This window comes from Bidens hawaiensis, unplaced genomic scaffold (assembly GCF_021521415.1).
Source record: "Bidens hawaiensis isolate Kalapana, Puna unplaced genomic scaffold, B.hawaiensis_p1.1 tig00010124_1, whole genome shotgun sequence".
Classification (NCBI taxonomy): Eukaryota; Viridiplantae; Streptophyta; class Magnoliopsida; order Asterales; family Asteraceae; genus Bidens; species Bidens hawaiensis.
The window spans coordinates 224,010-296,098 of NW_027491763.1; the positions used below are offsets into that span (position 1 = coordinate 224,010).

Sequence of the window (72,089 nt, forward strand, 5' to 3'; positions counted from 1 at the left end):
TGCTAAGTTGCTTTTTAAGTTACGAACATGCCACCCCCATATGATGGATGATGCGGTATCCTGTTTTGATAAGGGGCTTCGAGAAGCCATCGAAGACATAGTTGTATGTGGAGGCTCATTCTTTGGTGATCTTCAGTGGCGACTTGCATCTTTACCGATGCGCTTGGGGGGTTTAGGCCTTCTTTCGGCTCATAATGTTGGGGTTTACGCTTTTGTAGCGTCGAGGGCTCAGTCTTGGAAGCTACAGAATCACATCTTAAGGAATAGCGGAGTTGTCGACCTGGACTCAGACTACGTGCAGGCCCTGGAACGCCTAAATGGCGCTTTCCCATACTTTGACATTGGCGGTTTCTCTAATAAGGACACCGCCCCACCAAAGCCTGAAAAAACTTTGGCGAATGCCCTTTTTGGCAAAATCGCTCAGAGCCTTGGAGAAGTTTTTGGATTGTCCCCCCGACAGAAGGCGGTTATTGAATGCTTACAAGGTCCTCATGCCCAAGATTTTCTGACCGTTATCCCGATTTATGGCTTGGGCCAAAGCATGTCTGCGGTCGAGTATATGGCCATTCTTAAGTACCGTTTGATGGTCCCAATGTACCCAGAAGACGAAACATGTCCGATCTGCCGTAAGGCTTGCTTGGATAAATTCGGAGAGCATGCGGTACATTGCAAGGAGATGCCTGAGTTCAAATACCGACATGATTGGGTGCGAGACGTTCTTTGGGACATCTTAAGGCGAGCTGGGATATCAGTTAAAAAGGAAGCCCCCGTAAACTTCCTTACAGACCCCACGGAAGGGAGATCCACTCTACGACCGGCAGATTTGCTCGTCTTTGGTTGGGCCGAGGGAAAACACGCTTGTGTTGACCTCACAAGGGTATCTCCCTTAGCTGGTTTGAGGGATAATGAGTTTGTAGCTGGGCAAGCAATGAAAAGGGCTGAAACGAAGAAGGTGGAGAAACATGCTAAAGCCTGCGAAGAGAACCAACATGTTTTTGTCCATCTGGCTTTTGATACCTTTGGCTCCTTGGCACCGGAAGCTATCTGTTTCCTAACCAGGGTCCAACGGGTTGTGCATAGCAATGTGTCGACTCAAAAGGGGCAGGGGTATGTCTTTAGCAGGTTAGGGTTTGCAATTCAAAAAGGGGTGGCGGCGCAGCTTGTTGCCCGCCTACCTGCTATGTTGATGTAATATATATGTTTCTATTTAAAGAAAAAATAAAAATTGTAACTTGTTTAATTTGTAAAAAAACTGTTAACGTTATCAATTGATGATGTGATTTATTTTTTTATTTGTATTTGTATTTGCTACAGACCACCCACGTGTAGCACACATAAGAAAAGTAATAACACGACGTTTTGTCAGGCGCTATAACGTAGGTTTGAGAGTCACGTTCTTCTAGGGCCACAGCTGTTTGGTAGGTGGTGGTTTTCTATAACCGTCAGTGCATGTACACGCGCTTTAGCCGGTATGGTGTCTCAGTCAGAGGAAGGTGCGTGGCAGATGCTTTGGTCCCTAGTGTTTCGATTTTGACAATTGTCGTAGCTTGCACGTAGTACCACTCTATCTTACAACACGTGGATGGATGTCTATAGTTGTTTTCTATAAACTTTTTCACAAAATAAAATATGTTGAAAATAATTAATTAGGGGAAAAAAATAGAAATGAAATGAAAAGTTAAAGTAACTACACTTTTAGCCTAAACATGTAACAAATTTCAACTTTCGTTTTCAAAATTAAGAAAATAAAAGTTATCTTTTGCATTAATTATTTTTCTGTTATGTACGATCATGTAGATTGAGCATATAATCTTAGTCTTGTTATCTCATTTACTGAAATACGTTTTTAAAGATAAATATTCCTTCAACTCTCTCTCTCTCTCTCTCTCTCATATATATTATCTTCTTCACATGAAAAGTTCATCCATTGAAGCATCAAGATGAGCTATGGTTGTTTAAACAATTTGTGACTTATTTGTAATACTTTGTAAATAGAGTCTAAGTGGACTTGTGTTGTTTTATAGTTTCAACTTTCAAGCTTGAGTCTAAACCGAGCCTGGTGCGACTCGTGAATAGTAGGATAAGTTATTATTTGTTGGCATCAAGCTAGTTCAGGGTTTGCTAACTTGGCTCGTTGTTTTTAAACTTCGATGATTTTGTATTGTCTTTTATAAAAGTTTTAAGTAGCACAATAACAAACTATTAATATATTACGAGCGAGTTACTTGGTTAGTTAAAGCAACGGGAGAGTTTAGAAGAGACTAAGAAATAGCTACTTTTATCTTGATGTTGGATTTTATATTTATACAAGTCAACCAGCTCGAGGCAAAGCAACTTAAGTTATTAATAAGTTTGCTTAACTATACGAAACGAAAAATGAGCAGCGATGCTAGCAACGAGCTATTTAAATAATATTATACACAACATGATGAAGGGATGAGAAGGTAAATCTATACTATATATAATACATAAAACAAGGACAAATTAAGACACTCATTTTTAAGTAAATTACAACTTTTTAAAGCTTAAAGTACACCTTATATAGCATGTAAGAGAGAGACATACTTGTCCACTACAAATTATGTCTTGAAATAGTTACAACATTGCCCCCTCAACTATAATCAACTTTTGTAAATATTAGAAATAGTTACTACTTTGGACCTTTATCTTTACCTATACATTCATTTTAATTTTAATTGTAAATAACTTCCCACCAACGATTTTACAACGACCATAACTTTTTCATACGTTAATATTTTTTATAAAAAATTATGCTATCAAAACGAGCATTTTATTGTCTTTAATTTGGGTATGGTATTGCTATAATTTTTCAAATAAAAAAAATTAACATATTACGTATGGGCGTTCACAATTGGCTTTAACGTTTTCTAAGTTATACCGTTGGTTCGATTATTTGTTATTGAGAACCGTGGAAACTTTAAACTAAATCGTTACTGATGGTTTTGGTTTCATGCATTGAGCCTTAATAATAAGTTTACCGTCCAGTCCGGTTTTATATGGCCAAATTTCTGTATAAACCACAAACCAAACTGTTTGCTATGGTTTGAACATTCGGAAACCGACTGATCAAAAGTGATGATTGGTTCAAACGTTTTCAAAGTTTCAAACGAACATGATTACTATGATTCTTTTTCCCGCCGCATCGCGCGGGCACCCGTCTAGTATAATATGACACATGCTCTTGATTCATCTTACATTCAGAAGAGGAGCCGAACATTTGTTTTTTATGGTCAATACTTTTTGGGTAATTCTAACAACCTTCGTCAAAATATCCGATACTATAATAAATATATACTGTCATTAGAAAACACACCATAAAATACATTTTTGAGATTACATATATCATCATCATCATCATCATCATCATCATCGTACTCAGTATATCCCACCAATAGCAATGCTATGGTAGGGTCTGAGGAGGGTAAGATGTAGACAACCTTACCTCTACCCCATAGGGATAGAGAGGCTGCTTCCGATGAGACCCCCGGCTCGATAGTAGTTTTGCATCAAGCCTTGGACATAAGACACATAGCACTCAATCATCGGGACACCGGCTGATTGATGCATGTGCCCTTGTCTTTCGGCTATCAACGCCACCACATGATGCCTGATTAACCTTCCCCCACTTTTAACGTTATTTTCACGAGATTAGTAAAATAACGTCAAAATTAGTGCAATTTTACTTTTGCCCACCCGAGAGTTCACACATATATACATTATATGCATGCACCGCCAGCAGGGCATGAGATTACATATATGTAAACCAAATAATAAAATGTTGAATTTATATTCATACTAAATTGCATACATTGTGTGATTTTTTACGTATATGTAGACCCAATTATGTCCTTCGTTGATACACTAGATTACACACATGTATCTCTAGTATGTTCTTCGTCTTGCTCTTGTTACTTGATACACATATATGTAAATTAATAGAAACTGCCTATGCTAGATGGGTTCAACCGACATTATTGTTTTTTGAAATTTGTATAAAACGTATAATATGGAAATTTTGATTGACAATAATTTGTATCTATGGTGAACTCGTATATTATTTGCACGAAAATGTTAAAAGAAAGTTGTTTGGTTGAAGTGGTGAAGGCATTTATTCTAGGTTTGTTCCAGGTTCTAGTTTATTTAGACTTTTTTTTTTTAATGTTTTCTTTGATCGTAGCCCTTTTGAAACTGATCAGGTACAAGTCATTTTATAAAGTATAACTTATATATATGTGTGTTAGGGTTTGGAACTAATTTACTTGAAAGAAGTATAACTAAAAACTAATTAAGTAACCTATATGATGGCGACTTCAACACTATAAAACCCAAAATATTTCGATGACCTGACCAAAAAGCATTTACCATAGGTTGTTAGAATTCCAGTTGAGTTCTTATTTTCTGTTTGAAGTTTTAAGTCGATATAAACTGCAAGTTCTTGCCAGTTTATACTAGATTGGTAATAACTTGCAAGATGTAATCTTGGTCCACGATCAAGTTCTATAATGGTTTTGATTCATTTTCTAGCTTACAAAATGTATTAGGCTTGCTTCCATCCACATTCAAACTTCTAAGATTCATTGAATGTTAGTGTATATTTTCTATTGATCTTTGAACATTTTCACGCTAATTGCATTCAACATCACTCTCGAATACTGTTGAGATTCCATCTTCCAATCCATCCCTGTCGTCATCATCGCTGCAAACTCCGGGTAACTGATTCGACCATCCTACAACACATACATTTTTACTTTAACAAACAAACGTGCTTAGTAATATCTCACTTGTAGTGTAGGGGCTTGGAGGATAAGATAAGAGAAAACCTTATATTTATCATGAGATAGAGAAATTGGTTATATATATTACCTTATCTAGGTCTGCATCATGGATGATATCAATAACTAGCTTCTCATTGTTTGAGTTTTGGTCTTCAAACAAAGACTCCTTCAACTCATCAAACTCGATGTAACCATTATCGTTCTTGTCAAAATGGTGGAAAGCTTGACGAAGATGATCATCGTTGCTAATTCGTTTTAAGTGAATCGCAACCATCATAAATTCCTCGCAACTCAGTACACCGTTTTTGTCAAGATCAGCCTTCAAAAATATAAAATAAATGTGTAAATTTACAACATTAAAGTCTAATGTACAAATCATGTAACATATTTATTATGTAATCTTGATTAATTACTTTTTAAAATTTGTGTGTAAAAAGTTAAAAGCAGTCGTAAAATTTGCAGCCAGATATGAGCTAGTTGCTAATTTTTTGATTGACTGTAAAAATTTCAGTTACAAAACTGTCATAAATTTTATGACTTTCCTAGATGTTACACATAAATGTTTACAAGGGCCAATTCTGACAACTTTTAATAGTTAGTAGTTGAAGGGTAATTCTGTAATAGTGATAACTATAGGGATTGTTTGTGACATTTTGATAGTTAGACTGTTAGATCGATAGTTGTATAATAACTGAATCTGTTAATGAGATAATCAGCTATGAGATTGATGAATTTTCCCTCTATTCTTCTTTTCTGATTTTGATTAGCTATCAATGGTATCAAAGCTTTCCGGTCCTCTCGGAAACGCTTTCCGGTGACAATTCTGATAATCTTTGTTCAATCCGCTTCAATTCTTTCTTCTTTTCGATTCAATTTCCCAGAAATTGATCATCTGTCGATCAATTTCTATCCAATTTTTTTCCAAAACTCTGAAATTAACCACTTGTTCGGTTCATTTCTTGTCCAATTTCGTTTCAAATCCTTGAAAATTGATCATCGATTGGTCAATTCTGTCTTAAAAGAATATAATATGACAAATACTCGTAATCAAGAATCCACTAAAATCCAGGAGATCGAAACCAGACTCAATAATCATGATGCAACTCTTCACAATTTGCAATCCATGGTTGAGAAGAATTCATCACAACTGGCTGAGATTCTAAAACTCGTGCAAGCTAGCATCAATGGCGGCCAAAGTACAAGTCGTCAACATACAAATCAAGAACAATTTCAATATACTGATGGAGAAATTCACGGTAATGAAGAGCGTGAAGGAGGTTATTACAGAAACAATAACCGCCTAACTAAGCTCGAATTCCCGAAGTTTAATGGTGAGAATTTGGAAGGGTGGCTGTGTAAAGTAGATCAATACTTTGATGTAGATGAAACCCCTGAGAGACTCAAGATCCGATTTGTTGTTATCAATCTTGAAGGCCCTGCACTTCAGTGGCATCAATCTTTTGTAAGATTCAGGGGAGGAACCATTAGAGGGTTGTTGTGGCAAGATTATGTAAGATCTTTAACCAGCAGATTTGCTGATCAGCTAAAGCATGATGCTATAGGGGCTCTAGTTGCACTAAAACAAACTGGGAGCCTACAAGAACTGTGCCAAGAATTCGATCTGTGGTTGACAAGAGTTTCTTTGCCTGAAGACTATACTGTTAGTCTATTCTTGAGAGCTGTGAAGCCTGAAATAGGGTATCCGGTAAGACTCCTTCGACCCAAAGACTTACTTGAGGCATACTTATTGGCTAGACTGCAAGATGAATCAAATCAAGCTATGCATCCTCATGTTTCTCAGAATAATGGTAGATTTTTTAAACCATCTGCTAATACCTTTAATAGTGCATCAAAAGGATTTCAGACTCCTAGTACTAATAAAGTATCATTGTTACCTACACCTAGTGCTCCTAATAAGAATTACAAGAGGTTGTCGCCTAAAGAATATGAAGAAAAAAGATCTAAAGGTGAATGTTTTGGATGTAATGAAAAATTTACTCCTGGGCATGTGTGTAAATCTAAGCATATGTTTGTTATAGAACTAAGTGAAACTGACAATATGGATGATGATTTAGAAGAGATAGTATATCAGCCCAACCCTAATAATGACCCTCAGATTTCCTTGAATGCTATTATGGGTGTGTCCTCATATTCTACTATGAGGGTAAAAGGGTCAATTGGTACAAAAACATTACACATCTTGATAGATTCAGGCTCTACCCACAATTTTTTAGACTTGAATCTGGCACTTAAACTTAAATGTCATGTTGTTCAAGTCCCTTCCTTGAACATTACTATTGCTAATGGTAACAAAATGTGTTGTACCCAATTGTGTGAGAATTTTAGATGGGTGATGCAGAGTAACTGGTTTAGAGCTGACATGATGTTAATACCATTAACCAGTTATGACATGGTGTTGGGAGTTCAATGGTTACAGACACTGAACGATATCGTGGGAATTTCAAAGATTTGGTCATGAAATTCAAAGTGGGAGACTTAATGTTTGAATTAAAGGCTGTTGATTCTAATTCTCTAACGAGATGTTCTCCTAAGAAGCTACAAGGGTTACTCAATCAACCTGCTAGCTTAGCTAGTGCACAATTATTCAGTCTTCAAACAGACAACAGTAGCAATTTCCAACATGTTGCTACTATTTCTGAGGTAAATGACCATCCTGCCCTTCTGTCATTATTAAAGAAATATGAAGATGTTTTTGCTTCTCCAACTACTCTTCCTCCCAAAAGGGCATTCGATCATAAAATCACCCTTAAAGAGGAAAACACTACAATCAATCTTAAAGCCTATAGATACCCTGCAATTCAGAAAGATGTGATTGAGACCCTAACTAAAGAGTTAGTAGATTCTGGGGTGGTCAGGCATAGCCATAGTGCTTTTGCCTCACCAGTGGTTTTAGTAAAGAAAAAAGATGGTTCTTGGAGGTTCTGTGTGGATTATAGGAGGTTAAATGATGAGACTGTGAAGAACAGATATCCAATTCCACTTATTGAGGAATTGTTGGATGAGTTGGGACAAGCATCTGTGTTTTCTAAGTTAGATCTACGGGCTGGTTACCATCAAATAAGAATGGCAGACGAAGATATCCATAAAACTGCATTCCGAACACATCAGGGTCTGTTTGAGTTTGTGGTAATGCCATTCGGGCTTACCAACGCCCCTGCAACCTTCCAAGCACTTATGAATGACACTTTCAAGTCTACTATGAGGAAATTCACTCTGGTATTTTTTGATGACATTCTAGTGTATAGTCCTAATATGCAAACTCATCTTATTCATTTGGAAGAAGTCCTAAATCTGCTCAAAACTCATTCTCTATATGCTAAAAGATCCAAATGTTCGTTTGGGGGGTCTCAGGTGGAATATTTGGGCCACATTATATCAGGTGTGGCCACTGATCCAAAAAAGATCATAGCAGTTCAACAGTGGCCTTGCCCTTAAAGTTTGAAGCAACTCAGAGGTTTTTTAGGCCTTGCAGGCTATTATCGAAGATTCATAAGATCTTTTGGAGTCCTAGCTAAGCCACTTACTGATCTGCTAAAAAAAGATTCTTTTCAGTGGACTGGAGCAGCTCAATATTCATTTGATCAACTCAAAAATGCTCTAACTACTGCACCAGTCCTGGCATTACCTAACTTTGATAAAGAGTTTGTGGTGGAAACTGATGCCTCATCCAAAGGACTAGGAGCTGTATTAATGCAAGAGAATCATTCCATTGCATATATCAGCAAAGCTTTGTCTACTAAACAGGTATTAATGTCTGTTTATGAGAAAGAACTTCTAGCTATTCTAATGGCAGTTAAGCAATGGCATCATTATTTACTGCTTAAGAAGTTTGTAATTAAGACAGATCAAAAGAGTCTTCAGTTCCTACTTTCACAGAAAGTGACTACTCCCCTGCAACAAACTTGGTTAACTAAATTTATGGGGTATACTTATGAAATTGTCTATAAGAAGGGAGTAGAGAATGTGGTTGCTGATGGGTTATCTAGAGTGAGTGGTATGGCTTTGTTTGAAATGGGAATAAGTTCCATTGACCCACTGTTATTGGGAAGGATTAAGGCTTCTTGGAATTCTGACCCAAAGTCACAAAATATTATTCAACAGTTGGATCAAGGTATTCAAGTTCCTCATTATAAATGGCAGCATCAATTATTAACAAGAAAAGATAAGCTGTATATTGGAAAAGATGAGGGCCTTTAAAGAGATATGTTACAATTGTTTCACTCTTCATCTGTGGGGGGTCATTCAGGTTTTATTCCTACTCTTAAAAGACTCACTTCTTTTTGTTATTGAAAGGGTTGCTCCAAAGATGCTTTGGAGTTTGTAAGGACATGTGCAATATGTCAGAGAGGAAAGTATGAAACTTTAGCCTCTGCGGGCCTCTTACAGCCTTTACCTATTCCCACTCATGTTTTTAGTGACATATCCATGGACTTTATTAGTGGCCTGCCAAAAGTTCAGGGGAAAGACACCATCTTTGTGGTGCTGGACAGGTTGACTAAGTACAGTCATTTTATTCCCTTGTGTCATCCCTTTACTGCCACTACTTTGGCTCAGGTTTTCTTAGACAACATATTCAAGCTACATGGCAATCCTATAACAATTGTCTCTGACAGAGATCCAATCTTTTTAAGTAAGTTCTGGCAGGAGTTCATGAGATTGCAGGGGGTGCAACTAGCCCTATCTACTGCTTATCACCCTCAAAGTGATGGGCAGACTGAAGTCGTCAACAGGTGTCTTGAATCTTATCTCAGAAGTATGATCATGGATGCTTCCAGAAATTGGGTTAAATGGGTACCACTTGCAGAATGGTGGTATAATACAACATACCACTCTGCAATCCAAATGACTCCTTTTGAGGCATTGTATGGCAAACCCCCATTGCACCTACCTTTTATTCCTAATGACACAACGGTGGGTGAAGTAGAAGAGTTACATCGGGAAAGAGAAATGATGATCCAACAACTGAAAACAAACTTACAAGTTGCAAGAAACCGTATGCAGATGCCAATAGAACATAAAGACATTTTAAAGTGGGTGATTTTGTGTACCTGAAGTTGCAACAATATATCCAAACTTCAGTCAGGAAGCAACCATATTCAAAGTTAGATCCCAGATTCTATGGTCCGTTCATGATTCCCAAATTCACCCTGTGTTTCATGTATCGCTTTTAAAGTGGTCAATTACCCCCCTTGCTAAAGATCATAGAATGTTGTACCAACCGCAAGCTATGAGATAGTTAGACTGTTAGATCGTTAGTTGTTGTATAATAACTGAATCTGTTAATGAGATAATCAGCTATGAGATTGATGAATTTTCCCTCTGTTCTTCTTTTCTGATTTTGATTAGCTATCACTAGCGGTCACAATTCACAAATGCCCAGTTTCACAGTATTGAATGATCATGATACTTACAGCATCCATTAACATCCGAACATCAGGATCATCAAGTGGTTGATCTCCAATCGAACACAAACCGTCTTTAAACTCTTCAAACGTAAGCGATCCGTTCTTGTCCTTGTCCATTTCATTGAACATTTGTTTCAGACCATCAACTTGTTCATGTGACAAGTTTTCTGCAACTACCTAAGTTCAAAGTTCAAACCAAAAAGATTGTCAAAGTTTTGACTTCAAACTAGCAAAATAAAAAGGTTAATAAATTTAATTAACTTACCCTAATCACTTTCTTTTTAAATTTGTTCATCAAAGAGAACTGTTGAATTCTTGATCGTACATTTTCTCCCAAATAAATATTGGGGACCTTGTGGGCATTTTGAATCCATTGATTTTCTGTGGCACATGTTACCAAAGGTCATCTAGTATCTTTATTGTAGAATTTTAGGTTAATTTTAGTCACATTATACCGATGTCTGTTTGTTCCGCCTTTTTTTTATTGGTTGATTTGTATTGATGTTACGCAATATCTAATTTCTTACTAGATAGTTATTAATAATATAGCTGTCGCTATATAACAAAAAACATGAACCAAAAATTCTATAAAAAATAATATCTGAGAAACTGAAATTTTTTTTCTCTAAACGATTTCATGTCATATAAGAGGGTCATCATATATGGAGAACTTTGTCGCATTGTATAGCAAGTGCTTGTAAGTAATTGTCAATAATAAGACAGTGAAAAGTATGGAGCAAACGCTATTCTAAAATATAATCAATAAAAGATACCGGTAGTCAGATTAAATCTTGCAAAATTTAGTTTTTTTTCTTTCTCTTTTGGTTTTTTATTTTTCTCTACTATTCCATCAGAAATTACCAAAAAATCATTACGGCCAAACCACAAAATATTATATTTTATAAAAATTTTCATTTTTATTTATAGTAGACTGTTGACGATGACCTGTAAATTGCTTTTAATTTTTTTGGGGCATCTTTTCGTTCGATGAAAATCTGTTTTCTAGTAGTGCACACTTCATCTAAATCATACCAAGGACTTCTTCAACTGTGAGTCGATCGTGTGGGTTTTGATCGAGCATGCCCTTTACAAGTTTTTTCGCGTCTTTAGAAACCTTTTGCCAAGGATCCCTAATGAAGTCTATGTCACCCTTTATTATTGCTTGAGAAATTCCCTCTTCAGTTTCTGTAAATTGTCCCATACAAAAGACCAAAATGTGAGAAACTAGAATATGCTAGATTCATATTATTGAATGAAATTTCGTATAGTTTGATCTAATTACATACAACCCTATAAAATGATCATACCTGCCCAAAAAGGAGGAACTCCACAAAGCAAGATGTAAAGAATGACACCAGCGCTCCATACCATCGATTTCTTCTCCATAATTCCGTTTTAGTACATCAGGTGCCATGTAAAACGGGCTTCCGACGACCTCCCTAAATCTTTGTCCTACATACAAATCAATTTCTTCAGGGTAAGATACATATCTATAATTACATATATAGTTTTTATCTTACATGTTTTTATCTTAATAATACACACTATATGGTACAATGAAGGTGTGACAAAGATGCCATACAAAACAGAAGTACAAATCCATGCTCATGTCAAATCCTATTTGTTTCCTTAGTTCCTTATTACAGCATCAATTTTTTGTAATTTTTTCCTTTAGTTCACAACCTTCTTATTTTGTTTATGATACTAAAACTAATAGGCAACAACGAGAAAACAAGCAAGTAAAAGTTGTTTTTGAAGACATACCGGGCTCAAAGAATATAGAGAGACCAAAGTCGATTACTTTTAGAGATGCTTGTTCGCCTTTATGATCGTATAAGAAATTTTCAGGTTTCAAATCGCGATGTATAACTCCATTTTTGTGGCACGCCTACACATATATGTTTATACCATATCAAATATGTCTAAAAGTGAAACATATAAATGATGCACATTATAAACTTATACAACATCTATAACAGAATTTGGAATTTTTTAACTATAATGTTATAGATTTATTTATATTGTTTTAAGAAAGCCAAACAATTATAGGAGCATTAACTTTTTTGTATGAATCCAAATCTAATCTATGAAATGAGCTATCTAAGCCCAATCATAAAGCCCATTTGAGCAGCCCAATCTACCGGTCCAATAAACCTTGATGCATGATATAAACAGGGAAACAAGAGGAAAAGATCATGAATTAATATCGTTAGAATGTTTGGCTTCTTCTTCACATTTCATACTCTGTGAATCTGTTCTCCCATCCCTCCTTCGAGTTCTTTATCAGTTTTGGTTTTTCTATCTTGCAGTCGTTCCGTTAAGACGACAAAGATTTGGTTCATCTAATAACAGTTTTATTTACTAATTCTAGTCGTGAATTAGCCGTTCACTTTGTTGGTGCTTTCATTGAGAGTACCTTTTACTTCAATCGTTAATCTGTATATAAGTTACAAATTGACACATTTCTAGTTTGTATTTCATGTTGACTGCGGGTGGGTACTTGAATCATTGAACCGAACTACTAGCTCAACAATCATTCCTATTTTTAATACATTGAATACCCATTTTTGACTATATTCTTTCATGAAATTGAAACCAAGAACTTAGTATAGAACACGAAGATAATTAATAATAACCTGGACAACTTCAAGAATGGTTTTGATAACAAGAGCAGCCGCTCGTTCGGTGTAATGACCTTTCGCAACAATCCGATCGAAAAGCTCACCACCTTCACAAAGCTCCATGAGTAAATAAATCGCATCTCTTTCTTCATAAACATCTTTATAGCTCACAATATTAGGATGCATAGGCATATATCTCAATATAGCCACCTCTCTTCTCACATCTTCAATATCAATTTCCGCCCTTAATTTGCTCTTCAATATCCTCTTACACGCCACTCTTTCGCCCGTTGTGATGTCTTGACATTCATAAGACACCCCAAACTCACCCCTACCGAGCTCTTTCCCGATTTCATAACGATCATATATGTTTTTCCCAGCTGTATCTTGGATGAGACGAGCGGGGCGTATGTATATAGGCCTTTGTGGTTTCTTGCGTTTATGTTTAAATCGGGCCGATGGAACGGGTTGGTCACGGCTGTTTTTGCTTCTTTTGATATAGCTTGCATTGGGAACAGACACGCAACCCCCCATTGATGATGATTGTTTTATGTAATGCAATTAGGGGTTGTTTGGATGATGCATGGGGGGTGCAACATAGATTCTAGATTCTTACATTGAGGATTGGAATCAATGAAAAATTGGAATATTCGATGGTGGTTTTGAGGTTGGATATTTTGTGGTTATTTAGCATTAAGAATTCATGCTTCCGAAAATTTTGTAAATACAAAGGACGATAATGTTATGTTAGCTTTAACTTTGGCCTTTGTCCTTTTAGCTTAAGTGACCCATGCACAAGGCAACTAAAGCTATTGAGTTTGAGCCTTGAGGGCTTGTGAATCCTTAAACTTTGTAATATTATATTATTAAATAAAAATAACATTACAGATGAATTACTATTACTATTACTATTATTATTATTATTATTATTATTATTATTTTGTTTCTCCAAACTTTTAAAATAGATAATGTGAAACTTAAATTATTTTACTTACGTGCAATGTGTTTTAAAATATAGAATGAAGTGAACTCAATTTGACACTAAAGAGTGATCGATAGTCGAAATCGGGCATGCAAAAGAACGAGTATATTATATTTCACTGAATCAAATTACAGAAAAGAATCATAACAGAAAGGCATGGGAAATCAGATACATAACATGCTGGGAGCCTGGGAAAAAGAGAACAATCACTACTCGACTAACAATATTCATTTGAGATCAAATATTCGGTGATAGTTCCTCCACCGTTCACAAATGTGGGTTCACTTGTTGGGCCTAATAGTTAAGTTGGGCTCCTAAATTGGGTTTGCTGATTTAGGTTCATAACACAATCGTGTTATTTACTACGGTTAATCATTTACTTTTTTGTTGTGCAATACGAGTTACTTTTTAACTAATATTTTCATACTTTGATTTTAAAAAAAATAGCGTTAACAAAGTGTTTTAATTGTTAAAAATGATCAAATGTTTAAGGAAAAATCTATGAAACGAGTTAAAGCTCGTTTATAGCTTGTCTTAAAAAGTTGAATTCGAGCTATTTAAATTTTCAGCTGGGCCTGAGAGTTCGACCCAAAATGAACTAAGATTAAAGCTACATATCTAAATTCTAAACTAGCGCCCTTGGAACATAAAAGGCTTCAAATTTCAAATCAGTTTAAGCTCTAAACAAAAAGTTATTGGGTTGCTAATGGCCCACATAAAAAGTATGCCTATGCAACACTCGTTTAAATTGGTTTACACACGATGTCTTAGTGCCCGAGAACTACGGCTAGTGTTCCAAAAGGCAGTAAAAGAAGCAGCCACCGTTGCTTATATTCTCAAAGCGGGAAATTACCATATCCACGACGGTGCTGCCGCTAAAGACCTAGTTTCCATATCACCTTCATTTCATCACTAGGTATGACGTCAGATTTTTCATTACATGCAATTGTTTGTTGTTTAATAATTAGAATCAGTCAATATTTCGAAAACATAAACACATATTAGACCATGTGTTAGAAGCTTTTTTTTTTTTTTTTTAATGTTCAATTTAGTTTCCTCATGTTTTCTAGGTTGAACAAGTAGTTACTAGTTAGTCTTGTTGGTAATGTTGTTAAAACCGGACCAGACCACTAGACCACCTGGTCAGACTAGTTGGAATGGGGAACCAGAGCTGCCTCTAGCCGGTGAGTAGTGAAGTGGTTGGACCGGTTTTGAGTAAATATATATATATATATATATATATATATATATATATATTTCCAAAATATATCTGTAGAGAAGTTGTTTAAACACTGCAAATTTTTTAACTCCGTTTTTTTTTTCAAATAGTGAGATTCAAACTTGAGACTTCTTACAAATGTGACATATATGAAGTTGTTTGTGAACTAATCTATAGATCAATTCTGCTATTATTTTTCTAGCTAGTTAAGTAAAATGCTCTCTTTTTAATTTTGTTTATTCCTTTCAGAAAAATCAATTAACTTTTAGTCTTTTAAAAATAACCAACATAATATTATAGTTATGTAAATTTAATTTGATGTAGAATTTAACGACTTGTTTTAAAAAAAAGTAGTTACGTGTATTAGAGACACCCGATTTCCACCATTTTTAATTGTATATTTTGAATATGTATTTCGAATCGGGCATGTCTCTAATAATAAGTTAATTCGGTTTTTAAGTCTCGTTCAACAGGTCGGACCATTGATAAGTTGTATTCAATTTCCTTTCTTGATCCTCAAATTTGGCATTTTCTTCTTTGATGTCATCCTAAGAATACTGACAAGTAACAATGATATAAATCACAGTGTTCATCATGGTGTGCATTAGGAACAACCTTAAAGTTCAGACACAAGAACTTGAATTCGACAGCAATACACATCCTGTGTTTAGATTAAACTTCAAGACACTCAAGAAAAAAAGTGAGTTTGAAGATGTTGAATTTGATATTAATTTGAGGAAAGAAGAATTACTTAACCGCGATAACTGCACATGGTTATCAACAAGTGGTGCATCATCTCCATCATCATGTTATAAAGATAACAGTTTATCGAGTTACATGGATCTTAAGATAGATGCTTGGTTCATTTCATTATTATCAACACATTCACCAATATCCGATACACTTTTCAACACCAAAACCATATTCTTTGATGGTTCGAGAGTAAACCCGATCGAAGAAGCATCGTTAGTCCTTGATCAAAGCAAAAATTTGAATGAAATTGTTAATGAGAATTTAGAGGAAGAAGTTGTTTTGTGGCTAGGCTCAGAATGTTATGGTCAAACTTTGGATAAAAGGTCAAAGTCAAAGTCAACTGATTTTAGTGATGGTAGTGATGAGCAGTCATTTTCTTCATCTTCTAGCTCTGATTACTCATCAGAAGTCATGGATTTGGAAGATTATAATGCGGATACACCACTGTTTTGGCCGTTTAATTCAACGTATGATGTAGGTTTGGAGCCTAAATGGGATTACTTCGTTATGTCTCCTCGAAAGGATATACCCCAAGTCGATAAACGAGAACTGAATACAGTAAAAGGGTGCAACAGAAGACTTGTGTTTGGAACATGCTTAAACACGCCATTGAGAAAAAGCTCGGATATAGTAGCTAGGGAGAAAGTAGACGTTGACCATTTGACCAACCGATCCGTGAGCCAGCATAAGATGGTGTTGGAAGATCTTTTGTTAGTAGATAGGTTGATTGCAGAGGGTGTAATTGAGAAAATATTAGGACTTAGTGAATTTGATGGACATGAGGGTATTGAATATTAATCGGTTCAGTCACCATTGCATTAAACTGTTCGATTTGAATCGGCCTGTTATGAAGTGAGCAAGTCTAGAAATAGGATTGAGAAAAGGTTTGAAGTTTTCCTAGTGATTTTAATTTTTCTTTTTTATTTTCTATAGTTTTTGAAAAGTTATTATTTATTATGATGTAATCTGTGTCGAAAACAGCTAACCCGTGTTGAGCACTGGCATAGCGGCCTTCTACCATTCTAACCAACTTTTGCATATTTTGAAAAACTAACCACCAAAATCTTGACGATTTGTGATTGTATTTATCCATAAAAATATGGCAATCTAGACAGAGAGAAACCCAACATTGAAACATCACAAAGAGGTAAAGATCATACTGTCATATAAAAAAAAATAATTAAAATTGTTGCTAAAACTGCAAAATATCACATAGTCAAAACTTAAAAGACCATATACATAATGACTATATTAGATACTTAATTTGTCCGATAAAAACGGCAAATTCAATCATTAGAAAACATAAAGATTATATACGAAACGACTTTTTATACAAATTATGACTCATGTAACATGAATGGAATATGGGCCTTTTGTAGCTTAGGTGGAAGGCGAAAAGGCCTGCATACGAGGCCTGAACGTCTGTGATATATAAATTGCAATTTACATTTTATCGGGAGACGCTATATATTTTTCAAGATTCAACTACGTTGCCTTTGTCGTTTGATCCAATAGTGTTTTGTGTCATAAAGATATAATATAGTTGTTTACACATGGTTTACTTGGATAAAATAAAGGCACGAGGAATCACCTTTTCTTAGACAGTCCTAGCAAATTCAATCATAAATTATAACTAGAAGATGAATAAATTAAAACGAGTAAAAAATGACGACATATCAATGAAAGAATAATAAACGAAAGATGCTACATTGTGTATCTATACAAGGATGTAACATTGTTGAAGTTTTTATTTTAACTAGGATCATGAGATGCTATAATCAACTAAAAATCATAATCACATATGGAGAAATAAGATCGCGTAAACAAACATATTATCAGGCCCCTATGCGACTATTAGGAATCTGTTTACTACAAAAATTTGAATGTAAGTAGGAGAAAATTAGCTGGGTGTTAATAAGAATTTATTTTACGATAAAGGACATAGAAACTTTTTAAGATCATGACATAGAGTCTATGTTGGGCTGCAATAGCGATTATGGTCTTAATCATGGTTTGTTAATGTTTTGTACTTGGGTAGTTGCCTGTCGCCTAGTTGGGTTGTCCAAAATCTTGTTTATGTGTTTGTTAAATATAGGTTTATTTGGAACCCATGAAAAAAAAATGACAAAATGAAAAATTATAAGTTTTGCATATAAAAACTCAAATTTACATGTAAGAAAAAAAATCACTTTTACGTAATTTTTCTCTAAAGATGTTTTAATAAACAACACACTTTTGTAATAAACAAAAGAGAGAGGGGGGTGGTTATTATTATTTTTATTTATTAAAATGACTCTTAGTAAGAGTCTCTTACATGTGTTTATATAAAAAAGTTCCAAAAAGTAATATAGAGAATAAATTTCTTTAATTATACATATACAACAGATAGTTTGAACTATGGAATCTACCTCTTATAAAGATAATACATGTACAATAATACAATATATAAACATCGGTATACTACTAGTAAAATTATTTTTACTATTATATAAAAAAAGTTGTTAGCTTGTTTAAAAACAGTTTTAATATACTTTATACTATTGCAATATTTTAAAACAAAATTTTTTTATGGTGTTGACGTATTTCAAATCAAGTCATTTAATTTTTACATGTGTAAAATTTTAACATTGATATCAGATAAGCTATAACATATAATGTTATGATTTGAAGTATATAATATATAATTCGTGAATTATATATAATTGTAAAACCTATATATATTTCAGTAAACCCCAAGCGATGCTGGTAAAATAAAATGGGCATTTGTATAGCACGAGCGTTAAAACTCGGCCGTTGATAAAACCCGATAAAACAACTTAAAATATTAAAAACGACGTTTATTCGGTCGGTAAGACCCTGATGTTGGTAAAACCAAAGCGTTGTGACGAAAAGTCGACACAATTCAGGCGGTATTAGTTACGTTTGTTACGGTATTAGAATTAAGCCCTAAAATGAAATTCATCAAATTAACATATAAAAAACTAAAATATTTAAAAAGACGTTTTTATACACTTTGTAAAACCCGCGAGTTTGCTAAAAGTCGAGCGTTGTCGGTAAAAACCGGGGATTGGTAAACCCGAGCGTTGTTGGTATAATTTGGGTGTTGGTGAAAAACAAACGTTACGGCGGCGAGTCGACGATAATTCAGTTAGTATCGGTTACGTTCGTTACATTTGTAAAACCCAGGCGTAGGTAAAAGCCCGAGCATTGTCGTAAAAACCCGGGTGTAGATAAAACCCGAGTGTTGCAACTAAGGCAGCATTAAGACCCGAGCGTTACGACGGGGGCGTCGTTTGAATTCACTCGGCATCAGTGATATTCGCTACCGTATAAACAACATTTAAAAAACCAAAAAAAAGACACATATTTAACAACGAAAGGAAAAAACACTAAATCGGCAAACCATGTGCCGCCAAATGGACCAACAAAACCTTGTGACACCAAATTTTACAATATTCATTTTATGTATAATAAATATAAAGGTGAGAGCGGTGCTCACCGACAAAAACACCATAACCCGCTACCATGTTGACTACCGGTCAGAAAAAGCTCCCATTGGTGGCGGTACCCGAATTCCAAGGACGAAGCTTACTTAGGGCGCCCCCCCTTCTCTTCCGGTTTTTTACGTTGTAGTGTAAATTGACCTTTTTTTCGACCGAAAATTTGTATACGTAGTATAAGTTTACCCTTTTTTGGACGAAAATTTGAGCCCGGCCCCCATAGTTTAATACATATTGAGTACCCCCCCCCCCCGCGACAAACTTGTCCAAGCTTCGTCGCTGCCAAACACGACCCGCTGGTCTCTCTCCCCTCACACACCGCTACATCTTTCATCTCTATCTCTATCATCTCCCTTATTGGTGGACTAGTACCTTATTAGTTATTAGGATAATATACCCGCAAGCCGACTCTCATGGTCCCCCTCCCACCATAATTCGCAAGTAAGACAGATAAAGCGTCTTTCGTTGGTACTCTTTTTTCAACCTTTAAGGCGCTAGGTACAGAAGTGTGTTAGGCTGAGGGGTGTGGGGCTTCAACGGGGGCGCTAGAGCCCCTCCGCTCGCGCCCCCAGGCGCTAGCACCAGACCCCCGGGGCGCGAGAGGGGCGCGAGCACGAAAAACAAAGCAGGCGCAAGCACCTTCGCGGGACGAATATGGCGTAAAGGGGCATGGGAAAACGTGAAAGAGCCGTTGGACATTTAAATTGAGCCGTTGGGCTCTTATTTAATAAAAAAAAAGTTTTTTCTTCCTATATATAACCCATTTCATATAAAACAATTACCACAACTTCAAAAAAAAACCCAAAATCAACCCATCTTCCCAATTTTTTTTTTTAAAATAATGTCGTCGTACTCGTCTGATTCCGACTCCTCCGAAGAGGATGATTTGCTTCTTCATGTAGGGGGAGTTTTGACCGCAACCGTGGTCAATCTCTTGCAAAATCAAGCCCATCAACCTCGACTCCCGAGGGTTAGAGCACCACCTCGTGATCGTGATCGATCGGGTGCTAACGATACTTTGATTAGGCATTATTTTAGCCCTCAACCGGTATATGAGGAGTCGGATTTTCGAACTCGTTTCCGAATGAGCAGACAATTGTTCATGCGTATAGCAAGTGATTTAGAGGCACGGTATCCCTTTTTTCAACAAAGGGAGGATGCTAGGGGTCTCCCCGGTTTTACCCCTCTTCAAAAATGCACGGTTGCTATCCGTCAATTAGCGTACGGCATCTCGTCGGACGCTTTGGATGAGTATTTACAGATGTCGAAAAGGGTTGCACGTGAATCCCTTCATTTTTTCTGCCAATGTAAAAAACATTAATTTTACTTTTTATTAAATATTTATTACATTTTGTAATATATATTATATGTAGGAGTCATATCGACTTACGCTCGGAGATATCTGCGTAAACCTACAATGTATGACATCCAACGCATATATGAGGTGCACGCAGAAAAACATGGTTTTCCTGGGATGCTAGGTAGCCGTGAGATACACGGGGATCTTCGACATGAGTTGGTTGAACATTTGTGGGCGAGGCGACCCGATGATCTTGTATTAGATTAGTGTTATTATTAAGTATTATTGTTTGTTTAATTTTTAGTATGTTTTTTTTGTAATTTGAATTTTAAAAAAAATGTGTGTTTTTTTTAATAATTTATAGGTTTTTTTAATAATACGTTTTTTGAATATATTCATAAAAAATAAAAAAAAAATCCGCTGGAGCCTCTGCTGGAGCCCCTCCACATCAGGGCCAGGGGCTCCAACGGGGGCTCCAACACCCCCCTTATCCAGTTTCTCTCTCTGCCACACGTCACAATATTATTGACTGGAGCCCCCACTCGCGCCCCCATTAGAGCCCCCCATACCCCTCAGCCTTAAAGAGTTGTTAACTTCCATTGTGCGGTTGAAATCAAATAAAAGAATTTAAGAGAGAGACAGGAAAGTTATTACAAGCACCAGGTTTTGTCAAAATCTAGAATTGTTTTTCTTTTCAACTAAGAAATTTGTTGTTATGCCATTAATATCTTAATAATATTTTGAAGCTTTACATTATATTTTTATTATTGGTTTTTGCTGAACACAAGAAAACCATCCAAAAAATCACAATATTTAAAGCGTAATTATCCCCTATTTATACTATACATTAGACGGGTGCTCGCGCGATGCAGTGGGTGTTTGAACCTGTTAATCATGTACAAATATAAATGTTTATGGTTTGGTTAAAACCTTGAAATCGTTTAAATCGGTTGGTTTGACTTCTTTTTTCTTTTTCTTTTTTACTTTCGGTTTGTTGGTCGGTTTCAAAAGTTTCAAAACGTAGTGAACGGTTGGTTCGCGGTTTATATCGGCAACCGGCCATATAAAACCAGAAAAGACTGTAAATTAACCTAATTGCAATATGATTCTTTTTGTAATATTTGTTGTTATTATTTCACGTCCTAGATCTTCCATTAATATATATCATTTATGTGGCTAAAACTATCATTTTTTATTTATGATCATCTCAAGTATCATATTATTTGATGATACATTTAAATTATTAATTATTTTAAACTAAATTTATTATTAAAGTTTAAACTGTGAAACCATCAAAACCGACCGACACTGAACATCCATACGTAACATATTAATTTATTTAAAATGAAAAAAATTACAACAATATCATATCCAAATTAAAGAGAATAAAATGCTCGTTTTTATGGTGCAATTTGTTTATAAAAATATTAACGTATGAAAAGGCTATAGTCGTTTAAAAACCACGGGTGAGAAGTTAGTTTACAAGTTAAATTAAAAACATAATATGGTTAAAGATGAGGGACCAAACTTGTAAGTTGAATGGATTGTGTTTAAAAGACATGTTTACACTTACTAACACATGTACCTCATACTTTAAGTGTTGTAAATTACTTAAAAATGAGTGTCTTAATTTACCATTTTTTGATGTATTATATATAGTACTAGACGGGTGCCCGCGCGATGCAGTGGGTGTTTGAACCTGTTAATCACGTAACAAATATAAGTGTTTATGGTTCGGTTAAAACCTTGAAATCGTTTAAACCGATCATTGGTTTGACTTCTTTTTTCATTTTCTTTTTTTACTTTCGGTTTGTTGGTCGGTTTCAAAATTTTCAAAACGTAGTGAACGGTTGGTTCGCGGTTTATATTGGCAACTAGCTATATGAAACCAAACCAGACTGTAAATGTTGAATGCATTTTAATGGTTTTTATTATTAATTATTAGATATGTTTTGTAATATATATTAGATATAGTTAAAATTTAATTTATTTTGTGATTTTTGTTGTTATTATTTCACGTCCTAGATCTTTCATTAATATTTACCATTTATGTGGCTAAAATTATTATTTTTATTTATGATCATCTCTAGTATCATATTATGTTGGTGTTTAGTTAAAATTGATTGTACATTTAAATAAAACTAAATTTATTATTAAAGTTTAATCTCTGAAACCAAACTGGAACCAGGCCGTTAGTAATGGTTCGGTTTCAACTTTCAATGGTTGAGTTTGGTTTTGGACGACAAAAAATCAGTATTAACAGTTGGACTCGCAAGTTTAACTTAAAAACCATCAAAACCGACACTGAACACCCCTACGCAACATATTAATTTATTTAAAATGAAAAAAATTATAACAATATCTACACTATATATAATATATGAAAGGAGGGCAAATTAAGACACCTTAATTTTAAGGGATTAACAAATTTTAATGCATAATATACACCTTATATAGCATGTAAGAGAGAGACAAACTTGTCCATTAAAAATATGTCTTGAAATAGTTACAACATTGCCCCCATCAACTTTAAGCAACTTTTGTAAATTTAAGAAATGGTACTACTTTGGACCTTTATCTTTACCTATATATTCATTTTAGTTTTAATTGTAAATAACTTCCCGCCAACGATTTTCCAACGGTCATAACTTTTACATACGTTAATATTTTTTATAAAAAATTGCACCATAAAAATGAGCATTTTATTGTCTTTAATTTGATAATGAGATTGCTATAATTTTTTAGATAAAAAAGTTAACATACTACATATGGGTGTTACAATTCGGTTTTAACGGTTTCCAAGTTATATCGTTTGCCAAACTGTTGGTTCGATTTTTTGTCATTGAGAACCGAAATTGAACCGTAGAAACTTTAAACTTTATCGTTACTAACGGTTTTGTTTCATGCATTGAGCTTCAATATTAAGTTTACCGTCTAGTCCGGTTTTATATGTCAATATTCTGTATAAACCACAAACCAAACCGGTTGCTATGGTTTGAACATTCGGAAACCGGCTGACCAAAAGTGATGATTGGTTCAAACATTTTCACGGTTTCAAGCGAACCTTGAACATCCACAGTTATTACATGATTACTATAATTTTCGTTCCCCGCCGCATCGCGCGGGCATCCATTTAGTCATATCCAAATTAAAGAGAATAAAATGCTCGTTTTTATGGTGTAATTTTATTTTATAAAAATATTAACGTTTGAAAAGGCTATAGTCGTTTGAAAATTATGGGTGGGAAGTAAGTTTACAACTTAAATTAAAAACATAATATGGTTAAAGATGAGGGACCAAACTTGTAAGTTGAATGAATTATGTTTAAAAGACAAGTTTACCATTACTAACACATGTATCTCATGCTTTAAATGTTGTAAATTACTTAAAAATAGGTGTCTTAATTTGCCCTTGTTTGATGTATTATATATAGTATAGATAGATAATGTATGAGACAATGACAAATTAAGACATTTGGTTTTAAGGAATTTACAAATAATCAACAAATAAAAAGTTACGTTAATCCTTTCACTTTGATTAACTTTTGTAAAATTAAAAAATAGTTACAACTATAATCCTTATTCTTTCACTCTTATGTGATTTTTATTTTCATTTTTTAACTCAACTTTTCTCATTAATTTTAAACATTAATAACTTTTTCATATGCTAATATTTTTTTAAAGAAATTACACCATAAAAACGAGCATGTTTTTCTCTTTAATTAGAGTATCATATTGTTATAGTTTTTTTATTTAAAAAAACAACATTTTACGTAGGGACGTTTGCGGTATGGTTTTGATGGTTTTTAAATTAAACCGTGGGTCAAACCGTTAGTAACCAGTTTTTGTCTTCGAAAACCGAAATGAACATTTGAAAATTGAAAACGACCGGCAAAAAGTTAATGAAAAAAAATAAATGGTGAAATCAAACCAATGGCCGATTTGAAAGTTTTTTCGGTTTCAAATCGAACAACGAACACCAATAAAATTATAACATGAATAAAAAATTCTGTGTTTTCCGCTACATCACGCGGGCGCATGTCTAATCAAGTGTAACAAAAGGAAAAACTAACAGTGTTTAGAAATTAGAATACAACTTGAAAACCTTCAAACACATTTATACATATCCAAGATTATACATAAAGTCTTGGAAAAAAGAAAAGCTCACATGGCAAAACAGGTAATGGGCGGATAACCAAATTATATACTAATGCATGGATCGGTTGGAATGTGGGTGTTGCGTTAAGCAATGGATAAATAACTCTAAAATAGGCAACATAGAATCTATTTTAAATATTTTATTAAAAAAGTATATTATTTAAAGTTTGTAATATTGACAGAAATTATCATTTCGACTATGGTTTTCTTCTTCTATGTCTGATGTTAACGTGCTAGTTATTGTAATCGAATTTAATACGTAAACTAATAGAATTTATAACTTGTCTACAATCTATAGCTTCTAATTAATAAATGATGATTAAAAAACTGCCACTTGTCATATTCACATTTCTATTAACCATACCCACCAATAAACTTTTGTTTGTTTTACATGCGTATCTTATAATTAACCTGAATAAACTTACAACGGATCTTCATTATAACCGCTATAATAAATACGTAGATGTTATTACTTTTCTTTTCACACTTCGTTTTTCCTCATCCAAACCCTAATCCAGAATATCCATCACGCAACCTTTGATCCTAACAGTTTTTCGTCCGACAAATCAAGATTTCAGGATAATTAAGAGATTTATCAAACACTCTCACGGACACAAAACCACAAACTCCATTGTATAGTGAGTAAAAACGTACATTCAATATTTTTGTTATTACTTATGAACAACAATCAAAATTTTTATGTAAATTTAATGTAAATAAATTATTTTAATATTCAAAAAATAAGATGTGAATTAAAGACATGAATCCACGGTCTTCAATCTTTATAATAAACCTTCACATACTGTGAATAAAAGGACATACCCTCAAACACACCTACCAAACAGACATCAGTTTCTATTTTTATTATCTATAAATTTAATTTGCTTATATACTTTCTGCAGTATAATGCATCTAGGTTTTAAGGGCTTCCTTTTATGTGTGTGTAATCTATTAATTTGAAATGAACTTAACAATTATATATGACTACCAAATAAAATAAAATAAAATAAAGATCTCTTGGTGCATGTTAAGATAACATGAAACCTAAGTGCTCTTTACATTCATTTCTTTTCTTATGTTCTAGGTTTATGCAAATACAATAGCTATCTAAAAGGGCCAAAATGGGACCCGAGCTCAATTATGATGTGATTCTTGAGATACTATTGTGTGCATCTTTGAAGTCATTATGCAATGTTCGAGTAAAAAATTGAGAAGACACGACATCAAAGTTCTTGATTTATTCATGCAAAGAAATGACATTGCAAAAAGTTTTGTCGCACACCACAGAACAATAATTAACCTTTTTCTAATCAGATTTTGTGGATGGAGCCCCAAAAGAAGTAAGGCTAGTTGATTTTCAAGATTTTAGACATTTTTAGGTTAGAAGTTTATAGACCTTAGATTCTTTCTGTTCAGATCTTTGATTTTAGCTTCAATATCTTTGTTGGACGTAATTTCCAACTTATTAAGCCCGTTATATGTTGGTGACTGGTTAGACTAATTAGGCTCGTGGGATTCATTATTATGCAATGGATTTATTGGGTTACAATTAGAGTTTTATTATATTTGGTAATGTTTTGGCTAACAAGTTAAGTTAGTATATATAAACCGAGTTATTGCTAGACATTATAGATTGAGTGGTGTGAGGTGCAACAGAGTGATGGTTCATCTAAAGACACATGAGATGTAACCGAGTTAGGGTTCATTTAGATGCAACCAAGTTATGGTTCATCAAGAGTCAAATCAAGTTGGGGTTTAAGATATTGTAATCAGTTTTTTGAGTAAGATTTTTTTATTAATAAACAAGAGTTATTTGTTTACATCGTGTTTCATTATCGATCTGGGACTTGACTCTCAACAAAAAAAAAATTTAGTTATCAAGGCTCCCTACTATAGCGGTCAAAATTTTGATTTGCGCTATATTGTCAAACCCTGCTACCAGTCACGTCAAGTTGATTTCAAGTTCTAATCTAAGATAGTCTACCTCGAGTGTTGCAGTTGTAAACTTTAATACTTGGTTCAACCCCATTGTGTTATAAGATCTTTCTACTGTCGTTACCGAAATATTGGTACGTGTTAATCTTTGCTAAATAAATGTGAATTTAAGTTTTACAAAGACAAGTATAGCGTTGTAAATTGTTACCGTCGCAACCATACAAGTTTCGTACTTGCGTGTGTGTGTAACAAGAACTTTATTAAAAAGAAAATTTATATACATATAGCACGTAATCAGTTTACAATCAAAGTTACTTATTTTAAACAACTAAATTTTACACTTTACAGGAACTGTATACACAAAACTCCTTACCATCTTATCAAATTGAGAATACAAATGAAGTTACTTTATGAACAGATTTGGAATTTTTTATATGCGCCTTATCACTAAAAGGACTTGCGCTTTATCACTAAACAACATTTTATTTTATGATTAAAGAATAAGCATACTTACGTAAAATATAAATCAGATATATGTAATTAGTTTTTTTAAAAAACGTAAGTGCTTAAATCGTTTTTATTTTTTTATATGTGGAACCTAGCTAGGTTTTACGAATTTTGTCACTACCATCCAATTCGATAACTCCTTTGGCTTAACTCGAGTTTCGATTGTAAATAGTTAGTGCTAGCTCATGGCTCGTCGAGCCGTCACGTTTATTTATTTTTATTTCTAACGTTTACTCATTGTTATATAAAAGAGCACTAAATAACTTTATAACCTATACATAATGCAAAAAAAAAAAAGAAGTTATATTTTGTTATTGTATTTTTATATTTTACAATGTATTTTATATCGTATTAAATATTGAACGGAAGATCTATTTGGAATCAAGCTCTCTAGATAATTTGCTTGTCTTTATAACCCTAGTCTACGAGTAATCAACGAGTGGGATGCTACGTACTTGGTACATTTGCTTGTTTGTTTGTGTTATATTGATAAGTCTGGCAATGTTCGCTGAAATTGAACACATTAACAAACAAAACATTACCTTAAAGCATAACTAACACCATCAAGTAAACCATACTCCGACAAAGTAGCAATGTTTTAGTTTACACACAATCATTTATCATAACACAGCCATGATAAAGAAGAGAGCAATGCAAACAAACAACTTATGAAAACACTCATAATCCGCATCTATGACTCTTATAAGTCAATTTGCTTTCATGAAATATCAATTCTCTTTCCCTTTCCATGACGACAATGGAGGAGTAGTTGAATTCAGCCACGTCCTTTGCATGTAAACATGTCTATCCCCCTTCACCACATCACTCGAAGCGTAAGATTCAAGTTCCGCCATCTCTTCTGGTGTTAACCTCACAGACAAAGCTCCAATGTTTTGGTTCAAGTTTTTAAGCTTTGTGGTTCCTGGAATTGGAACCACATCGCTTCCTTGGTGGTGCACCCATGCCAACGCTAGTTGAGCTGCAGTGCACCCTTTCTTTGCAGCCATCTCGTTCACCTTCTCAAATACAGTCTTATTGTGATCAACATTCTTAAACCTTGGATATTCCTACAAGAAGTCATAGTTTGCTTATAAAGGGTGTGTTCATTTTCAATCATTTATGACCAATATTGTTATAATATTAGTTTATACACATCATATATTATATACCTTCCTTGTGTCTCCTTCTGGCAAGCTTTCTACCAATGTTGGACCACCAGCCAAGAAACCTCTACCAAGAGGACTGTAAGGAACAATCCCAATGCCAAGTTCTCTGCAAAACAAACCATAAAAGATTACTAAACTCACCTATAAATTAAGGGTTTTTAAGTACATATATAAACTAATATCTCACCTGCAAGTAGGAGCGATATCATCCTCCAAGTCACGAGACCATAAAGACCACTCATGCTGTATTGCTGTTACCGGAAAAACAGCATGAGCCCTTCTAATTGTTTCAGCACAAGCTTCTGATAACCCTATGTACTTCACTTTACCTTCCTCTACCAGCTTCTTTAGTGCTTCCATCTTTTCATTAAAATTTCACATGTGAAAATGTTAATTAAGAACATACTCAATCTTGCCATAAATGTTCACCATACAAGATTATTTAATATTATAGTTTAGTTTTGGTTAATTATTTTGCAACTTTGGTCGAGCGAATTAAGGTTATGACTTCCAGCGGCGGATCTAGGATTTTCTTCATGGGTGACAGGAGGGTTTAGCCAAAATTTTAGGAGACACTAAATTATTGTAAATTATTTATATGAATTTAGAAGCAAATCGGTTGCTAGTTTACTGTTTTGTTGGTCTTATATTTTTTTTTTATTTGGTTTTATAGCATTGAGGCTTAGAATGACAAACCGTGATTTCGATTGGGATACGAGTGTCAATCCTATGAGCATAGAGTAGATCAATGTAGTCGACACCGAGTCGTTTCAAGCTAGCTTCACAAGCTTCTCGGACATAGTCCGGATCACCACAAACCTCTGGTGGCTTTCCATCCATCAACCGTACTCCAAATTTGGTAGCGAGTTGAACCTTCTCTCTATATCCTCCTTTCAAAGCCTACATAAATTATAACAATATTCCTTAAAGTTGAAATCAAAATAATCAACCCTGAGAGGGCTAACAATTCGTGTCTTAACTAGTTTAAAGGGTTAGAAACAAAGTGCACAACACTAGTATGAAACATGAATTCGGCTCGTTTAACTATTTTATATGGCACGACTATAAGACAGTTTTAGATTTCATATACCAATACGGGAAAATAATGGAGTCTAGCCTACTAATTCAATTACTAAGAAAATATAATAAAATCACATAACACACTTTTCTGAATATCAGGTCTTATCGTGTCTTAAACAGGTACCCAACGGTCAACATTTTATTTAAAGTAATTAACAAGGGCTAGCTTGTTGTTTTCTTTTGTTTTGATGTAAACGCTGCTTTTTAATAAGCAGATAACTATTAATAGTAGGCTCGATACTGACCTTGCCGATGAGGATTTCGTTAGTGTGAGGTCCGTAGAAGTCGGAGGTGTCAAGGAAGGTGATGCCAGAGTCGATGGCTTTGTGGATGAGGTCGATCATTTCGGCTTCAGGTTTTGCTGGTCCGTAATGAGCTGACATGCCCATACAACCCAAACCCTGGGCCGAAACAATCAGACCTTGTGAACCTAGTTTCACTTGTGGTACTTTGGATGACACCATTGTTGTTGTTTCTAGTGTGTGCTGGTTGCTGTTGTGGAATCTCGAGTAGTGAACATTGCATCAAGCTTACCGTTATTTATACAACAAATATGAAATAAAAATTATTATTTATTTTTTTCTTTAAAAAAAGAAAGTTGGTAGCGTGGAGAGGAGAAAGATGGTTTTAATAATATTATTTGGCATGTGGAATACTACTAAAAACTTTCACGTGAAATGTTTATACAAAAATGGCTAATGAGTAATATGACATAAATAACCATAACTCGATTGTCAATGTTATAATGAATATGATATTTATAACCTTACAGATGTGCCAATGAATTTGCTAGCAGGTTAAATTAATATTAGAAACAACATTCTTTCATTTGAACGGGTAAGCCTCCGCGGTAGTAGTAGTACCCTTCTTTCGACAAAATCGATCCTCCAGTCGACTAACTTAAAATTACAATTATTTATATAAAACTAGAAACAAATAGAAAAAGTTTTAAACCAAATTGTTCTACATTGCTCTAGCTCTCTTCTGTATACTCCTAGAACTTAAAAAAGTTCCCTTTTAACCAAAAATATTTAAAATAATCCGAGAAATTAAGTTGAATCTCACCCACCAGAGGAAACCCTCTATAACGTACAAATCGGCAGGCCGGGCGGCTGATTTTAATAAAGGACACTTTAAAAGGTTATAAAAAAATTAGCATATAGTAAAATTATTTGAACATTTTTTATTACATTAAAATACTACATGGTATTAGAATATTAATACTGTTCAAAACATTAAATTTTATAAGTGTAAAATTTTGATGCTAATATTAGACAAGCTTAAAATAATCCGAAACCTAAATAATCCGAATTAACCCAATAAAATACTCAATTTTTTAAGACCAAAAAAAAAATTTCGCCTTCGGCTCAAAACTATTTTTGTTTTCTCGGAGCCGGCCCTCATGTGTGCGCTTTGAAATATGGGCACCATCACTATAAGAATAAATATGAACTCGGGTAATGGGGCACCTTATGACCGTTTGGGAGAGACACCGTTGTCAATGCGATAGATGTATTTCGAAACAAAAACTGTATATGAATTTTATATGTCACGTTAAAGTAAAGGGTTGTTAGCTTGCGTGGTGTGATTTGCGTTGAAAGACGAGGGTTGTTAACTTCCATTGGGCGGTTAACAATGGAAATATTAGCATTTTCTTCTTGTATTGTCGTGTATTGTATTGTCTTGTCTTGTCTTGTCTTGTCTTGTCTCATTTAAGACTTAACTTGGAAACAGTTAATTTTTTTTTTTATCAACAAGAAAAAAATGTTCACAAGATATTGACAACAGTCCTATACTCCTATGATAATTTAAGGGTTGTTGCCTACCCGGCCTTGTGTGATTGGCATTCAAAGGAGAAATAATATTTGTGGCCTGGTCATGTCTTTTTCCTATAACAACCAACAAGCGGTAGTTACTTCACTTCAATTTATATTATTAACTAGTTTTATTACAGGAGGTTATTTTATATTATTTATTTTAATATTTATTTATTTTTTAAATTTTTAATTTTTTAATTATATGAAAATTAATAATATACTTATGGTTTGATGATAAATTGTTTCACAAATAAATGAGTTGTTATAATCCGGTTTAAATGCTATATGATTTTGATGGGACCCAAGACCCGTTTATTTTTTTTTACTATAAAAATAGTTTTTTTAATTATAAATAATATTTATGAAAGTTAATAATATACTTATGGTTTGATAAGACCCAAGACCCGTTTATTTTTTTTACTATAAAAGTTGTTTTTAATTTAAATCATATGTATATCATTTTTAAAATAAATAAGATATTAATTTTTAGTATATCCTATTTTGTAGGATTTTTACATCAATAATTTGGTGAGAATAATTTTTTATTTAATGAGATGTTATAACCCGTTTAAGGAATATCTGGGTTTGGTAAGACACATACCCATGAATTCGGGTCAAATGCATGAGAAGTCTCCATTTAAAAATCAAGCAAATCTGGTGACTCCATAAAAAAGGGGAGCGACCACACCGCGACACGTAGGATTTTTATGTTTTCGTTTATATATATTATAGATAATAATACATTATTTTATACTTTTTAATATACATATTGTTAATTTATCTAACTATCTATATAATTGCTGTCAAGAACAAAGCGGCGCGCGGAAGCGCAACAACACACACATGCACAACGATAAACACGCATAAACGAAAATATAAATGACACAAGAATTTAACGTGGTTCGGTCCCCGCGAGGGGACCTACGTTCACGGGCTGCAACTAGGTTTTCTTATTAGCTCGGAACAAAGATTACAGTTACATGATGTGATATATTTAATAAACAAGATTAGGGTTTAACACAGTTAGGAACCAAAACCGGGCCTCATAATAAAACTGGCCCAAAGGCCTTCATAACCCAACAATCTCCCACTTGAAAGCCTTGCGATAAACTCCAGCACGCCGTCAAAGCAAATAACAATCCCAGTCATCCAGTAACTCTAGTAAGTTCAGTAACAGAAATCAACCAAGCCTCTAATTCCAAGAACAAGCTAAAACTTCAACAATAGAAATTCTTCAAGCCTCTAGTTCCCTAGGAACACACTAAGATTTCCCCCAATCCATACCCAGTTGCAGTGCCCCTTCTCATCAGTTACCTGAAAGGCCCATTGAAGCTCCCAAGAGCTCCAATCCGGTCATCACAGACCCAGCCATGACAAAACCCGTCAGTGACTAAACGAATAACATTTTTCACTTCATATTAAAAGACAAAAGGAAAAAGAAAAAAAGAAATGGGGTATGATGAAAATTTTAAGCGTAAGTTTGGCGACCACTTATAAACAACTAAACGAATTTTCTACCAAACAGCTTTGTAGCATAACGGTATATCGGTATGAAAATGTATGATAACATATTCCTTCAAACAGTTATGTCTAGAATTAACTAGAGGTCTTCATGGTTTCATGGTTGAATTTTGTTTTTTTTTTAATTTTTGGTCGGCCGGTTTTGAATATTCAAACCGTAGTGAACGGTTTGGTTGACGGATTACACCAAAATTGGTCGTATAAAGCCGAACCGGATTATTTGGTTAAGATATATTTCATATTGTTTTATATAGTACTATTATAGATACATTTGGTTAATTTTATTAGGTTCAAATGAAAATTAACCAAGTTAAATGGCCACTTCTATTAGCATCTGGGTTTCGAATGAAAAAAATGCTGAGCTCATTAAATTCATAAACTGTAAATAAATTTCCGCATTTGTCTTTTAACTAAGCGTGCAAACGAACTGAATATTCGGTATACTGTTTGTGAACCGCTCGGCGAAAAATTCGTTTATGTTTGTTTATTTAATAAGCAAACGAACAAGAATAAAATAATTTGTGTTCGTTTAATTAAACGAATGAGCATTAACACATGTTCCAAACGTTTGTTTATATATGTTTATGCATTAATAGAACATAATTAAGTATTATCTTGATGAGTTATCCACTTAAATGTTTTTTTATATTTGTTAATTTGTTTTCATTTATGTTCGTTTATGTTTAATTGTGTTCATTTGCATATGTTCATATATTTTCATTTATCTTTGTTTAGTTATATATGTTCGTTTATATTTTAAACAAACGAACATAAATGTTCAATTTTTAAATAAACGAAAATGAACATAAATATTTGTTCGATTAAGTGTTCGTGTTCTTTTAAAGTTAAATGAACGAACGTGAACATGCCCTTGTTTATGCTTTTCGATTCGTTTACAGACTTTCATTATTCGCATTGATGAATACATCAGTCTCAATCTCAAGGCTCTGTCGATTTTGTTTGTGTTCGTGAACACATTCATTTCCTTAATGAACGGTCACGAACATAAAATCTCGTTCGGTAAGTGTTCGTGAACCATTTGTGAACACATTATTTAATTAACAAACGAATATAAACAAGGCCTTGTTCGTGTTCGTTCGGTTCGTTTACAACCCTACTTTTAACTATTATATACCTGTCATTATTTGTAATTACTACTTAATGCACCATTGCAAATTCTAAACTATAGAGATGGCATAATCGATTTGATTAGTAAATGCAATGTAAATACTTTTAATTAGTGTACGTCTCAAAACCGTGAAAACAAATAGGAAGCAAACCGTTATTAGCAGTTTGGTTTTATTTTTCAACGGGTGGGTTTAAGTTTTCAATGATAAAAAACCGTTACAAACGGTTTGATTTACGATTGACCTAAAAACCGTTACTACTTAATGCACCATTGCAAATTCTAAACTACAGAGATGGCGTAACTGATTTGATTAGTAAATGCAATGTAAATACTTTTAGTGTACGTCTCAAAACCGTGAAAACAAATAGAAACCAAAACGTTATTAGCAGTTTGGTTTTATTTTTCAACGGGTTGTTTTAGTTTTCAATGATAAAAAACCGTTATTAACGGTATGATTTACGATTGACTTATAAACCGTCAAAACCAGTTCGTAAACACCCATAAAATTTACTGTATGGTTTAAGGTTTGAAAAGCGAGGATGAAAGGTGCTTTATTAATATTAAAGCAGTCTAGCCCGGAGAAGATTATGAAAGAAATTAAAGCTTGTTTGATTTTTTTTTCTTTTGATAAAAGATAGTGATTACAATTCTTAAAAGTATAATTGTTGGTGCAATTTTAACCTGAGTATCTATTGTCTACTTTATATGTATTTAAGCCTATGTGTTCAAAGCGATAAGAAGACCTAACACTAATTTTTAAAAAAGACGATCGAGATTTTCACATATAAATAATATTTAACGAAAACAAGATAAGGTGGACGGCCATCGCTCTCTAAAGAGTTAGGTCCATCACTGTTTGGTTTTTAGTGTGTTTTCTCCCTTAAATAGAATTTAGATGATGTGTTAGCATACGGTCTAAAAGAACGGCTTTCCTGGAAATTTTGCAAAAATAAATTAAAGTTCTTTTTTTTTACAAAACACACACACACGTACATATTGACTAGAGTCTAGAGGGGTTTGTTAACTTCCATTGTGTGGTTGATAATAAAAGAAAACACAAAAAGGATTTTCGTGTCAGCTTTAATCCCTCTGGAAGTGTCTGTACTTTATAATTGCCAATATTATATACGGATATATTGTATGCTATTATGTGGGCCACTAATCGGGGTCAACAATAACAAAACAGTCCAAAATTATGAAAATGTCTCATTTTAGAAGAGAAAGTTAAAAAATATTTAATTTTGTTTAATTGTATAAATAGCATCTCTTAAATAATAGTGGCGATGATATTCTTGAATCAACGATTAGTTTTCAAACACTAATGAAAAACTGATACGTAGACATCTAAATATATTTTCAACAATGAGTTTGGACTCCACGTATCATCATGCCATTGGTACATAAATCTCATCACTACGATTGTAATTAGACGTGCTATTTCATGAATTAAGCAAAAATAGAGGTCATTTTAAGACACTCTCTATCTTTAAATGGGTAATTTTGATAATTTTCCCAAACAATAAACCACAAAAATAAGAGAGAATTCTCAAAATAACACATTTTAGAAGAGACAATCCAAAAATAGCCACAACTTTTGCTTAATTCCATAAATAACGGTATTGACTAAAAAATTCAACATTTTAGCCGGAATATTTAACCTGAATATCATCAACACCGACAATCACCACCTGAACACCACAATTGTATCTACTAATATACACTTATTGTAAAAGCTATTCATGAAGTCTAGAAGGATGAGACCATGGCAATTATTTAATCAATCTTAGGATAAATTAAGATGCTCCCACTAGGACCATGTGAGACGTTACCATACAATATATGTGAAGTTTCCATGTTATGTTAGTGTATATGAGTCATGATCATTTTAGTGTGACAATTAGGAGGTTTTTCTTAGGGGTCTTTTCTGGAAGTTACCATGTTCAATTGTAGGTTCATATGCAGGGCCGGCCCTTGGGGTTATCAGGGTGATCGACGGTCATAGGCCCGACATCCCGCTAGGCCCAAATTTATTTATATATTCTAAAAAAGTTATATGCACTTTTATTAAATGCAATATGTGTGTTTAATGTTTAAACTTAATTACATAATCGCTAGCTTTGTCTAATGATAAAGGGTATTACTCTGAACCAAAAGATTATGGGTTATAGTCTTATTTGAGATATGTTTAATCATATTTTTTTACAAAAGTTTTTTACACAACCCAAATTATAACCAAATAAACCATATAAAAGTTAAATTGTTTAAACCCAACAAAATACTCAATTTTTTAAGACCAAAAAAAAAATTTCGCCTTCGGCTCAAAACTATTTTTGTTTTCTCGGAGCCGGCCCTCATGTGTGCGCTTTGAAATATGGGCACCATCACTATAAGAATAAATATGAACTCGGGTAATGGGGCACAAGTCTTATGACCGTTTGGGAGAGACACCGTTGTCAATGCGATAGATGTATTTCGAAACAAAAACTGTATATGAATTTTATATGTCACGTTAAAGTAAAGGGTTGTTAGCTTGCGTGGTGTGATTTGCGTTGAAAGACGAGGGTTGTTAACTTCCATTGTGTGGTTGATAATAAAAGAAAACACAAAAAGGATTTTCGGATATATTGTATGCTATTATGTGGGCCACTAATCGGGGTCAACAATAACAAAACAGTCCAAAATTATGAAAATGTCTCATTTTAGAAGAGAAAGTTAAAAAATATTTAATTTTGTTTAATTGTATAAATAGCATCTCTTAAATAATAGTGGCGATGATATTCTTGAATCAACGATTAGTTTTCAAACACTAATGAAAAACTGATACGTAGACATCTAAATATATTTTCAACAATGAGTTTGGACTCCACGTATCATCATGCCATTGGTACATAAATCTCATCACTACGATTGTAATTAGACGTGCTATTTCATGAATTAAGCAAAAATAGAGGTCATTTTAAGACACTCTCTATCTTTAAATGGGTAATTTTGATAATTTTCCCAAACAATAAACCACAAAAATAAGAAAGAATTCTCAAAATAACACATTTTAGAAGAGACAATCCAAAAATAGCCACAACTTTTGCTTAATTCCATAAATAACGGTATTGACTAAAAAATTCAACATTTTAGCCGGAATATTTAACCTGAATATCATCAACACCGACAATCACCACCTGAACACCACAATTGTATCTACTAATATACACTTATAGTAAAAGCTATTCATGAAGTCTAGAAGGATGAGACCATGGCAATTATTTCATCAATCTTAGAATAAATCCAACAAATGCAAGACCACTTGGGTTAGGTTCCTAACTCAACAAGTCAACTTCCAGAAGTGGAATCAACCCAATTGGTCTCGTAGTTCATGAGATATAACATTTACAAAACAACCTAACAGCAGGTCTAACAACTCAGCTTTGCACAACGTTTTTGTAAAATCATAAAGGTTAACTTTTACACGTCCAAAAATTGCAAATTTACATTCTTTAGAAACTAGACTCAACCTAGTTTACTGTAGTATCAATTATCTCAATCAATTTTCACATTTACACCCCGTTACAGTCAATTGAACATCAACAACACAATCTATCCAGAAACTGTTTGCAACAAAACTCAACTTATTAACTATCTATGGACCATAATCCATTCATGTGACCTTATGGACACCATAATCATTATCCATGCACATCAAATACACATTACATCCATGATTAGGGTTTTACTTGAACTCAAAATCAAGAAACAAACGATTAACATGCAATAACACCAATACTAGCTATCAATTCAACAATCAATACATTTTTCAATCAAAACAAGACAAATGAACATCATGTATATAATTTTCAGATTCTAGGGTTTATAATTATACCTTCCAAAGCACAAAAATAAGCAAGGGGAAGGTAGAAGATGACTAGAATCGGGTGTAGGATGCTTCAATTGTGAAAACCAAGATAAAAAACCAAGCAATATGTGTGTGTGTGTGAGCCGATCTTGAAGAGAGGGGGGGGGGGGTAGCTGCCGTCGGGTTTGGGGAGGAAGAGAAGGGGGTTAGTGTTTAGGTTTATATTAATAATAATAATATAATTCACTTTGGTCCCTTAACTTTCAAATGTTACTTTTCTAGCTTAATTAACTGGTTCTAGCACATTGAGTTAACGTTTATAACAATGTTATCACATAACACATAATTATCACATAATTATTGTTTTGACGTTTTTCGTTTATTCACCAATGGTTAGCGTCAACTCGTTTGCGTTTCGGTGCAAATCCCGAAAGACTACACATGTAGTAAGTGTCAAGCGTCATTTAAACCCTAGTTTAAATGTAAAGAGGTGTGCGTTATAGATTCAATGATCTTAAGTTTGAATTGACGGAGTTGAGTTAACGGAGCTAACCTGAAATTGACGATTGTCACATCATTCCCATGTTAAAGAATTTTCGTCCCGAAAATTTGAGTCAAGTCGTGATGAGTGTCTGAAAAAGTAAGAAAAATTTTCAGTTTGTCATATCATCCCCTAGTAGAAAGAAATTTCGTCCCGAAATTTAATTCATACCTCCGGTGATTTCTGACGGTTTGTCGGGTTTCGCGGTTTTCTGTGTTTGGTCAGCCCTTCAAAAAGGTGAGGATACTTTTTCATCATTTGATCCTCGCGTTCCCACGTGAACTCCGGTCCACGTCTCGAGTTCCAACGAACCTTAACGATTGGAATTTTGCTGTGCTTGAGTGTTTTAGTTTCCCAATTCAAAACTTCAACTGGTTCTTCAATGAAGCGTAGCTGTTCATCAACTTGCAGTTCGTCCAAAGGGACTACTTGGGTTTCATCAGATAGGCATTTCTTCAAATTGGATACGTGAAAAACATTGTGTACACTGTTGAGTTCCGCTGTTAAGTCCAGTCGGTACGCCACCGGACCAACGCGTTCCGTTATCCGGTAAGGACCAACATATCATGGGTTGAGTTTGTTTCGCTTTCCAAAGCGAACCACACCATTCCAAGGTGAGACTTTGAGTAACACTTGATCGTTCACTTGAAATTCGAGAGGTTTTCGGTGCTTGTCGGCGTAACTCTTTTGGCGATCTCGTGCTGCTGCCATGCGGTTTCGGATTTGAACAATCTTTTCCGAAGTTTCGAGTACCAATTCTGGACCAGTGATTTGGCTGTCACCCACCTCTGCCCAGCAGAGAGGTGATCGACACTTCCGTCCGTACAGTGCCTTAAACGGCGCTGCTTTAATACTTGCGTGGTAGCTGTTATTATACGAAAAATCTACCAAAGGTAAGTGAGGTTCCCAACTTTTTCCGAAATCCAACACACATGCACGCAACATGTTCTCTAAGGTCTGAATAGTTCGTTCACTTTGCCCATCCGTCTGAGGATGGTATGCTGTGCTCATATCAAGGCGTGTGTCTAGGGCACTCTGTAGCGACTTCCAAAAGTGCGAAGTGAAACGGGAATCTCGATCAGAAATGATTGAGACAGGCACTCCGTGTCTAGACACTACTTCCTTCATGTAGACGCGAGTCAGTCTTTCCATTTTGTCCGATTCCTTAATCGCTAAAAAGTGTGCCGACTTAGTCAACCGGTCAACGATCACCCAGATGGTATCGCATCCGGTCGGTGTCTTAGGTAATCCCGTGATGAAGTCCGTTGAAATGTGTTCCCATTTTCGCATTGGAAGTTCCGGTTGTTGTAGCAGGCCAGATGGTTTCTGGTATTCTATTTTGACTCAGGCACAAGTCAAGCATTTGCTCACGTAGATGGCAATGTCGGCTTTCATGTTCGGCCACCAGTAAAGTGCCTTTAAGTCATGGTACATTTTATCTGAGCCTGGGTGGATAGAATATCGGGACTTGTGTGCTTCGTCCTTCACCAGAGTTCTCAACTCTCCGTACCGTAGAACCCAAATCCGGTTCTCAAAATATCGAACCCCGTCCGATTTGGTTTCAAGTTGCTTGTTCATGCCCCGCATGAGTTCCGAGGGAAGATTATCATCTTTCAAAGCTTCGAGTTGGGCATCGCGAATCTGATCAGGTAAGTTGGCATGAATCGTGAGTTGCAATGCTCGCACTCGCCTGGGTTTATCTGTTTCTTTTATGCTGAGAGCGTCGGCCACTACATTGGCCTTGCCAGGGTGGTACTTGATGGCACAATCATAATCCTTAAGCAGCTCGACCCAACGACGCTGTCGCATGTTCAGCTCCTTCTGATCGTAGATATGTTGGAGACTCCTGTGGTCGGTGTAAATGGTAAACTTGGTACCGTACAAGTAATGCCTCCATATCTTAAGGGCAAACACCACAGCTCCGAGTTCCAAGTCATGGGTCATGTAGTTCTTCTCGTGAACCCGTAGTTGTCGAGAGGCATAAGCTATAACCTTCTCGAGTTGCATCAGCACACAATCGAGACCTTGTATCGATGCGTCACAATGTACTTCGAAATTCTCTGTTCCCTCGGGTAGGGCTAGAATATGGGCGCTACAGAGTTTGGTTTTCAACAGTTGAAAAGCGGATTCTTGCGCGTCACCCCAATTGTACTTAGTGCCTTTGTGAGTCAAAGCGGTGAGGGGTTGAACAATCTTTGAAAATCCCTCGATGAAACGCCGGTAGTAGCCGGCCAGCCCTAGGAATTGCCGCACCTCAGTCGGAGTCTTAGGTGCTTCCCAGTTTTTGATGGCCTCTACCTTAACGGGATCGACATGGATACCATTCTCATTGATCACATGTCCTAAAAAGTGAACCTCGCGAAGCCAAAATTCGCATTTCGAGAGTTTAGCATACAGTTGTTCATTCTTCAATAATTCCAGAATTACCCTTAAGTGTTCCTCGTGGTCAGCCTTGTCCTTGGAGTAGACGAGAATATCATCAATAAACACAATCACAAACTTGTCGAGGTACGCCTTGCATACTCGATTCATGAGGTCCATAAATACGGCTGGTGTGTTGGTTAAGCCAAAAGGTATAACCGAAAGCTCGTAGTGACCATACCGTGTTCTGAAAGCCGTCTTTGAAATATCTTCCTCGCGCACTCTTAGTTGATGGTAACCAGATCTCAGATCGATCTTCGAGTAGTAACTCGATCCTTGGAGCTGGTCAAACAGATCATCAAATCGAGGTAATGGATAACGGTTCTTGACCGTCACCTTGTTCAACTCCCGGTAGTCGATACACATGCGGAAAGTCCCGTCCTTCTTTCGGACAAATAAGACGGGGGCTCCCCACGGCGATGAGCTAGGTCGGATAAAACCTTTATCCAATAAATCTTGCAACTGAGTGGACAGTTCCTGAAGCTCCACCGGTGCGAGCCGATACGGGGCTCGTGCTATGGGTGCTGCACCGGGTGTCAACTCGATTTGGAATTCGACTTGTCGTGACATATAATCTCCGCTCGGTTCTCGGATAACCAGTCCATGCCGACCACGACATCGAAACTACCAAGCGTGAAAGGAATAAGGTCGATATCAAAAACATGACCTGACAGTTTTAACTTACATCCCGCAAGTACATGAGTCGTTTCTACAGACTTTCCGTCGGCTAATTCTACTGGAAACTTAGCATCTAACGGGGTTGGAGTTAAGTTTAAGAGTTGACTAAAGGCTTTCGACACAAAACTCCTATCAGCTCCAGTGTCATACAATACAGAAGCAAAACAGTCGTTCACAGGAAACTTACTAGTCACCACGTACGGATCATTGCGGGCTTGACCTGACCCAATAACAAAAGCTCTTCCTTTACCATTGTTTCCACCACCACTGCCACTTCAATTACCTCCATTGTTGTCGTTCTGTTTTAGCTTAGGGCAGTCTTTCTTAAAATGTCCCTCTTGTCCACACTCAAAACATCCCTTGGTCGTCACGGATGGTTTAGGAGCACCCTTTGCCGCAAGGTCTCCTCTACATTCCTTTGCCTGGTGACCCATCTTTCCGCATCTCAGACACTTGACACGGTCACACGGGCCAGCATGATGATAGTTACACCTGTTGCACTTCGGATATCTCCCAGCATAGCCGCTCGAACCCTGCCCGCCACCGTTGTTATTGTTATTGTGACCCTGATTGTTGAAGCCCCGAGTGAGTTCGGGCTTACGGTAGTGTTGTTGCTGTGGGGGGTTCGAGGATGAGGATCTGGTGTTGTCAAACTTTCTCTTTACATTGCTCAGGTTGTTGTTGTTGCTGTTGTCAGTACTCGGGTTGTCACGGGCTTTAGTGGTTGAACCCCTAGGTGGTAGCGCACCTTGGGTCACTGCCTGATCCGTCAGTTTGTGAGCTAACCGGATCGCTTGTTGAATCGTGGCTGGTCTGGAAGACGTCACCATGCACTGAATTTGAGGTGCTAACCCATCAATATACATTTCAATCCTCTTACTCGGCGGGTCTACCATCCGTGGACACATCACGGCTAACTCGTGAGAGCGGGTAGTGTAGGCTTCGATTTCTGAACCCACCATCTTCAATGACCAAAACTCGGATTCCAACTTTGCAATCTCCTCTCTCGGACAGTACTCTTCTCGCATCATGTTCTTGAACTCCTCCCAGTTCATAGCATTAGCCAGTTCCAACCCAAGGATCTGCACGTTTGAATTCCACCAAGTGAGGGCATAATCTTCAAGTGTTCCAGCAGCAAATTTGACCCTACTGGCAGGGGGACAATTACACATCTCAAACGCTGATTCGGCCTTCTCAGCCCAACGCAGGAAGCCTATAGCTCCCTCAGTGCCCTTAAACGTACTGGGCTTGCAGTCAAGGTAATTCTTGAAGGTACACGTTCCAACTGGACCTCCAGCTTGGTTCTTGACATGTGCGGCTAGAGCGGCCGCCGCATGGTCGTTCAGCAGAGTTTGGAGTTCTGCTGCAGTCAAGTTGATGTTACCACGTCCGTGTCCAGCGTTTCTTCCTGCCATTTTCTAGAATCACAGCATAAAATGTTAAACATGAATTTTTCTTTCATATGTAACACGCCATACATGTAATAAAAAGATAGGTAAGAAAGAAAATAAGAAACAATATCACATCACAACCATCTATTAATCCAAATAATAATTCATGATTAAAACCATTGTATTCGCTACAAAGTATTTAAAACCAATCCTTAAAATCATAGAAAATAATAGTTTGGATGGAGACAACCCCTCCATCTAGGTGTTATCATCATTAGATGTCATCATCTGAGGACACCTCTGAGTGTGCCTCCTCCTCAGCCGGTTCTTCCTCCGGTTCTTCTTCAGGTTCCTCATCGGGATCTTCCTCAGGATCCTCCTCAGGCTCCTCTTCGGGATCTTCTTCGGGTTCCTCTTCAGGCTCTGCCTCAGGCTCTGCCTCAGGTTCGCCTGCGTTCTGAGCAATCTGCATTTGTAGAACATCGCAACGTTCTAGAGCTATTTCGGTTCGGGTCCTTGCTACTTGGAGTTGCTCTTGCAAGTCTATCATCTCGGCTTGCATTTTTCTCATAATCTTCATCTGTTGATCACTAGCCTCTTGTATTTCCTTCATGGCCGCTGTCATGCGGGCAATTTCCTCCTTAGTTTTGGTTCCATCTTTTAACAGTCCGGAAACGTTAGCTCTCGTATAGCGCATGTAACCAACATCACGCTCTAAGCAAGAAACAACAGCTGCAAGTACACGCTCTACAGGTTCGGTTATGGGTGGTAGGGTGTTGGGGTAAGCAGGATGGTTCGGGTGAGGTAACGGGGGAACTTGTTCACGGTAGACCATACGTCTGATCATATTAGGGTACCAATCCCAGCTAACTTCGTTTTCGTACATGCCTCCGGATAAGCGGTACCTCTTCGGTGCGGGAGCTTCGAGTTCCGGGACTACTCGGGGTGGCGATGCGGTAGGTATCTGCGGTTCTTTCCCATGGGCATGAGTCATCGGATCAGATGATGATGAGGGTGGCGTCGACATCCCTACAGGTAAGCCGTGTATGCGCGCGTATGAGTGAAAGAGGTAAAGAGATAAGATTACAAAGACTACACAAACATATGCAGTGCGTATCATTATAACTAATGGGTCGTCGTGGTTATAGTCTAGTATGCATGCAATTTCTAGTTCGCTATAACCAATGGCTCTGATACCAATCTGTCACACCCTCAAAATCCACTAACGGAGTTTTACCGTCAGAGGGTGTGAACTAACAGGATCGGATTCATAAGTTATAATCAAACCATAAAACAAAGTTGTCAAAAACACGAAAACGTTTACGAGTAATTAAACGCGGAAGCGTAAAAACCAAAAGATAAAATTTGCGTCACGCAGGACGACTTAAAACCCCATAACAACAGTTAAAAATCAGTTTGCATAAACAAAAGCGTTTCAGATAATGCATAATCCTATACCGCGCGCCCGCCTCGGCTACCTGAGAATAACATACTAAAAGTGTCAACACGGGGTTGGTGAGTTCACAAGTTTATATAAAATAGAGCGTTCAGCGTTTGCGTTCAGCGTTTTGCGTTAAGCGTTTTGCGTTAAGCGTTTTGCGTTACCAGATAGTGTTATGTCAATTATATATCTATAGGTAGCTAGCCTATAAAACAAGTATTACTAAGTGTTCGACACCGAAGCTGACTGTTTATCATTTGCCTTGCCACCAGGTCTATCCCGACCATGGTATGTGTTTAGCCAAGATTACACCCACTCGACCTCCAGTCGAGTTTAGCGTTGGGTGGGGTTTGTCAAACTCAGTAGTACTACTCAACAATGACTCGCTATTATCCAATATTAAACGGTTCGATGTGAATGAAGGACTTTAGTTATTGCGTTTGCCACTTAGTCTTTACAAGTGATATATAATCTATATTAACAAAATCTTAAAAGCGTTTTCGGAGTATGTTATCTCCCCAAGTGAAAGGCGTTTGAAAACAGTTTAAAGGGGTAAGTGAACTCACTGTTTGCGAAGAATTCCCAAAATAAATTACCAAGTGATGCGCGTCACAGAAAACTCTCTCTAGCGTTCTAAAACAACAAGGAGATTTTCTAAGTGTCGGAACTATTATCGAGTCTCTAGACTCGGCACATAATACCTATGCAAACAACATGTTTCGTGTTTCGTTTGTGAATCGTGTGTGACTTTAACAAGTGTATTTGTGATACGTTACATGTGTGAGCAATTATTTACGTGTCATGTATTCATAATGTACATCACTAGCAATTACTTCCCGTAAGGGCAATTTGGTCAACACATAACAATTAACTAGCAATTATTCTCCGCAAGGGCAATTTGGTCAAATCATGACAATCAATTAGCAATTATTCCCCGCAAGGGTATTTTGGTAAAAATACGGCAATTAGTTAGCAATTATCCCCCGCAAGGGCAATTTGGTCAAAACACGATAATATATTAGCAATCACCATGTTTCATGCAACTTTTACAAAATTCAGCAACTAGTTTCTTAATGACAGAATTCTACTTGTAAAACTAGTCTATTCCACCGATCATAGCATCTCAATTAATTTACCAAAAATCATCACAAAAGTATATATGTGTTAGGTTTCCAGAACATATTTTGTTGTATTTTTATTCCATATATATTCCTCATAATGATCAATTTACCAAAGCAAACTCAAAACAGTCAAATTTATGCGCAACAGAAAGTTATTTGCAATTCCCGTTAAATGAAAAATCCAACAAATGCAAGACCACTTGGGTTAGGTTCTTAACTCAACAAGTCAACTTCCAGAAGTGGAACCAACCAATTGGTCTCGTAGTTCATGAGATATAACATTTACTAAACAACCTAACAGCAGGTCTAACAACTCAGCTTTGCACAACGTTTTTGTAAAATCATAAAGGTTAACTTTTACACGTCCAAAATTTCAAATTTACATTCTTTAGAAACTAGACTCAACCTAGTTTACTGTAGTATCAATTATCTCAATCAATTTTCACATTTACACCCCGTTACAGTCAATTGAACATCAACAACACAATCTGTCCAGAAACTGCTTGCAACAAAACTCAACCTATTAACTATCTATGGACCATAATCCGTTCATGTGACCTTATAGACACCATAATCATTATCCATGCACATCAAATACACATTACATCCATGATTAGGGTTTTACTTGAACTCAAAATCAAGAAACAAACGATTAACATGCAATAACACCAATACTAGCTATCAATTCAACAATCAATACATCTTTCAATCAAAACAAGACATATGAACATCATGTATATAATTTCCAGATTCTAGGGTTTATAATTATACCTTCCAAAGCACAAAAATAAGCAAGGGGAAGGTAGAAGATGACTAGAATCGGGTGTAGGATGCTTCAATTGTGAAAACCAAGATCAAAACCAAGCAATATGTGTGTGTGTGTGTGAGCCGATCGTGAAGAGAGGGGGGGGGGGGTAGCTGCCATCGGGTTTGGGGAGGAAGAGAAGGGGGTTAGGGTTTAAGTTTATAATAATAATATAATACACTTTGGTCCCTTAACTTTCAAATGTTACTTTTCTAGCTTAATTAACTAGTTCTAGCACATTGAGTTAACGTTTATAACAATGTTATCACATAACACATAATTATCACATAATTATTGTTTTGACGTTTTTCGTTTATTCACCAATGGTTAGCGTCAACTCGTTTGCGTTTCGGTGCAAATCCCGAATGACTACACATGCAGTAAGTGTCAAGCGTCATTTAAACCCTAGTTTAAATGTAATGAGGTGTGCGTTATAGATTCAATGATCTTAAGTTTGAATTGACGGAGTTGAGTTAACGGAGTTAACTTGAAATTGACGATTGTCACAGTTGACCATATCGGGCACCAACCTAGACATTCGGTTGAACTCGGTGGTATACTCACGATGTGTCATCGTTCCGGCTTTCAAATTCAGAAACTTCATCTCCGCCCTCTCAACTTCTGCGTCAGCACAGAACCTCTTCATCACCAGTTCTTTCAGATCTTCCCACCTCAAAGCCTTAATCTCATCCCGGGTCTTCCTCTGCTTCGCACTTTCCCACCAATACATTGCCTCCTCCTCAAACGATTGGGTGGCATAACCGACAGCTTGGTCGGGACGGCACTCGCTGATTCGAATAATTTTATCCATGGCAGTTATCCATTGAAGAGTAGCGATTGCGTCTCCCAAACCAGTCAGTTTCGGTGGGTCACAGCCCTTGAAGGACTTATAGTTGCACCCACCTCTGCCCCTCTTTCTATCATCAGCCTTCACATACCTCACTACGCTCGAAGCCTCCCTCTCTCCTTCATCATCTTTCCTACCATCTCCTTCCGCCCTTTCAGCAGTTCTTTCACGATCTCCAGCATATCTCTCCGGGTTCATGTTCTTCACAGCTGTGGCTACTGCTTGGACAATAGCTTCTTGGATTAAGGGATCAAGTTGAACCCCTTCATTGTTATCAGGGTTTCTTCCAGCTGCGCTTCCTTCAGTTCCGGTGTTGGAAGCTGTTTCTACCGAAGGTTGTTGGGCACGACGAGGCCTGCCACGACGTCCAGTGCAGCCTCCTGCTCCAACAACTGCCCTAGATCCAGCCATCGTATTGTGGAAGGGGAAACACAAACGTCATCACTCAATGAACTATTTTGTACAAGGATAGTAAGGCTAACAGGTAATAACAGTGGCCAGCTGTGATTAGCTGATCACGTTACTTTCCGCGTCCTATACACTTCCCCTTATGAGTCTATTTGTGCTGGTTCTACTCTAAATAGTTAACCAATCAAACAATCAATTATTCCTATCCCTAACATTCACATATCCTTTCTTTAGCAATTAAGCTAACATTAACATACATATTTAACCATACACTTTACCGTTACTGAGCTTGCTTGAGTGACACATGGCTATCTCGAACTGGCATCTTCTTTCTTTTCTTACTTTAATCCCATTCTCTGTTCGAGTCTAAGCATATAGGATGCTTAAATCTCTCAAACTTTGCTCTGATACCAACTTGTAAGGCCCCGTTACCGGTAGCCCTACTTTGGTGTTGGATTTACTCATAAACACGGTTCTTAATATAAGAGTTAATTAAAACATTCGCGGAACATTAAAACTTCAACCATAATATATTACATAATCTTCAAATCTTGTCTTATAAAAAAACATTCATAGTCAATTAAAACAAAACAAAGTCTTTAAAACATCACAACATTTCTTCGAGATGCCAGTCTCTTCGATTCCATGCCATGTGTCTTCAATCACGCGAGCTGCCTCAACCTATTTGCCTGCGTGCATACTAAAAGTCAGTTACGCTGAGTGAGTTCTAGTTAATCACATCACTTACTTTACATACACATATACGTGCCCGAGGGTACGCATTACATACTTAACCTGTCCATCAATTATCATACGCAATCATAACTAACCTTACGTTATAAAGAGCATTCGCCCTACATACCTTGGATATTATTAGGGTCCGGTACCCTCCATCCTCGGATATTATTAGGGTCCGGTACCCTCAATCCTCGGATATTATTAGGGTCCGGTACCCTCCATCCTCGGATATTATTAGGGTCCGGTACCCTCCATCCTCGGATATTATTAGGGTCCGGTACCCTCCATCCTCGGATATTATTAGGGTCCGGTACCCTCCATCCTCGGATATTATTAGGGTCCGGTACCCTTTCTTCTGTACCTCCTTAACATACTTTCTATATACATAATCGTAAGTTTGGCACATACATACATCATTCATTCTTCATATTACAACATACATATAACATCAACCATTTCCCGGCAGTACATGCAATTCCGAAGATCGTTCATGTACCGGCAAGAAACCATTCATACATTTCACATAATACATATATGGCATACACTTATCACTTAGGATAAGTGTATTAACTAATCACATCGAATATGCACACAGCCCCGAAAACATAACAAGGAATGGGGCTAGAAACTCACCTGAAGTCGGTTACGTTCACCGTTAATTGTTATTCCTTTCTTCAGTTGGGCGTGGCTAACTGTATAATAATTACATGCATCAATTAACTATCACTACTCATCTCGCGTTTCTAGTCTAATTATAACCCACAACGAACGGGGGTCCGGGGGCAGCGCCCCTGGCAGCGGGGTCTAGGGGCGGCAGCCCCTAGCAGGGTCCAAGGGGCAGAGCCCCTGGTTGGGGTCGAGTTGCTAGGTCAGCTTGGAAAACTTTTATTTCCATTAACTGTCGTAACACATTTTCCATTAGGATTTTAATTTATTATTTAATTCGCTAACTCAAAAGTTCAAGGGCTTATTTGAAATTAATTCATTCTTTTCTAAGTTCAAGGACCATTCTGTCATTTTATTAAGCTTTAGTTCGTTATCTAGTTATCAGATTCGTTATTCAGTCTTTTGACGAATTAAAATTCTATAACGAATGGAGTTCTGATTCGTTATACCACAACGAATCACCACTTATGGACCTTCTTAACGAATTGAACTTTATAGCGAAGTGGTCTTTCATAGAGAACTGGAAATCATAACGAATCGCTCAACTGGTTCGTTATTCTTCCTTAGAGAACTAGCCTAACGAACCAGGGTTCTTCCTTAACGAACCACATAACGAATTGAAGCTCATTCGTTATTAATCCGTAGCGAATTAGGGTTAGGTTTTGTCAGAGAATGTCAGGAACATTCCCTGACATCCTTAAATACCCTAGCCGCCTTTCCGGCGCCGCCGTGCCAGAAAACCGGGCGGTGGCCGGAAAAACGCTGTTTACCCCGTTTTTCACCGTTTTTCGTCCCGTTCGATCCAGATCTGAGCTAGGGTGATCCCTTAGCTCATCCTAGGTTCGGTTTATACTCGATTCTATCCGGATCTCGTGATTTAAACGGTTTAACGGTGTCGGCTTGTCGTTTCGTGACCATATCTAACGGGTTTAAGCTAAAACAACATCATACTATCATTACCTCGGGTCGGTGCTCGGTTTCCTTCTTGGTTTCGGTTTAGATAGGGAGAGAACTAGAGAGAAAGCTTAAGTGTGTGTTTTGGTGGTGTATGGAATATGTGTAAATGAGGAATTAAATGGTGATTAAGGGTTTATATATTTATGGATCATGGGCTTAAGCCCATGGTCTTTCCATCTTTCTTTCCTAACCCAAGTCCATAACCCATATCCATTTACCCAACACTAGCCCAACTCGTATTCTATTTAGCTAAACCGATAACGACCCACTATAAAATAGACGAAATTTATTTTATTATTATTACCAAAAGTAGGATGTTACATTAGAGGCGTTGATCAAAAAGTTTTTATGGGGGGTGGTACGAAGGGGGTAAAATTTTATTGGCTCGCTTGGGATAAAGTTACTCGTCCTAAGCGAAGTGGTGGGCTGGGTCTTAGTAAACTTGATTTGTGTAATAACGCTCTCTTAATTAAATGGATGTGGAGGTACCAAAACGAATTTGAAGCACTTTGGAGAAAGACTATTGATGCAATTCATGGTTCCAAGAGAAGGTCGGACATGGTTCCATGCAATAGAAGAACGACGCGTGCTTGGAGTAGGTTGGTGGCTGTTGTTTACAGGGTGAAGGTTCAAGGAAAAGATGTTAACAGTATGTTTCATGGGATAGTGGGGAATGGAAGAAGAATACAACTTTAGATTGATTCTTGGGTCACCCAAGTGCCGTTAAGGCGGTTATTCCCGAACATATTTCGCCTTGAAAAAGATAAATGGTGCATTGTAGCAGATAGAATTGGGATAAATAATGATTCCGCTGCTGTGTTTTGGTCTTGGAATAGGTACCCCACTTCGGAAGACCATTGCTGTGAGTTGGTGGAGTGTCAAAGGTTGGTTGCTGGCGTCACGTTATCCAATAAAGAAGATGGGTGGAAATGGAATGATGGGTCAAATGAAATCTTCTCGGTGGCTATGGTTAAAAAATGGCTGAAGGATGAGGAATTGGTAATTAATGGTGATGTTTATAAATGGTGTAAATGGCTCCCACATAAGTGTAACATATGTATGTTGAGGGCCTCTTTAGAAAAGATTTCAACTAGGTTGGCTCTTCGAAGGAGGAACATTGAGGTTGATGATTGTTCGTGTGTTTTTTGTGGTGTATATGAAGAGACAGCGGATCATATTTTCTCGGCGTGTGCGATTTCTATTGGGGTTTGGCAAGGTATAGCGGCGTGGTGTGGAATTCCCTTTCCTTATTAGTTTTCGGTCAAAGATGTGTTAGATATTCATAGCCAAATGGTGGCCCCGAAGGAGAAAAAAAAGGTCTTATATGGCATTGCTATATTAACATGTTGGCGGTTATGGAAAGCTAGGAATGAGTTAATTTTTTCGAGCAAAAGAAGAGGTGTGGTTGAGATAGTTTCGGATGTTAAATCTTTTGGGGTATCTTTGGTATAGGAGTAGAGTTAAAACGTATCCGGTAGATTGGAAAGGGTGGTGTAACTTTGATGTAATGTAATTGTTTGTTTGCTTTGGGCGTGCCCTATTTCTTTCTTAGAGATAGGGCGCTTGGTTTTAATGAAGTGAGCTTTTCAAAAAAATAAAAAACGAAATTATGTCAATTTGAATATTGTGTTCTAAAATAACGCGGTAATTATTTTAGTATTAATTAATAATTAATATTCACGTAATTTAAAGTAAGATTGCATTACAATTATGGCAAATATTTTTAGTTTGTATTAAAATGATAACTTATTCTAGTTAATGCCAAATGACAAAAATTAAAATCAAATCTGTTCTAATTATACTAATATGACTAATTAATTTAAAATAATTACAAAAATGAAAATCAAATCGTTCAATTTGAAAACTTCAAAAAATTATGGAAAGATTTTGAAATGAGTTTAAAATTATGGAGAGTATTAAAACCTTTAAAACTTAGTTGAAAGATTGGTCAAATTCCTAATTTAAAAGGAGTTTAAATATGTTAATTAAATTTTATTAAAACCATTAATACAATTTATTGAGTTTAACTATCCTTATTAGTTATTTAAACAAATAAGGATAGTCAAACTCAATAAATTGTGTTAATGGGATACTTAAACCTTGTTGCAGGTAAGACTCTGATATTTATTTAAGTTATAACTTATTCAATCGATTTTTTTTACAAATAAGGAAAGTCAAAAGATATAAATTGTAATAATGAGATAATTTGGTTATTATTTCGGTCAAACCACAAATTAAGGAATGAGTTTATAAAAATGGAAAAAATTAAAAACATAAAAAAGGGTTGTTCATTCGGTTTTTTTAAAAAAATAAGGAATGTCAAACTTTATAAATTGCCATAATTGGATTCTTAAATGTGTATAAATCTAAAATGCAAACTAATATGAATGGTCAAAAACGATTTAATATGAATGGTCAAATACTTAAATCGGTCGAAAATTTATTTAAGTTATAACTTATTCATTCGGGTTTGTTAACAAATAAGGAAAGTCAAAAAATATAAATTGTAATAATGAGATAATTAGGTTATTATTTCGGTCAAACCACAAAATTAAGGAATGAGTTTATAAAAATGGAAAAAAATTAAAAACATAAAAAAGGGTTTTTCATTCGGTTTTTTAAAAAAATAAGTAATGTCAAACTCTATAAATTGTATTAATGAGATTCTTCAATGTGTATAAATCTAAAAATGTAAACTAATATAAGATTGGAAATTATAATGAGATTTTAAATTAGACGGAATATTTGTCACTTAATTGGAAGTTGACAAAAACAATAGAATAATGATTATATTAATATAGGTAATCTAATGTATATTATAATCTTACAAATGAAGAATATACATGAATATTAAAAAAATATACATCAATATTAAAAAAATCAAAAAATTACATCTTATTAACTAATGTTCAATCCATGTAATTAGCTTATATGAGTCGGAACAATAACCTGAAATGATAAAATCAAATATTAATAGTTATATTTTGGAAGATTTTAATTATAATTTTATAACCGGAAAATTGGAATAGTCTTACCGGAAAAACGAAATAGTGATAATGATGATGGTATCTCCGATTTTTATTTAGAAGATAAAATGAAATATTCTGTACATCAATCGGGACAATAACCTGAAATAATTAAGTTTTGTTATAACATTGATATTATGGAAGATTTGAATTATAATTTATAACTGGAAAGTTTAAATTGGCCTTACCGGAAAAAGAATAATGATAATGTCCATGGATGAAACTGATTTTTATTTAGAACCTAGAAGAACAACATGTAAAAGAAAAAAACAGGAAAAATATAAAACTTCAAATAAATATAAAACAACCATTGTTATAGGTATAACACATGAACGGAACAACTTACCGGAAAAACGTAAACACGTAGAAATATTAGCTTCATCGTCGTTTTTGATTTAGAACCTAAACCGATTTTAAACAAATCAGTTAACAATGAAAATAAAGATAAAAAGGTTAGATCTACAATAATCGGAAGAAAATATGATGTTGTCGGAAAAAGGTACAACATTGCCGTAAAATGATTAATCTCGATCTACATTATCGGAATATAGAAGATGGTGGATGGTGGAGTTAGTAAGCCGAGAGAGAGAGAGAGAGATTAAAATGATTAGGGTGGAAAATCTTAAGATTTAAATATAGTGTGTGAGATGATTTGACAATAATAGGAAATGAAATAGATGACTTGGCAATGATGTGACATTGATGTGGAGAGGCTAGTTGAATGACATGTGAACACTTGGTGTGAAGAGACTAGTAGAAAGCCATGTGGACAATTGTATTGCTTTAATAGTATTTAAAGATTTTGTTTTTGAGATGCTGTAGAAGAGGCCAAGAGGGCATGGAAAGTGGCAATACCTTAAATAATTGAGAAAAGAAGCGATGCCCATTACTTCTTTTGGTAAGGTTTTTGACTCATACCTACCTTTGATACAATAAGAGTTTTAGGTGGCCGTCGAGCCGGGATTGATTGGACGGATTGAAGTACGAGTTTCTATTCATGGACGTGTCAGCCTACATCCCACGGTTCCTTACTTGATGAATGAAGATGATCGTGTAAACCAGTAGTTCGTTCGTGATTGAAATTGCCATTCAAAAAATAATGCCCATTGTTTCTCTCGCATCCCGAGCCGCATTAAGATCCCAAAATACAATAATAACCCTGATGGGAGTTCATAAAATTTGACAAGGTAACATCGGATTGAATAAGTCCCCATAACTTATAATAACATAATCAATTCCTAGACGTTATTCGAGTCAATTGTAAACCCAAAATTGTCAAATTAGCGATACATTTTCTCTTCAACACTCCCAATCCCACACATGTCAATAGAAAGAATATTTATTTGTAGACTTTTTAGTCTCCCCTTCTATTTATCAATTTACCAAGATACCAATTGTCTGTAATTCCAGACCGAATTCACAAGTCGGTAAATATGGAAGGAACTAAAGTCACAAGTCGGTCACGTTGGTTTAGTATCCTAATTATAATTAACAGGATTAGTATGATAATGTCTTGGTTACCAGACAAGGGTTAGATCTATAAATACAGGGCTTATATAGAGGCTTTGGATGTGTGATCAATATAGAATTATTTTAATGAGTTTTTGAGTTAGTTTTCTTTTTGTAAGTATAATGGTTGCCTTACTCCGTCGTACCATCCATAATAAAGCCCAAGGCCTTTTCCATGTCAATAGCTTTGGACAATTCATTAATGAATGCAACCCCACTAACCCCATAAGAATTCGAAAATTTTGAATCATGCAAATATTTGTAATTGTTACCAACCGAGTCCGAAGATGACATAATAACTTATTAACTTCCTTCTTAGTTCCGAAAAGGTTCCCATAACCTTTGGTTGAAAAACCGAACACCTCCAAACTCCAGAGGTTTAAAAGTAGAAAAAAACATCTTTTTGATCACCATGGATTCACAATACGAGTTGATAACTTAGAAGTATGTCAATAAATCAAAACGTAAATTGTGCATGTGCATGACATTAAGATGCATTTGTCTTGAAATATCAAGATTGTGTTATATATTTATGGGATATTGGTTTTTAATACTCCCAACTTTCTCTCATATGTAGATAACACTCCTAACTTTCAATTTGTCACCCATTACTCCCAACTTTCACCCTATTTTCCTGTACCCCTCCCTGTCTAAATGAACATAACATCGTTAATGTTTTGGACTAAAAATGTCATTTTAATTAGTTGAGGGGGTGAAAAAGAAAATTAAATTGTTTAACATATTTCAAAATTTGCCACCATCCAACCCTAGATCAAACATCACCACTCCATCCTCATCAACTACCACCACCACAACAACAGGATTCCAACACCACCCCGTCTACCACGTCTACCACATATATCAATCCTTCTTTCCTTCAAAATGCTTGCACTCCACCTCAGATTAACAAGTAAATGGCTTCAATTTAGGACTCAATGAGATTCAAGTCAGAAAAGGGGATTAACAAATTGCAGATCGACTAGTGAAATTGGGGTTCCTCCTAGGGTTTTAACAATTGCTGAGGATAGAGTTTTAGGGAGGGGTCGGGTAATAGATCGTTGTCAGTTGTCAAAGGTGTTCCGTATATTTCTAACATGTTCCATTGTCGTCCAATGAACTATCGGGTATGACGACAACGAGGTGGTGGAACCCTGCTCGCCGACACCCTCTTTTTCGGTTGCGTCCACCCCCCGCTGTTGTACTTGTATAAATGCCACCGTCCCCTTCTTGTCGTTGTACAGGAACGCCAGACCAGATCATCGCCGGAAAATATGGCATACCATCTCTATCCCTCTCGTCGACTTTCTCTCTCTATGTTTGACAATATCTCTTTGGTAGCTTATATGGGCATGAGATATATGTGTTAAAAATTTTTTTTCACCCCTCAACTAATTTGAATGACATCTTTAGCCCAAAACATTAACGAAGTTAGTGTTCCTTTAGACGGGGAGTGGTACAAGAAAATATGGTGAAAGTTGGGAGTGGTATGCAACAAATCAAAAGTTGGGAGCGCTATCTACCAATGAGAGAAAGTTGGGATTATTAAACACCAATATCCCTATATTTATCTATGAGGGTACCCTTAAAAACCATCGTGGCCCTTGCATGTAATAAGTTCCATGATATCCCTGTCTAGCCGGTTAACAAATTCAATAGGCGGGTGCAGCCTTTTGTGAAACAAGTGTCAACTAAAACCAAGAAACTGTTTATAACCATGTACATGAGGCTTGAGCCAGTTGCAATGCAGTATGCACGAGTTAATTTTAGTTTTGTGATGGTGTAATTAAAATTGAAAGGGAAACATTATAAATATCTTGAAAGAGGGCATTTAAGGCATATTAGGAGTTAGTATTGAGGAATGTTGCCTTTTACTAGCTATTTAGGGTGCATGTAGTGGACGGAAATTTTGGGCGATATTGAAGTTTTGGGGGCGACAACACTGCCCCCGGGCTACAAAAGGGGCAAAATGTTTGGGAGTGGGAGGTGGGCGACAAATACTAGTCCAATGGGTTGTGTTTGGGATATATTATTATTATAATATGGTGTGCGTGTGATATATATATATATATATATATATATATATATATATATATAGGGGGAAAGTTATTCTAAAAAGAAGTAGTTTCCTAGGAAGACTAGGAATAAATCACAACCATTGGATCATGTTAATCAATTGTTGAGATTTAAAATTATAAAAAACCGACATAGTTTCCTAGAATTATTCTTTAACCATATGTTGTAATGCCACTTGTCAAAAATCTATTGGTTCTTACCATTCTTAGAAAACTATTTATTTTTATTTGAACCCTTTTCTACATATATATATATATATATATATATATATATATATATATATATATATATGACTACAACACCATTACACCCCAAAACAAAAATATATTCTTTGCTAATTGGATGCCACATGTCGCAATTCATCCCAATTTATAGTCCATTCACTACACATAGCCTAAATGACACAAAGTTTCTACATATCTGCCATCAATATCCCCATTAAAAAGATTGCTAAAGTGTTATGTCTTCAACAATTACCCAAATTCACAAGTTGGAAAGGGAAAACTAAAATTTGATACAATAGGTTTTGTGAAACCTTGGTATGTTAAAGATTTAGGTGTGATCACTTAAATTCATCATCATCATTATAATCGTACTCAGTAAATCTCATTAATAGCAAAGCTATGACAGGGTCTGAAGAGGGTAAAACATAGACAATCTTACCTCTACTCCATAAGAATAGAGAGACTGCTTCCAGTGAGATCTCCGGCTCGATAGTGGTTTTGCATCAAGCGTTGAACAAAAGGCACATAACACTCAACCATCAGGACCCAACCGATTGGTGCTTGTACCATTGTCTTTCGGCTATCAACGCCACCACATGATGCCTGATTAATCTTCCGCAGCTTTTAACGTTATTTTATTGAAATTGGTAAAATAACATTAAAACTAGTGCAATTTTACTTTTGTCCACCCAAGAGCCCACACATATAGCAGGGCGTATGTGATCACTTAAAATGCACCCATCATATGTACAACTTTAAGGTTTTATAATTTCATTTTAACATCACAATGCATGGGTGGGTAAAAAAAACTCATTTTGTTATTTCAAACTACTGATACTTATAACACAGACAACTAGGTGTGAACTTTGATTTTAGTACCTTATCCACAAAAACTAATTTAGCTAACCCTATTCGGGCCAACCCATTATTATCTTCATCAATCGTATCATCATCAACATGCCAACCTTGATTCCAGGCTTAAAATGGTTGTTACTGATGGCAGATTACTAACATACTATGTTATCTAAAACTGATAAAAGCATGCATGAATTTGTTCTTGATCTTAATGCTCTCAGATACAAACCTGGGTTAAATGTTCTTTCATCTAAAATTAGGGATATTGGTTTTTAATACTCTCAACTTTCACATGTTGGTTGATACCACTCCCAACTTTCGATTTGTTACCTACCACTCTCAACTTTCACTCTATTTGTTTCGGGCACTCCCGAACTTAACGGGCGCTAACTCCGTTAGATTTTTTGCTGACATTGCATTGTTCTTGCTGACGTGGACGTTTTTATAATTAGGCTGGCAAGCCTACCCGGAAAATACACTTTAAAGAAATTTCATAATTTCATCTCATCACTTCATCTTCATCTTCTAGATCCATAAAACCCTAACAACCACCACCACCCACCTAGACACCTCCATCTCCACCCCCACCACTCACCCACCCCTTTCCTTCAGCCACCACTAGTAAAAAAAAACCCACCACTAGTAAATTAGGTGGTGATCGGAAAAAAAACGAGGGAAAGGGGAAGATAGATAAAGAGCGACAAGTAGGGTAAAGGGGCGGTTCAGGTTGCAAATCGTTTTGGATGTCGACAATGACGATGATTTGCCTGACTAACCTTGCCTCATCTTTGTCTATAAACCATATTCCATAGCTGTCTCACTGCCTGCTCCCACCACACGCACACTTCTTCCAACCTATAGAGTAAATCGCGAGAGATGGAGAAAATAAATAGATGTGGTCGTTCAAATGGTGGCAGGGGTTCAAATCGTGGTGTTGGTGGTGGTATGGTTGTTGATTAGGGTGAGGGTGGGGTAGAATATGGTTGGTTGTTGGATTTTTGGAATTTTAGAATTTTAAAAGGAATTACACATAAGCCTGCCACGTAATTAAAAAAATGCCAGGTCTGCATCTCCGCTAACGACGTTAGCTATCTGTTAGCGAGGGAGTGACAAAAACAAATATGTTGAAAGTTGGGAGTGGCGTATAACAAATTGAAAGTTGAGAGTGATATCGATCAATTGGTGAAAGTTAGGAGTATTAAAAACCAATACCCCTTAAAATTAAAACAAGCAATTCATGAACATAAACGAATGTAAACGAACATAATTAAACAAAGGTAAACGAACATATATGAACAAATGTAAACAAACACAAACAAACATAAATGAATATAAATTAACACACTTAAATGACCACAAACAAACAAATATCAAACATTATATAGATGATATTCAATGTTTCATCTAAAAATGAATATGACCAAATATAAATGGATCAAAATATGTATAAGTATATCACTTTCTTAATAAACTAAATTATAATAAAAAAATTATATTCACAATATTGGAAACGAAACATGTAAAACAACCTTTCCCTAATACGATGCATGAAAGCTAGAAATAAACAAACGTTTAATTGAGTTCATAATTAGACATTTAGACCCCGTAAAAGAATCCTAATTATCAAAATTTGGGCCATAATGGGTCTTCATCATAGTATTTTGGGTTATTTTGGATTATAAGTAACTTGCATTTGGGTCTTTGTGGGCTGAAGTAAAGAGAACAAAATTGATTACGCGGGTCATGTTAAGACTTTCTAATACAATTTAAATTAATTACTTCTTCTATAGTTCTATTTATATGATAGTGAAGCTAATTATTCCTTTAGTAGGCTTTGATGAATCTTAATAGTTTTGAAAATATTTTTGGATTTTTATTTGATATGAAAAAAATTAAAATAGACTAATAGTAAAACCATTATAAAAGTATATTAAGTTGAATTGAGTAGTTTAGACTTTAGATGTTAATAATTTGTATATGTTTAAAGCTAAAACTTTAAGAAAGGTTGTTATATTATATTAAACACTGACTTAATTCCTATGGAAACAGTGACCTAAATCCCTAATCTGTTAGTAATTGTCTTTGTTAGTCCGCCTATGATCACTTTTGAAAATAAACTGAGTTAACGGTATGTAAGCATGTGATTGTTATTAGTAGCAAATTGAAATTTGCGACTGCCAATAGTCAGATTATTAGTTGAGATTAATTTTGGCCAATCTAGATCGTTTGGATTATTAAAATTCAATTTTCCATATTTTAAAACTAAACTGAAAATAAAAGAGGTTGAACACAAAGATTTCACATAAAAAACCAAGTCATATGATACAATACAATAATGAAATGAAAATCTTATTCTCAAACACCATTAATTTGGTCATTATTTCTTGCCCTTGTTCTAGCCTTCATTAGTTTCCTCATAACCCATATTATGAAGAAAATAGTGTGAATGAACCCAAACAACAAACACATAAGAAGCCATACAAAACACTTGTACAAAGTTGTCGGATTCACCCACGAATCAGGAGACATGTTAGCTATTTCGTGTAAGTACGAAACCGTCACGAAAAATATGATGCAAAGAGTTGCTAGGTTGAGCGCCCACAAACAAAACTTGTTCCTTAAAGGAATCCCACTTAACAACACCACAAGAATCATAAGAGATATAACCATTATTATCGTATACACAGCCACAAAATCGTTGAACGTGTCATGTATCCCCGAGTAGAATGATGTTGTGGCCACTATTATTGTTGCGAGTATTAGAATCGCGCGTTGTTTTTCCAACCAGTTTCCGTTGTTATTTAAATTATACCAGCTCCATATTCTTGACATTAATCCTTTGGGTTTGTTATCATGACTTGTAACATTTTGTGACGACATAAGTTTGATTGATGTTTGAAACGATTTAGCTCTTGAGAAATTAGCTTCCATAAGGAGAGTTCGGATTTCTAAGGCTTTGATATCCCGTGGACAATGATCAAGAACATCTAATGCTGTGAATCCGTATCCGTTAACAACGTTTACATTCATTCTGATGCTTGGTTTCTGAAGCAGATACTTCACAGTCTACACAAACATTATAACCCAAATTTGTTAGGCAAGTCTACAAAACTGGATAGTCACCGGGTAAAATGTTGAGACTGTTTTGCAACCGAATTTAGTGACTGTTTTTGTTTGTATTTTGCTACTTGAGCGTGCTAAGGGTGGCAAATGTGACCCATTGGGCTCAACGGGTTGTATTAAAATATATATAACGGGTCAGAATAGGTCAAACAAAAAAGTAAAAATGATTGAAACGGGTCAAAACGGGTTGACATTTCTCGAGTTTTTATTTTTATTTTTTTATGGAACAAGAAAAATGAAGGAAACTTTTTAGTATTTTTACTTTTTTGGTTTTTGATTTATATTTCGAGTTATGATTTTTTTAATTATTGTTTTGGAATTTTTAATGAGGTGTTTTTGAAATCTCAACCCATTTTGACCCATTTTGGAAACCCCTCATTAAAAAATTCAAAAAAATAATAAAAAATCATAACTCGAAATATAAATCAAAAACCAAAAAAGTAAAAATACTAAAAAGTTTTCTCCGTTTTTCTTGTTCCATAAAAAAGAAAAAAAAAACTCGAGAAATGTCAACACGTTTCAATTATTTTCTTTTAGTTTGACCCCCATTCTGACCCAATATATACATTTTAATACAGCTCATTCAACTTATGGGTCACATTTGCCACCCCTGAGCGTGACCGCTGATTTGCCACTGTTTTTAGCAGACAATTTTGTGACTGGTTTTAAAAGAGAATAAAAAACAATACTTTTATTGAGATTACAACTATATAGCTAAACTAGTACCTGAACCTGCTTGTTAACAGCAGCAAGGTGCAAGAGGGTATTCCCATTACGATCGGTGAGCGTCGCGAGCTCATCTTCATTCCACAATTGACACAACAATTTAAACGCTTCAAAACGATTATAAGCGATGCACGTATGCAAAACGGTTTCCCCGTTTTCTTGTAATTCTCTACTAATATCAGCTTTTGTTTGAATCAAAAGTTTTATAATCTCCAACTCTTCATTCTTTACAGCCAAATAGGGTGGCGTTCTTCCATCTTGGTCACGAAAACGACACCCTTCATCATATGTAACCCGTAAAAGCTCACGCACGATCTCCACGTGGCCCCCAGCCGACGCTATGTGAAGCGGTGTTTGCCTTAACGAGTTGAGGGACATTGCAAGTGTCGGTTTTTTTAGCAGAAGAATCTTTGTGAAATCGACGTGGCCTCGCAATGTGCAATGGAGTTTCACTTAATTGAGTTGGTGAAACTCTATCGAGAATGAGTTCGTCTTGCTCGAGCAATGCATTGAGGGCTTGTATGTTTCCTGTTAAGGATGCTTCAAACAGGTTTTTGTCCATTGTGATGTTGTTGGTTTGTGTATGTAAGACAACATATGATATGTGCATATTTATATAAATGGATAGCTCATAGATAAGATGGATACTGGCTTCTTGTTGGGATGGTTCTTTTGACATTTCTTGAAACTTTGACTTTGTCAAAATGTTTTGAAGTCAACTCTCGTATTGCTTAATGATATGGTTGTCAATATTCGGGCTTATCATGTGATTACATAAAATAAATACAATGATATGAATTGTCAAGATAATTTGCTTAAAATAAAGTTTTAAACATAACTTTGACATTTTTTTTGGGAAAGTACATGAATGTGGATTGTGGACAAGTTGATTTACACAAGTTTGACAAATGTGTAAAATTTAGGTATATTGTGGTTTTTATTAATCTCAACTATCGTTTTTTGGTCGATGACGGTCCGCGACTAACGGAATCCTAACGCCGTTAGTTGAAGGTCGCCAGAAAAACGGTTTCGACCGGAAAACACAATTTTTTTTTCCGGAAAACTCAACATTTTTATCCCAAACATCTTTGTAATTTTGTATCGGACCTTTAAAAACATTTTTCTAGTAAAAACTTCAATTATTGAGGTCGCTGGAACTCTATAACCATCGTCGGAAATGGTTGGTGGTGCTCAAGTGGTGGTGGTTGGTGGTGAGTCAATTGGCGATAGTGGCGGTGCTCAGGCGGTGTTTTCTGGAAAAAATGTGACTTTCCGACCAAAAACGTTTTTCTGATAATTTGCAACTAACGATGTTAGAACTTCGTTAGTCGCAGACCGTTGGAAACAAATACGTTAAAAGTTAAAACCGTCAACAGCTAATTCGTTAGTTGAAAAAGACAACGACCAAAAAGATATAGTTGGGACTAATAAAAACCAATATATCTTTATTTAGGTACAACTTTGCTCAGTTTAAACACATCAACCCGTCAATCCAACTAACTAAACAGATTAACCCACAAACCCGTTTACGGTTTTTATACATATTCTAATAAGAAAGGACAATGATTTTTGCATACTTGCAATTAGAGGTGCACAAATTGGGTTTTCTAAATACCCGGGTTCGGGTATAGAACCGGGTTCGGGTATGAGCGGGTACGAGTATGACCGGGTATTGGTAATAATCGGGTAGGGTTCGGGTCGGGTATTGTCTCTAAAAATCATACCCTATGCATCGGGTTTGGGTCGGGTATAGAACCGGGTATTCTAAAACCGGGTATTTGAATACCCTATTATCGGGTATTGAAAAAACTCTATTTTCGGGTTTTTTCGGGTATTTTTTTATATAGATTGGATTTTTTAAAAGTTTTACACTTTTAGGGGTATTATTCGCGTATTTTTAAGGTATTTTTCGGGTATACATCGGGTATTTGAAATACCCGGTTTCGGGTATTGGAAAACCTCGGTTCTGGGTTCGGGTATTACCGGGTACAAATCGGGTCTTCGGGTATTACCGGGTACAAATCGGGTCCGGTTAGGGTTCGGGTTTTAGTGCCAAAATGCATACCCTATCCGTACCCTACGGGTAGGGTCGGGTTCGGGTATTAAAACCCGGGTATTAGAAAAACCGGTCCCGGGTATTTATTTCGGGTCCAGTTCCGGGTTCAGTTTTTTTTTCACCTCTACTTGCAATTTGCAAAGAAAACACAACCCCTATACACCTCTCAACAAAAGTCTTACATGACATCCATGGTTTCAATTCATCATCATATACTCCAATATATAACCAAAACTAAATCAGCATCCATAACAAACACCAAACCAAAACTCATATCAGAAATCTTATTATTTTTAGGTAGTAACTAACTACTAAACCTAGACCTACACAAAAGAATCAAGGTAACCGTACTTATGTCGTTTGTTATATTGTAACAAACTAGCATAAGTACGGTCCCACACTCCGATATATAGCGTCTCATCATCGGGACTAAGTGACGCACCCGATATTTCCCCAAAAAAATCGATTTCTTGTCTTTTTTCACAGTTTAGTTTTGTGTCGTAAATGTGAACAAAGTCAGCAGGCTCCGCCACCACCAAAAACTGACCGTCTGATGAGAAACGAACTGACCGAACTGCCCCCATGTTGACCTTGAGAACTGAAACCGGGGTTGAGAGGTTTCTTAAATACCATACCCTGCATGTTTTTGTCTTGATTCCCGGTAGCAAACAGTCTTCCGTCTGGATGCCATGCGGATGCAAACGAGTAGTCCAGGTGACCTTGAACAGATGCAACAGTCTGCAAACAAGATATAATTTTATTAAAGACAACGAAAACTAATAATAGAAAAACATAACACGTACAATATCTTACTTTTCCATTTGAAGAATCCACAATAAGTCCATCAAGATGATCTCCAACAACGGTTATAAGCTTGCGATTAGGGCTCATTGATGAATGCTAAAAACCACAAAAGGAATCGATTATAGTGGAAATATAAATCACATCACTCGTGACCAACCTATGTTTTATGACTTCCTTTCTTTCAAAAAAATAAAAAAACTTTTTGACAACCCGACCGACCCCATTGTCTTGAGAGTAGAAAAAAGGGATACTGGTGTCAAATTTGTAACAGAAATTTTTGTCTCAACATACTTTAAAAAAGTTTAGAACTTTTGGACTAAGTGTTCAGGGTCAACTCATTTTGGAACGTATATGCAAGAAACTCACATTGATTGGCCAAGGGAAACGGAAATGATTCACAAGTTGAAATCTCTCCATAGCATATTCTCTCACACCACCATCATTGTTTGATGCCATGAAATGCATTTCACCACTGCAAAATAACTCAAGTTATCAGTATGTCAACACCAATCACGATTCACAAGCTGTTCTTAAGATGGCCATTTTGACTATATATAGGTCAACTGGTGTTATGTTTTAAGTGGTAAACCAACAAAAAAGCTAAAAAGGAACCTGTCAAATAACCCAAATGGATCCACCAGAAGTATTTTTCTTTTTCAAAGAAAAATAGCTAAAAATGTTATTTTTATTCCACACGACCAATTAAAAATGTGATAATTAATGAATCTATTCAAAAACAAGCAAATATTCAATGGAACGATGCAAAGTTAATCGAAAGCCAGCAATAGTGTATTTTCTCCTAAATCATTTCATACATAAACCTACATTATTCTTAAAGTAATACAAGTTTTATAACTTTTAAGTTCGTGACCATATCTGAAACACCAACCGTTTATAATGAAACAATAACATTTTAGGCAAAAAGTTTTGTGACATTACCTCAAGCTGTCATATATCTCAACCGCATTTGTTATGGCATTTTCCTCATAAGTTGTTCTTGTACAGAAACTTACTCCCTGTTTATCCAACCGCTGCATCATTTAATAAAAAAAAAAAAGAATATTAGACTCCAAATGCATCTTACAAACCAATAAAACTTGGCATAAGAAAATTAAACCATTATACTTCCAAAATACCTTACAAGCAAGCTCTCCTTGAAACCCTCCAGCAACTAAAAAATCATCCTTAACAGCTAAAGTACTAATCTGTGTTTGTGTAAAACCTTCTAACAAACTCCCAGCATGTTTCTAGATGACCACAAACCATGTAATTAAATAAATATTAAAACAGAAATCACCAAAACGTTGTGAATGTTGTGAATATAATAAAATTACCTCGGTGGGTGCTACATGACCAGAAAAGTTGAGGACCTCGGTCAGATTGTACGATAATGATGACCAGAGCATCATTGAGTAGTTAGACATGAGGTATACATCATGTTTTGAGGTGGCCCACACCAGGTTCCTTAACTGAAAATTTGAATTATTTCAATAATAATCTAAAGCATCGGATTGAAGGATTTTAATGGTTTTAGGCGTAAATAAAACAAGATAGGCGACATTCGACTAGTTTGTCAACTCGACCCGAAACACATTTTAGTCTTCTAATACTTGTATATATAACAAGTTAGTTAAATATGAATATAAAATATTTCATCGTTTCAACAACAATGAACAAAAGTTGTAATAAGCTAATTTTTGAAAAATGGTGTAGAAAGTTTTATGCATTAATAAACACTTTGGACGACTTTCAACCCATTAGAATAACTTCATCTTAACTTTTTTGTATTATAATGTATACACATTATATAAGATAATAACATAACAATCCTTAACTGATTAATATATGAAATAAAAATGTCACCTTTACATATTTCCAATGAACCAAACACCAATTACCTGAAAGTGAAGAATTGTAGGCTTCACCAATCTTGTATTGTGAAAAAACTCATAGTAGTTGGCACCCTTCTGCTTTTGCTTACACTTCTGCATACAGAAAACCACATATACACATAAACACACACATATATATTACACAAACATGCATAGCATAACCAGAATCGTTAAAGCTGTACCTTGTCAACAGCTTCACCTGATAACGGAATGTTTTCATAGTTTCTATATTGTTCCAATCGCGTGCGTCTGTAACTTTCTCTCGTTATCTTCAACCGATCCCACGGAATCCCTTGAATATCTTTACCTCTCCTCGCTTGAGCCGAAGATGTATCCGTCACCTTCATAACATAAAAACAATAATAATTAACATACAATACATAAAAATAAAAGCATCTAAATACAAACAACATTGAAAGTAAAAGCAACGGCAATTAAATTAACTAACCATATCATAATCATCAACAACTTCATACACACCACCTCCCTCCACATCATCCATCACAAAATCCAAAACATCTATCTCATCTGCTATGTAATCAATTTCATCAACCTCATTTTCAGGCATCCGGTAATCCCTGCAAAATCACCCGTAATTCGTTAGCAAGTTCTTCAATTTCCACCTACCCAGAACTTATTCCATCATAATCATTAAAACCCATTTATTAATTTCACATTAATTGATGACAATAATAAAAGCCCAAAATCAGAAATTGGTGAAATTAAGCATGAAGGCATAATTAGCCCTAATTCGTTAGCAAATTCTTCAATATTCATCTACCCAGAACTTATTTCATCCATAATCGTTCAACCCACATATTAATTGATGAAAAAAAACCCCTAAATCAGAAATTGGTAAAATTAAAATTTGCCCTGATTTCGTTAGCAAATTCTTCAATTTTCACCTCCCAGAACTTATTTCATCATAAACGTTCAAACCCATATATTAATTTCACATTAATTGCAAAAAAAAATTCTAAATCGAAAATTGGTGAAATTAAACATGAAGGCAAAATTAGCCCTAATTCGTTAGCAAATTCGTCAATTTCCACCTACCCAAAACTTATTTCATCATAATCGTTCAAACCCACATATTAATTTCACATTAATTGATGACAATAAAAAACCCTGAAATTGGTGGAATTAAACACAAAGGCAAAATTAGCCCTAATTCGTTATCAAATTCTTCGATTTCCACCAACCCAGAACTTATTTATCCATAATCGTTCAAACCCACATATTAATTTCACATTAATTAATGAAAATTAAAAAACCCTAAATCAGAAATTGATAAAATTAAAGGCAAAATTAGGGTTAGTGAGAGGAAAAGCGTGGGCGTTGACGAGATGAGAAACCCAGAAGAAAAGGTGTGAATTTTGGATTGGAGATTGAATTGAAGGAGGCGAATGAATTGAATTGAAAGTGTGTGGAGAAACGTAAAAGATTATGAATGATTGAAGTGTCTAAAATCGAGGAATGAATAATAGTATTTTCTGGGTTGGGTTTTCGTGAAATATCGTGGATCAATTATTATTATTAATGGAATTAGAGTGTGAGTCGGAAGGGTTTGTTGTTCTTCTTCATCCAAAGACGATCTTTTTTTTCTTTTGGGCTCTGACGAAAATGATTTCACACATTACTGGCGGGACACTTTTGCTAATAGAGTTTGTTTATACTTGAAGAAACGCTAATTGACTCGGGGCAGATTACGGATAACCTGGGGGTTAAATAGATGTTTCCCACGAGGGGTTAGGTCCGGCAAAGATGGTTCTTCTGATGACCTGCAAAACAGACACCGTGAGCTCGTCACTGAGAAGGGGGGTACCTCCTTGTGACCACCCTCCGGCGTGAGAATCAGACTAGATTGCTCTTGAATATAAGTGTATATTAAGAGAATGACTAGAGCAGATATCAGGTAATATATCAAGATATAAGATATGAGATAAGATGATACCATTCCAAGGTGTTGGAGTATTTATAGCCGAAGGTAGGTTTCCAAGCAGGTACAGCCGGCTGAATAGTGTTCCCGTTCTGCCAACTATGGGCTACGCACATGCCATGCTGGTGGTTGGTGGGTAGGCAGCGGCTGATAGTGACCAGGCCGGCTGTGTACTATTCCTTTTCCACCAACTGCAGGCTATGCACGTGCTCCGACAGGTTGGTGAGTAGGTAGCGGCTGATAGTGACAGGGGTTGGTGAGTAGGCAGCGGCTGATAGTGACCAGGCCAGCTGTGTACTATTCCTTTGTCACAGTGAGCTGTCGCAGCTTTGGTCAGATCTTTTGTCCACACATCGTCAGGTACAGTACAAAAGATCCTCCAGTATCGTACGGACTGGCTCATTTGGGCGGGAGTATTCCCGGCTTTGTGCGGGAGTGTTCCCGGCTTGCTCACTCCTTCTTCAGGTGACATTACTGAATTATTTAAGAGTTTAGTGCCTTGTGCGTGTAGCCTTGCTGCGCGGGTAGCCTTCCCTGATGGCTAGTATCCGTAGCTGCGGGAACAGGCGGAGTACGTCGACCATTGGGAGGCTTTTCCTGCGGGAACAGCTTGCGTACTGCGCGTAAGGACGTCACGTCTCTGAGCATGGTGGGTCCTGCGGATCCAGTTGGTTTCTGCGCAGACGTCTCTTCGAGGTGAGTCTTGCGAGTTTGGTCTTTGCGCAGACGTCCCTCTTTGAGGTGAGTCTTGCGGGTCCAACTGGGCTCTGCTGGGACCTACCTCTTCAAGTCCCCCCAGTCCAATGTTCTTCTCATGAATTGTTAATAAGTGAGGTGAACTTTTGGACTTAAGCAAGGGGTTTTGAAAAGGGTTTAGTTTTAAGGTTTTCCATGGGGATTCTTCCCGCGGAAGTCCTAATGTCACGTGCAGAAATTCCCGACTTTTCTGCTTGATCTTTGGGTATGATGCGGGTAGGTCTGTAACCTCCTCGCAAGTCAGGAGCGTTGAGTTCCACTTGTGTAGATTCTCCATGAGGTTTTGGTAGTTTTGAACATAGTGATCAATTATGTTAAAACAACCAATTCCATCATGGAGCTTCAAACAATCTAGTTCTCGACGTTCCCGCTATGCGGGGATGTTATTCCCGTTTCCGCAAGCATGGCCCAGAAGATCCTTCTTGGTTTCATTTCCCTGCGGAGTGCTAGGTATGTGAAGGGTTTTGCCTTGACACTGTACCCGCACTCGTCTTATAGTTACTTTACTTCCAAGGTATTCCTGGCTTCAATTCCCTGCGGGTGCTAAGTATGTGAAGGGTTTTGCCTTGACACTGTACCCGCACCCGTCTTATAGTTACTTGGTTGCCGAGGTATTCTTGGCTTCAATTCCCTGCAGGTGCTAAGTACGTGAAGGGTTTTGCCTTAACACTGTACTCGCACCTGTCTTATAGTTACTTGGTTGCCAAGGTAAGGTGTATGGTCCCGCTTACTGTTGAATCTTTGGGACTTGCGTTATAAACGTTACATGACTTGCGCATGCATATTTTAGTTTATTTTAGCAATTTTCCCAGTATTTTGAATAAGTTAACCGTTCAACGCGCGGTTGTCAATAGGTTAGTGTTCAGCTTCCTCTATCATGATTATGCGGGTAGGACCGACACTTTCATTTAGTGGGATGACTAATCTTTACCTATAACTGACCTGCGTGAAGGTTTTCCGTTTTTTGTGTTTATGCGGGTTTTGCCGCCGTCCACACGCAACGTCTTTCCATATTTATGCGGTGAATACCGGCATACCGTCTGAAAAGTTTATAAGTATAAATGTAAAGCGATCAACACAATGTGATAAAGGAGAATCATTTCCATTAGAAGTGGCCCCAGGCCGTTTCTTTATAAGTTTGGAATTGATCTACATGTAACATTTGCGTAATTGAGCTCCATTCCATGTTCTTGGGATGGGGGTGCCATCGAGCCTTTCGAGCCGGTATGCGCCCTCTCCCAAAACTTCTTTGATAATGTATGGCCCTTCCCAGACGGGGGCCAGCTTTCTTGGGCGTTCTTGGTTCGAAGCCTCGTTGTTACGCTGTATGTAGTCTCCGACATTGAAGTTGCAGAGTTTTACCCGCGTGTTGTAGTACTTTTGCATCTGTCGCTTGTAGTTCTCTTCACGCGCTGCGGCTAAGTCTCTGCGTTCCTCGGTTAGCATAAGGTCTAACCGTCTTTCCGCATCATTGTCCTCTGGTTGAATCAAGACCCTTGGTGAGGGTAGACCAATTTCGACCGGGACCATGGCTTCAGTGCCATAAGTGAGGCTGAACGGGGTTTCTCCCGTACTTGCCTTTTTCATCGTTCTGCGTGCCCAAAGGACGTGTGGAACTTCGTCCACCCAGCCGGATCTGTGTTCCAATAGTCTTCTCTTTATGTCGTCGACGATGCTCCTATTTGCTCTTTCCACCTCACCATTACCCTGCAGGTGCGCCACTGAGGTAAAGGTGTGGGTGATTTGAAGTTCTTTAAGCCACTGTTGTAGCTTCTTGTCAGCAAAGTTGGTGCCGTTATCGCTCACCAAATTATGTGGAAGCCCGAAACGACAAATAATAAATTCCCAAATGAATTTTTTGATATGTTTTGCGGTCGTTTGGGCTAAGGGTTTTGCTTCTATCCACTTGGTGAAGTAGTCGATGGCGACCACTAGATACTGGACGTTCCCTGCTGCTGTGGGAAATGGGCCTGTCACGTCGATGGCCCACTTCTGAAATGGCCATGAAGAGGTGACTGGAACAAGTTCATTTTTCGGGCGATGCGTATTGGGCGCGTAAAGTTGGCAAGACCTGCACTTTCTGATGTACGCCAGCGCATCCGTATGCATCCCCGGCCAAAAGTATCCCGCGTTGTTTAGCTTAGCTACAACTGCGCGTGGACCTGCGTGTATCCCACAGATGCCCTCGTGTACTTCCCTTAGGAGGTAGTTGGCATCTTGGTCGTCAACGCATCTGAGGAGTGGGCCAAGAAAGTTACGTCTGTAAAGGATGTCATCGATGAGTTGATAGTTCAGTGCTTTAAAACGTAGTTTTCTTGCCTGTGTTTTCGACTCTGGTAGTATACCCGCCGCAAGGTAATTTATTATTGGTGTCATCCACGTTTCTGTGCCGGTTTGGATGACACAGACTTCCTTGTGCGGGACTGATGGTGCTCCAAGGAGTTCAATGCGGATGTCCTTTCCCAAGTGGGTGAAAGCCAATGACGCAAGCTTGCTTAACGCATCCGCAGATTTGTTTTCGCTACGCTTGACGTGTATGACTTTACAATCGTTAAAATCGCGCATGAGGGCTTTTGCTTGAGCGAGGTACAGGGCCATTGTGTCGTTCACGGCCGTGTACGTCCCGTTTATCTGATTGGCTACTAACATGGAATCCACATGGGCTTCCAAGTTCTTTACTCCCATCTTTCGCGCAATCCTCAACCCGGCCAAGAATGCTTCATACTCAGCTTCGTTATTCGTACTTGGAAAATCTAGTCGAATAGCGTAAGTGTATTCTTGGCCTGCTGGGTTGGTTAGTTTTAACCCTGCTCCTGAGCCCTCGTTGCTGGCTGCTCCATCAGTATAAAGTCGCCAGACCTCATCGATGTCCTGTGCTGGAGAGGGTTGAGCCTCGTCCTGGCACTCTTTCTCCCGCGAGACGGGGACTTCGGCAATAAAGTCAGCCAAGACCTGGCCTTTTATGGCTGGCCTTGGCTTGTACTGTATCGCATATTCTCCCAATTCTATTGCCCATTTGGCTAGGCGTCCCGACAGTTCGGGTTTTCCTAAAACGTTTGCGAGTTTGAAATTGGTGAGAATAGTAATTGGGTGACCTTGGAAATACCGTCTTAGCCTGCGTGAAGCCTGTACAAGTGCTAAGACTAATTTTTCCAGGGTAGAGTACCGGGTTTCGACGTCTGTTAGGAGACGGCTAACATAGTAGATCGGCATCTGGATGCCTTTTCGCTCGACTAGCAGGACGGCCCCGGTTGCTCTATCTGTGGCGGAGAGGTATAGGATTAATTCCTCTCCCGCTTCTGGTGCTGTGAGCGTTGGGAGTTCGATCAAGCGTGA

At 36.4% G+C, this 72,089-nt stretch overlaps 1 protein-coding gene and 3 pseudogenes across 2 annotated transcripts; all 4 read right to left on the bottom strand.

Annotated features, from left to right (window-relative positions):
• Nucleotides 1-4,619: 4,619 nt before the first annotated feature.
• Nucleotides 4,620-13,532, bottom strand: LOC143534195 (calcium-dependent protein kinase 24-like; annotated as a pseudogene).
• A 14,191-nt stretch (nt 13,533-27,723) lies between these two features.
• Nucleotides 27,724-29,942, bottom strand: LOC143534230 (putative aldo-keto reductase 2). The gene is made up of 5 exons (XM_077028768.1): nt 29,688-29,942; nt 29,059-29,262; nt 28,550-28,722; nt 28,366-28,468; nt 27,724-28,263 (listed from the first exon to the last, which is right to left on the bottom strand). The coding sequence occupies exons 1-5, from the start codon at nt 29,904-29,906 to the stop codon at nt 27,925-27,927; spliced, it is 1,038 nt and encodes a 345-aa protein (XP_076884883.1). The 5' UTR covers nt 29,907-29,942; the 3' UTR covers nt 27,724-27,924.
• A 29,870-nt stretch (nt 29,943-59,812) lies between these two features.
• Nucleotides 59,813-61,919, bottom strand: LOC143534258 (uncharacterized; annotated as a pseudogene).
• Nucleotides 61,920-63,567: 1,648 nt separating this feature from the next.
• On the bottom strand, nt 63,568-66,793 carry LOC143534231 (putative WD repeat-containing protein C2A9.03; annotated as a pseudogene). Its single transcript, XR_013135512.1, has 9 exons — nt 66,507-66,793; nt 66,241-66,399; nt 66,065-66,151; nt 65,501-65,635; nt 65,303-65,413; nt 65,106-65,197; nt 64,533-64,638; nt 64,176-64,262; nt 63,568-64,100 (listed from the first exon to the last, which is right to left on the bottom strand). The product of XR_013135512.1 is annotated as a putative WD repeat-containing protein C2A9.03 (transcript).
• Nucleotides 66,794-72,089: the final 5,296 nt, after the last annotated feature.

Excerpts from the sequence above, each read along its gene's own strand:
- LOC143534230 (XM_077028768.1), bottom strand. The coding sequence starts at position 29,906 with ATGGTGTCATCCAAAGTACCACAAGTGAAACTAGGTTCACAAGGTCTG. Across the intron at positions 28,723-29,058 it reads GTATCCCAATCGAAATCACG|ATGGAAGCACTAAAGAAGCT; the intron begins GTTTGTCATTCT and ends TTTAATGAAAAG. Across the intron at positions 28,264-28,365 it reads CAGAAGGAGACACAAGGAAG|GAATATCCAAGGTTTAAGAA; the intron begins GTATATAATATA and ends GACTTCTTGTAG.